The following is a 72,089-nucleotide window of genomic DNA, read 5'->3' as shown; positions in this document are numbered from 1 at the left end:
TAGTGACAGCATAATTAGCATAATTTTCACTGTCTTCTGAAATCCCTTCCTGAACTCCAAGATTACTCAGAAGTCACCCAGTATGTCCCTTAATACTTTTGTCAATATTTGTTGCAACACTAGTTATATACTGGATAGCAATACAGAGCCGTTTTGTTTTGTTTTGTTTTATATAATGCAAGCTTCTTAAAGTAAGGGTTGAGCCCCTCACAATATTGAGAATAAGACAGATACATGATAAATATATCTTTAATTAATAAATTACACATAGCAAGATACACTTAAACAGAAAAAAAATAAAAAGGGTGGGTGGGGGGTTAGTGTTAGTCGCTCAGTCGTGTCTGACTCTTTGTGACCACAAGGACTATAGCCTGCCAGGCTCCTCTGTCCATGGGATTTCCCAGGCAAGAAAGCCTGAATGGGCAGTCTTTCCTTCTCCAGGGGGATCTTACCAACCCAGGGATAGAACCTGCATCTCCTGCATTGCAGGCAGGTTCTTTACCATCTGAGTCACTCTCAGAGCCTCATGCTTACACAAAGCATATTTTATTCAGTCATGATTTTTAGACACTGGAAAGCCATAAGGAGATGATATTTAAAACTTGAAAATTACAGACTTGAGAGAGTAAATAATTATAGCAGGATGGAATATTTTCACTAGAAAGAATAAAGTATAAGGGTGAAGCTGAGCTATAAGATTCTTGAAGAGAATGTCCTCTATGAAATAAGTTTTGAAGTAGGAAAATGTGACCAGAACAAATGCATGAAACATATTTTTGTTGTTGTTGTGATAATATTATGACTTGTGGCCTTTAAATAACTGTTTTGTTGAGAAAGACAGGATCTTTTGTAACCTGTCCCAGAAGAATTCTTTCACATATTGGTTCCTTAGGGTGTAAATGAAGGGATTTAGTAAAGGGGTAACTGAAGTGTACAACAAAGCTACACCTTTGGATATAGTTAGCTGTTCTCTTGTAGATGGTTGAGCATACATAAAGAATCAGCTTCCATATGTTAGGGAGACAACAGTCATGTGGGAAGTACAGGTGGAAAAAGCTTTGGCTCTTGGCTGTGCTGAGGGGAATTTCAGAATGGTCTTAATTATGTAAATATAAGAAACAGTCACTGATACCAATGTGACCCCAAATGTTACTATAGCTAAGATAAAAGACATCAATTCCAGAACACGTGTATCTGTGCAGGATATCTGCAGGATAGGAGAAATTTCACACATAAATTGATCAATTATTTTGGAAGCACAGAAATCCAGCTCTAGTCCCATGATAAATGGAGGAAAGATAATTAGGAATCCAGTTACCCAAGATCTGAGTACAAGCTGATAACAAACTTTGCTGTTCATGATGACTGGGTAATGTAGTGGTTTGCAGATGGCAACACAGCAGTCATAGGACATGGCAGCAAGAAAGTAATTCTCTGTAATTCACAATAAAAAGAAGAACAATTGAACTGCACAATCATTAAATGAAATGGTTTTTTCTTTAGCCACCATGATAACCAGGTATCTGGGAATATATACTGTTGTGAATATGATTTCTAAAAATGAGAAACTACAGAGAAGGAAATCCATTGGAGTTTTGAGGTGAATATCCAGCAAGGTGAGGAGGATAATGATTACATTCCCCATCAGGCTCAATGTGTAACTGAAAAAGAGAAACAGAAAAATCACAATTTGTAATTGTGGGTCAATCCCAAGAGAATGAATTCTATTTCCCTTGACTGGTTCCTCATTACTCTTCTGTGAGAAGTGGGAGTTGCTCAGTCGTGTCTGAGGTCACTCTTTGTGACCCTATGGACTATACAGTCCATGGAATTCTCCAGGCCAGAATGCTGGGGTTGGTAGCCTTTCCTTTCTCCGGGGAATCTTCCCAACCCAGCAATCGAAACCAAGTCTCCCACATTGCTAGCAGATTCTTTACCAGCTGAGCCACGAGGGAAGCCCTTACTCTCTGTGAGCCTTGTCAAATCTACATATGGAAAAAAAATAATAATAATTGATCTTAAAACACATGAATATAGCAATGTAAATTAACTTACAAGTACTAACCATTGTATGTGTAAATATATAACTTCAATATTTATAAATTAACCTAAATTTATATGTATAAAATGAAAATATATTTTAACTAAATATGCATTAGCATATGGTGGTAGTTGTGGTGATTTAGTCTCTAAGTCATGTCCGACTCTTGCGACCTCATGGACTATAGCCCTCCAGGCTCCGTCCATGGGATTCTCCAGGCAAGAATGGGTTGTCATTTCCTTCTCCAGGGGATCTTCCCAACCCAGGAATCGAACGAACCCAGGTCTCCTGCATTGCAGGCAGACTCTTTATTGACTGAGTTACAACGGAAGCATTAGCATATATATGCACATATATATTAACCTTAGGCACAGAAAGGTATATATTCTCTAATCTATTCACAGGTTGTATCTTCAAAAATTGCCAATGACACGTAATTGCATGCTATAGTCAATTCTAAATTCTTTCTCATACATTACTTCTCTTCATTCTAATATTCTCACAATTTCCCCCCTGGAACTTGAATTTTTTGTGTTAATATGCATATATAGTCATCTTTCCCAAGTGGGCACTATTCTGGATGTATAATTTAATTAAAAGAATATCAGTTATTTTAAATGCATTTTACTTTCATATTTATTTAGTCTGTGCAAATGCACTGAGTTGGTTTGTCTTTGTAGTATGAGTATTAGGATGATTTTTCAAAACTGGATTTTAGAGTTACAGTATGATTCCTGTGATGATCAGTGACTATGGCAGGACTGATTTCTAGCACTTGAAGATCCTGCTTACAGTTCTTTTGCATTTCCTTTGCACTGAAAATATACCATTATTGCTATCAGCTTTCTTGACTGGCTTTGCTATACTCAAATGTTGTTATTAGTATATGTGATAAATAAACAAATGAAAACATGACAAAACAAACATCTTAAAGAAAAATATTGTGTCACTTTTGTTCAATTAAACTTTTCTTTTTCTGGTCACAACACAGCCCATGGGATCTCAGTTTCCTGATAAGGAATGGAAAAGGTGCCAACGGAAGTGGAAGCGTGGAGTTCTAACTACTGGACCACCAGGGGATTCCCTCAGTCTTTTAAAATGTATTCTTACATATGTTTGTATAAGTTCAGACATGATGTTTTCTTACATCCTCCAATTTCTTTATAAAACTATTAACTACTCCAGATTATATTTTTCTATCTTTTCTACATGAAATTAAAAGACGCTTACTCATAGGAAGGAAAGTTATGACCAACCTAGATAGCATATTGAAAAGCAGAGACATTACTTTGCCAACAAAGGTCTGTCTAGTCAAGGCTGTAGTTTTTCCAGTGGTCATGTATGGCTGTGAGAGTTGGACTGTGAAGAAGGCTGAGTGCCAAAGAATTGATGCTTTTGAACTGTGGTGTTGGAGAAGACTCTTGAGAATCCCTTGGACTGCAAGGAGATCCAACCAGTCCATTCTGAAGATCAGCCCTGGGATTTCTTTGGAGGGAATGATGCTAAAGCTGAAAATCCAGTACTTGGGCTACCTCACGTGAAGAGGTGACTCATTGGAAAAGATTCTGATGCTGGGAGGGATTGGGGGCAGGAGGAGAAGGGGACGACAGAAGATGAGATGGCTGGATGGCATCACTGACTCAATAGATGTGAGTCTGAGTGAACTCCGGGAGTTGGTGATGGAGAGGGAGGCCTGGCGTGTTGCGATTCATGGCGTCGCAGAGTCGGACACGACTGAGTGACTGAACTGAACTGAACTGAACTATCTATAAGAATTTTACTTACTTCCATGTTGTATTGACCCCTTTATGTTAATCATATGAGTCCTTCAATATATGCATTGCCCATGGACTTGGTTTTCTTTCTTTCTTTTTTTTTTTCCTGAGCATTTAAAAACAAATTTTTTTCCTGGTTGTTATTCTCTCTCTCTCTCTCTCTTTTTTTTTCCTTTTTGTATTGAAGTAGAGCCAATTAACAAACAATGTTGTGATATATTCAGGTGAACAGTGAAGGGACTCAGTCAGACAGATACATGTATCAATTCTCCCCCAAACTCCCATCCATGCTGCCACATAACATTGAATAAAGTTCCATGTAGACTTTTAAGAGAAATGAGTTACTCAAGCATACCTTGCTGACTTTATTCTTTTGCATTTGTCTTGCTAATATTCCTATCTTATCTGTTTATTACTTTTTTCCTATTTCAAAAAATAAAATAAGATTTTAGTGCTTAAGGTGATTTTCCAAAGCAGCTATAGGTAAAGAGCCTTAATGTCTTTAATAGCAATTCAAAACTTGTAGTCTTTGACTACTAGGAGGTTGTAAGCTTTTATTACCAAAATATATAGTTTTGTCCTTACTATGACACCTATAGTTGCTCTACCTCTGATTTGAAAAACTATATTTTAGGATTTAGTCATAGGACTTCTCTTACCATGTGGGTCTAACAGGCTGTTCTAGAATTATACTTTCTCAAGTTTCAGAAAAAAAAAATTGCCATAATTTCTTCATATCTCTTTACATAGTTCAGTTCAGTTCAGTTCAGTTCAGTTTAGTCGCTCAGTCGTGTCCGACTCTTTGTGACCGCATGAATCGCAGTACGTCAGGCCTCCCTGTCCATCACCAACTCCCGGAGTTCACTCAGATTCACATCCATCGACTTACCTTCTTGCATCTCTTGTATCTATTATTCCTTTATGAGTGCATAGAAGAGATTTATGCTAACATAACTAGCAATGATTTTAGGCTCTTACAATAATAGTTTGTTATCTAACGTGGATGTTGATTATCTAGGTGATTTTTGTGTAAAGAAAAAAAATGTACATATTGTGTTTCTGTAAAGATTTGCTACATTCCCTTAAATTCATACCCATTTTGCAATTCAGAACTCAGGTATCAATAACTTTAATAGACTTCCATCATCTAATCCAGATAAGCTGCATTATATGAAAGTTTGTTCTTATATTTGCTGTCATTCACAACCTCAAAATAGTTATTCCTCAAAGCAAATTGAACTAAAATAAAAGAGGACAAGTGACAAAAATCTCAGGGCATCATCTAATCAGAGATAAATAACTGTTCCAAGAAAGAGATTACACATTTCTTTCTGTCCACTTGTAATATTCCGCCATTTTGTCATTTTTTACTTTCAAAGGATCTATTGAAGTAAAACACAGAAAAAAAAATTTCTTCTGTGGGGATCAGAATTCCAAAACAACTAATTACTGACAATGAAAGACAACATTGTAATGTACTTTAAACAAAAATTTAAGTGAAAGTAACCCAAAGGAGTATCCAAGTGATTTAGGGAAATTAATGAAATATCTAACAAGGTCATCGGCAGTTCTCTGTCCTGGCATGACATTCAAAAATCCAAGCTGGCATACACCAACACAAGATGTCATCTTGCTTCCAATTAGCAACAGAAGCAATTTTACACTTAATTGCAAACTATTTTGGACGTGAGTCTGAGTGAACTCTGGGAAATGATAAGGAACAGGGAGGCCTGGCGTGCTGCGATTCATGGGGTCGCAAAGACTCAGACACGACTGAGCGACTGAACTGAACTGAACTGATTTTACAATCTGGCACCTAGTGGTGTATACACGACTTTTTAAAGTAATAATTAAGGAGCATATATTAATAAATTTACAATATGAGGAGCTTGGGGTGGATTTTTATGAAATTATTATTTTTTCTTTCAAATAAACTAGATTAATCTATGAAATGCATTTTGTGTTACTGCCCATTCCTGGAGAAAATTCAGTGTCTGTCAGCTGGTGAAAGTTTCAGAAAATTGTAGTATACACATCAGAGGTATAGACTAATGATATATTAAAAAGCACAACTGAATATTAGAAATATTATGCTAGGTATAAGAAGCCAGATACAATATCTACATATGCTGTGATTCCATTTTTATAATTCTGTATGCATGTGTGTTCAGTCACTTCAATCGTGTCTGACTCTTTGTGACCCTATAGACTGTAGCCCGCTAGGTTCCTCTGTCCATTGGATTCTCCAGGAAAGTATAGTGGAAAGGATTGCCATACCCTTCTTCTGGGGCTCTTCCTAACTGAGGGATGGATCTCTGCACTGCAGGTGTCCCCTGCATTGCAGGTCAATTCTTTATCACTGAGCCACTGGAGAATCTCTTCATAGTTCTAGAAAACACTGAAAATTAGAGACCAAAATCTGATGAATACTGTTATAGGCTGAGGGTGAGAAGTATTGACTACAAAAGTGTTTTAAGGGAACTTTTCATAGAGTGATGTGAACATTTGGTATGTTGTTTGTAGTGGTGGTTGCATGACTATAATTTTTCTTGATATTCACTAACTATATCCCCCCAAAAGTTCAAATTATTTTGAAGTTAAATTATTTCTCAATAATCTGTCTGGAGGTAGCTTTTTTTTTTAGGCTATTGGTAAGATTACATAGATCCACACTATCCAATGATGATAGCCTAAAACAAATCCCTTATGATTATAAAAGTGGAAATGAGAAATCGATTTAAGGGACTAGATCTGAAAACCAGAGTGCTGGTTGAACTATGGGTGAAGGTTCGTGACATTGTACAGGACAGAGATCAAGACCATCCCCATGGAAAAGAAATGCAAAAAAGAAAACTGGCTGTCTGAGGAGGCCTTACAAATAGCTGTGAAAAGAAGAGAAGTGAAAAGCAAAGGAGAAAAGGAAAGATATAAGCATCTGAATGCAGAGTTCCAAAGAATAGCAAGGAGAGATAAGAAAGCCTTCCTCAGCAATCAATGCAAAGAAATAGAGGAAAACAACAGAATGGGAAAGACTAGACATCTCTTCAAGAAAATTAGAGATACCAAGGGAACATTTCATGCAAAGATGGGCTCGATAAAGGACAGAAATAGTATGGACCTAACAGAAGCAGAAGATATTAAGAAGAGGTGGCAAGAATACACAGAAGAACTGTACAAAAAAGATCTTCACGACCCAGATAATTACATTGCTGTGATCACTCACCTAGAGCCAGACATCCTGGAATGTGAAGTCAAGTGGGCCTTAGAAAGCATCACTACGAAAAAAGCTAGTGGAGGTGATGGAATTCCAGTTGAGCTATTTCAAATCCTGAAAGATGATGCTGTGAAAGTGCTGCACTCAATATGCCAGCACATTTGGAAAACTCAGCAGTGGCCACAGGACTGGAAATGTCAGCTTTCATTCCAATCCCAAAGAAAGCCAACGCCAAAGAATGCTGAAACTACTGCACAATTGCATTCATCTCACATTCATCTCAATGCTCAGATCTTCCCAAGCCAGGCATCAGTAATACATAAACCATGGAATTCCAGATGTTCAAGCTGGTTTTAGAAAAGGCAGAGGAACCAGAGATCAAATTGCCAACATCCGCTGGATCATCAAAAAGCAAGAGAGCTCCAGAAAAACATCTATTTCTGCTTTATTTACTATGCCAAAGCCTTTGACTGTGTGGATCACAATAAACTGTGGAAAATTCTGAAAGAGATGGGAATACCAGATTACCTGACCTGCCTCTTGAGAAACTTATATGCAGGTCAGGAAGCAACAGTTAGAACTGGACGTGGAACAACAGACTGGTTCCAAACAGGAAAAGGAGTATGTCAAGGCTGTATATTGTCACCCTGCTTATTTAACTTCTATGCATAGTACATCATGAGAAACGCTGGGCTGGAAGAAGCACAAGCTGGAATCAAGATTGCTGGGAAAGATATCAATAACCTCAGCTATGCAGATGTCACCAGCCTTATGGCTGGTGAGGAAGCCAAAGTGAAGAAGAACTAAAGAGCTTCTTGTTGAAAGTGAAAGAGGAGAGTGAAAAGGTTGGCATAAAGCTCAACATTCAGAAAACGAAGATCATGGCATCTGGTCCCATCACTTCATGGCAAATCGATGGGGAAATAGTGGAAACAGTGTCAGACTTTATTTTGGGGGGCTCCAAAATCACTGCAAATGATGATTGCAGCCATGAATTAAAGGACACTTACTCCTTGGAAGAAAAGTTATGACCAACGAAGATAGCATATTCATAAGCAGAGACATTCCTTTGCCAACAAAGGTCGGTCTAGTCAAGGCTATGGTTTTTCCAGTGGTCATGTATGGATGTGAAAGTTGGACTGTGAAGAAAGCTGAGTGCTGAAGAATTGATGCTTCTGACCTGTTGTGTTGGAGAACACTCTTGAGAGTCCCTTGGACTACAAGGTGATCCAACTAGTCCATTCTAAAGGAGATCAGTCTTGGATGTTCATTGGAGAGACTGATGTAAAGCTGAAACTCCAGTACTTTGGCCACCTCATGTGAAGAATTGACTAACTGGAAAAGACTCTGATGCTGAGAGGGAATGGGGGCAAGAGGAGAAGGGGACGACAGAGGATGAGATGGCTGGATGGCATCACTGACTCGATGGACATGAGTGTCGGGAGCCGCAATAGGCGTTACTGACAAAATGGAGGCATGGCCTCAACCCCCTCTCCTCATCTTGCAGGCAAGGTCCCAGGATGAAGGAGTTAGCCCTTGTGATTCTGACTTGTTCTTTCCTTTCTTCAGTTGAGTTGGCTGAAAAAATGTTAAGGTGCTTGAGAGAAGCATGAGGAAGCACAAAGCCTTCTACAGTTGTGCCCAGAAAATAATCTACAAAATAACCATTGACCTTTGTTCAAGGATTTTTACAACGAATATTCCAGGATGAGCATGTAGCCGCAGCTTGAGGCCATGGGAAGGATTGTTGAGTCCTGTCTGTGAGGGAAATATTTACAGCAAAACAAGTTTGCTAAGTTTAGGATTTAGGAATAATTAAGAATAGCTAAAAGCCTTTTTAGGAGATAGTGATCTTAATATGTTACAGGCAAACAGGATTTAGAAAGATAAGAAATAAACTGAGGAACTTGGCATGAGTTACAATGTAATCACAAGTTAAGTATAGGACACATAAGAGAAAGTAGATAATAGATAGTAAAGTGGATTCTAAGCGCGAGCAGCTGCGACCCAGCATACTAAGCATGCGCAGCTGCAACCCGGCGCTAAGCGCAGGCGGCTGAGACCTGGCACACTAAGTGTGGCAGAGAGGAGTTACCCCACGTCTGAGGTCAGGGGCAGTGTCCCAGAGTGCCAGGCTGTGACAGTGCAGAAACAGCCAAGAGGAGCTGCCAAGTACGAGGTCAGGGGCAGCGGCTGGGAGGAGCTACCCTGCGTCCAAGGTCAGGGGTGGAGGCAGAGAGGAGCTACCCTGAGTACGAGGCCAGAGGTGGCTGGGAAAAGCCACCTCACGCCCGAAGCCAGGGGCAGTGGCCCTGAGGAGCCACCCTGCGCCCGAGGCCAGGGGCGGCTGCCGGGGAGGAGCAACCCAAGGAGCAGCGGCTGCACAAGGGCCTAGGGGAGCTATCCCACGTTGAAGGTCAGGAAGGGCGGCGGTAAGGAGATACCCCTCGTCCAAGGTAAGGAGCAGTGGCTGTGCTTTGCTGGAGCAGCCGTGAAGAGATACCCCACGCCCAAGGTAAGTGAAACCCAAGTAAGATGGTAGGTGTTGCAAGATGGCATCAGAGGGCAGATACACTGAAACCAAACTCACAGAAAACTAGTCAAGCTAATCACACTAGGACCACAGCCTTGTCTAACTCAGTGAAACCAAGCCATGCCTGCGGGGCACCCAAGAGGGGCGGGTCATGGTGGACAGGTCTGACAGAATGTGGTCCACTGGAGAAGGGAATGGCAGACCACTTTAGTATTCTTACCTTGAGAAGCCCATGAACAGTATGAAAAGGCAAAATGATAGGATACTGAAAGAGGAACTCCCCAGGTCAGTAGGTGCCCAATATGCTACTGGAGATCAGTGGAGAAATAACTCCAGAAAGAATGAAGGGATGGAGCCAAAGCAAAAACAATACCCAGCTGTGGATATGACTGGTGATAGAAGCAAGGTCTGATGCTGTAAAGAGCAATATGGCATAGGAACCTGGAATGGCAGGTCCATGAATCAAGGCAAATTGGAAGTGGTCAAACAAGAGATGGCAAGAGTGAATGTCGACATTCTAGGAGTCAGCAAACTAAATGGACTGGAATGGGTGAATTTAACTCAGATGACCATTATATCTACTACTGCAGGCAGGAATCCCTCAGAAGAAATGGAGTAGCCATCATGGTCAACAAGAGTCCAAAATGCAGTACTTGGATGCTATCTCAAAAATGACAGAATGATCTCTGTTTGTTTCCAAGGCAAATCATTCAATATCAGAGTTATCCAAATCTATGCCCCAACCAGTAATGTTGAAGAAGCTGAAGTTGAACGGTTTTATGAAGACCTACAAGACCTTTTAGAAATAACACCCAAAAAAGATGTCCTTTTCATTATAGGGGGCTGGAATGCAAAAGTAGAAAGTCAAGAAACACCTGGAGTAACAGGCAAATTTGGCCTTGGAATGCCGAATGAAGCAGGGCAAAGACTAATAGAGTTTTGCCAAGAAAATGCACTGGTCAAAGCAAATACCCTCTTCTAACAACACAAGAGAAGGCTCTACACATGGACATCACAGGATGGTCAACACCAAAATCAGATTGGTTATATTATTTGCAGTCAAAGATGGAGAAGCTCTATACAGTCAACAAAAACAAGACCAGGAGCTGACTGTGGCTCAGATCATGAACTCCTTATTACCAAATTCAGACACAAATTGAGGAAAGTAGGGAAAACCATGAGACCATTCAGGTACGACCTAAATCAAATCCCTTATGATTATACAGTGGAAGTGACAAATAGATTTAAGGGCCCAGATCTGATAGAGAGAGTGCTTGATGAACTATGGAATGAGGTTCATGACATTGTAGAGGAGACAGGGATCAAGACCATCCCCATGGAAAAGAAATGCAAAAAACCAAAATGGCTGTCTGGGGATGCCTTATAAATAGCTGTGAAAAGAAGAGAAGTGAAAATCAAAGGAGAAAAGGGAAGATATAAGCATCTGAATGCAGAGTTCCAAAGAATAGCAAGGAGAGACAAGAAAGCCTTCTTCAGTGATCAACACAAAGAAATAGAGGAAAACAACAGAATGGGAAAGACTAGAGATCTCTTCAAGAAAATTAGAGATACCAAGGGAACATTTCATGCAAAGATGGGCTCGATAAAGGACAGAAATGGTATGGATCTAACAGAAGCAGAAGATATTAGGAAGAGGTGGCGAGAATACACAGAACTCTACAAAAACGATCTTCACGACCCAGATAATCGTGATGGTGTGATCATTCATCTAGAGCCAGACATCCTGGAATGTGAAGTCAAGAGGGCCTTAGAAGCATCACTACGAACAAAGCTAGTGGAGGTGATGGATTTCCAGTTGAGCTGTTTCAAATCCTGAAAGATGATGCTGTGAAAGTGCTGCACTCAATATGCCAGCACATTTGGAAAACTCAGCAGTGGCCACAGGACTGGAAATGTCCGTTTTCATTCCAATTCCAAAGAAAGGCAATGACAAAGAATGCTGAAACTACCACACAATTGCACTCATCTCACATGCTAGTAAAGTAATGCTCAAAATTCTCCAAGTCAGGCTTCAGCAATATGTGAACCGTGAACTTCCTGATGTTCAAGCTGGTTTTTAAAAAAGGCAGAGGAACCAGAGATCAAATTGCCAACATCTGCTGGATCATGGAAAAAGCAAGAGAGCTCCAGAAAAACATCGATTTCTACTTTATTGACTGTGTCAAAGCCTTTGACTGTGTGGATCACAATAAACTGTGGAAAAATCTGAAAGAGATGGGAATACCAGACCACCTGACCTGCCTCTTGAGAAATCTGTACGCAGGTCAGGAAGAAACAGTTATAACTTGACATGGAACAACAGACTGGTTGCAAATAGGACGAGGAGTACATCAAGGCTGTATATTGTCACCCTGCTTATTTAACTTATATGCAGAGTAGATCATGAGAACCGCTGGACTGGAAGAAACATAAGCTGGATTCAAGATTGCTGGGAGAAATATCTATAACCTCAGATATGCAGATGACACCACCGTTATGGCCGAAAGTGAAGAGGAACAAAAAGCCTCTTGATGAAAGTGAAAGAGGAGAGTGAAAATGTTGGCTTAAAGCTCAACATTCAGAGAACAAAGATCATGGCATCCAGTCCCATCACTTCATGGGAAATAGATGGGGAAACAGTGGAAACTGTGTCAGACTTTATTTTTTTGGGCTCCAAAATCACTGCAGATGGTGATTGCAGCCATGAAATTAAAAGACACCTATTCCTTGGAAGAAAATTTATGACCAACTTAGATAGTATATTCAAAAGCAGAGACATTACTTTGCCGACTAGGTTCTGTCTAGTCAAGGCTATGGTTTTTCCAGTGGTCATGTATGGATGTGAGAGTTGGACTGTGAAGAAGGCTGAGCACCAAAGAATTGATGTTTTTGAAGTGTGGTGTTGGAGAAGACTCTTGAGAGTCCCTTGGACTGCAAGGAGATCCAACCAGGCCATTCTGAAGGAGATCAGCCCTGGGATTTCTTTGGAAGGAATGATGCTGAAGCTGAAACTCCAGTACTTTGGCCACCTCATGCAAAGAGTTGACTCATTGGAAAAGACTCTGATGCTGGGAGGGACTGGGGGCAGGAGGAGAAGGGGACGACAGAGGATGAGATGGCTGGATGGCATCACTGGCTCGATGGACGTGAGTCTGAGTGAACCCCGGGAGTTGGTGATGAACAGGGAGGCCTGGCGTGCTGCGATTCATGGGGTCACAAAGAGTCGGACACGACTGAGCAACTGAACTGTACTGAACTGAAAGCGGATTCTGAGAGAATCACTGAAGCGGGAACTCTGTTTGTAGGACAACAGTGATTTCTGGAGACAGTAAATCTGGGTGGGGGAAACTAAAAATGTCAAACCTCTGAGCTAATGCTTTTGTTAAAGTATAAAAAAACCCTGAAGCTTGAAATAAACATGTAGTTCCCTACTATGAGTCAAAGGCTACATCATCGTCCACCGACACCTCTCTCCCCTTCAGGCTGATTCCCTGTCTGCTGGAGCTGGTCTCCGGCACATGAGTTTAAGTAAACTCTGGGAGTTGGTGATGGACAGGGAGGCCTAGAGTACTGCGATTCATGGGGTCTCAAAGAGTCGGTAATGACTGAGCAACTGAACTGAACTGAACTGAAAGCAGTATATAGGTATATAAATTTAAATTTAAAATAATGAACATTAAATTCGTACTGGTCATCTGCCAAGCACTTAAAACTCTTGGTGGCTAGTGGCTACCATATTGGACAATACTGAAATAAATAAATGATTAATATTTAGTTTTTGTCTCTTCTAAAGCATACATTTCATTATGCCAGTTTTTCATAATGTGTAAACTAAAATTTGTGTATTTAACACAATTTTGATATGGTATATTTCTTTTTCAAATAGTTCTAAATTTTCTCTAAGTCCTTACTGATTCTTCTTGTGAGCAACTAACTATGTAGAAGTATGTTACTTAATTTTCAAACATTTGTTGACTTTCTAGTCTTTTGTCTGTCACTGATTCTTACTTAATTCCATTATAATTAGAAAGCATATTTCCAAGAATTTAATCCTGTGGAAGGTTTTGAAATTTCCTTTAGGCTAAGCTGACATTAAATTTTGTAAATACTTCATGTACTTTTAAGAGAATTATATACTTTTGAACTTGGATGCAGTGCTCCATATTTATCATTTACTTCCCAAGTGGCTCTAGTGGTGACGAACACGCCTGCCAGTGAATGAGACATAAGAGACACGTTCGATACCTATGTTGGAAAGATCCCCTGGAGGAGGGCGTGCCAATACACTCCACTATTCTTGTCTGAAGAATCCCCATGGACAGAGGAGCCTGGCAAGCTACAGTCCATGGGGTTGCAAAGAGTTGGACATGACTGAAGAGACTTAGCACACACAAAAGAATAAAACAAAAAATGGGTCAAAGAACTAAAGAGACATTTCTCCAAAGAAGACATACGGATGGCTAACAAACACATGAAAAAATGCTCAACATAACTCATTATTAGAGAAATGCAAATCTAAACCACAATGAGGTACCACTTCACACCAGTCAGAATGTCTGAGATCCAAAATTCTGCAAGCAATAAATGCTGGAGAGGGTGTGGAGAAAAGGGAACCCTCCTACACTGTTGGTGAGAATGCAAGCTAGTACAGCCACTATGGAGAACAGTGTGGAGATTCCTTAAAAAAATTGCAAATAGAACTGCCTTATGACCCAGCAATCCCACTGCTGGGCATACACACTGAGGAAACCAGAATTGAAAGAGACACATGTACCCCGATGTTCATCGCAGCACTGTTTATAATAGCCAGGACATGGAAACAACCTAGATGTCCATCAGCAAATGAATGGATAAGAAAGCTGTGGTACATATACACAATGGAGTATTACTCAGCCATTAAAAAGAATACATTTGAATCAGTTCTAATGAGATGGATGAAACTGGAGCCGATTATACAGAGTGAAGTAAGCCAGAAAGAAAAACACCAATACAGTATACTAACACATATATATGGAATTTAGAAAGATGGCAATGACGACCCTGTATGCAAGACAGCAAAAGAGACACAGATGTGTAGAGCGGACTTTTGGACTCAGAGGGAGAGGGAGAGGGAGAGGGAGAGGGTGGGATGGTTTGGAAGAATGGCATTGAAACATGTATACCATCATGTAAGAAACAAATCTCCAGTCTATGTCCGATGCAGGATACAGCATGCTTGGGGCTGGTGCATGGGGATGACCCAGAGAGATGTTATGGGGAGGGAGGTGGGAGGGGGGTTCATGTTTGGGAATGCATGTACACCTGTGGTGGATTCATGTCAATGCATGGCAAAACCAATACAGTATTGTAAAGTAAAATAAAGTAAAAATAAAAATTAAAAAAAGAATAAAACAAGTTGTTTTGTATTTCTATAAGAGTAATAGATTTGTTAATAGTTTAGCTATTGCAGTTTTCAATTCTATAATTAGATCTGCCATTAAGCCTTTTTCAGCACAGTTTCTTTTGATTTATTTTGAATGGACCATGTTTCTTCTTTCTCTTTACATTTTTGAGTAACACTGGCCATTTGAATTCAATAATGTGCTAACTCTGGGATTCAGATTCTTCCTCTTGCCAAGGGCTGCCATTTTTTGGTTATTATTTTCTAGTTTACTTTCGTGTTTTGATTATGGTAGGCGTCCTCTGTGCCAATTGTAAGCCTGAGTATAAACTTAAGGTCTCAGTTCTCTTCTGAGACTGTGCCTTTCCCTGACCATGCACACTTTCTATTTTTCACTGTAAATGCATTTACTTCTGAACATCCTAGATATTCAAAGAGAGGGAGAGAGGGAAAAAGAGTCAGCACTTTTGCATCCATTATGAAATAGCATATCTGATAGGACTTGATGAGAAAGTCATCATCACTGCTGTGGCTGTCCAGCCAAAGGTCAATAAATTGAACATAAATACTGAGGAAACCTCAGCCAAAATCAAGGGACATAATATTTAATTACTGGAAAATAATTTCAGTCAACATTCCCCAAAGTGAAGGAAAAATTAGAGAACTATTCCAAATACTAATAAAAGCAAACTAATATACTATGAGAATCAAATGAAGCATGCCATATTAAACTGTAGTCTTTTTTCTTATGGTGAAACTTTTAGACAATTGGTTATGTTTGAATAATATTGGAGAATTTGAAGTTAATAACATATCATTGGTTAATTCTGGTAATAATGGTTTTTATCATGTTTACCCAGTAAAATATTCTTTTTGTTGTTGTTGTAAATCCACATAACCATATTGACTAGCAAGTGGAGCATTAGTGGCTTGGGAATAAAAGATCCTATTGTATATTTGTTGTGTATTTTTATGTTTTATATTAAAAAAATAAAGTAAATAGGAAATCATTTAAGTACTGCCCCCCAATTTAGGGGGATGGGAGTGGGTCACAATCAAGTTAATGAAATTCTAATTTACTGCCTAACAAAAACAGGAGAGAAGTTCATGTTTGGGGTAAACTTTCTCACCAGTAGAACTGGTAATATTGTCGTATGGTAGTTGAGTATCTGAAATTCTTTTTTTTTTTTCTTTTTTTTTAAATTATTTTTTTAATTTTTATTTTTACTTTATTTTACTTTACAATAGTGTATTGGCTTTGCCATACATTGACATGAATCCACCACGGGTGTACATGTGACCCCAAACATGAACCCCATAATTCTCTTATGAGAAATGTCTCCTCAGTTTTGTAGTTAAAGCAGTTCACAGTGCTTTTCTTTCATTCTTCCTTTGTTTTCTGTTTCTTCTCTTTTTCCTTTCCTTTTTCTTTTTTTAAATTTAGTTGGTATGTATAAACTTTCTGGTAGCATTCTCCAGAAGGTGTTTCTTTCTTTCTTTTTTTTTTTTTTAATTTCAGTGAATCCTCTTTGCCTCTTATGAGTGAAATGATATAACTGTGGCTTTTGTTAGTGTACAATTTGAAGCAATAATTCTTTGCTGCAAATTTTAGGCTCCTTTCATTTGAGATATTTTCGAAAGCATCATTTCAGTTAAAGTATAACCCTTTTATTTAGAATTTTTATAGAGTACTTTTTCTATTTAAATATATTTTCTGAACAACAGGAAAATGAATTTTATTTGGCATGAAAGAGGATTCCAATTATCTATAACATCATGTTCTCTGATTTTTATGTGTGTAACTGATAGTGGAAAACATTAGCAGATGCATATAATCCCGATTGTATCCCTTTTTTGAATCCTTCATTAGAGAAAAATTGCAATTAAATTTACACTTGAAATATTAAATATTAAATATTTTATATTATAAGAAGGAGAATATTTATCATTTGTTTTTGACTCATTTCTATCATAGTCCTGTATGCAGAATTACAATAATATAATCTGAATACAGTAAATGATGTATAATTTGGAATATATATCTAAGCTATAAATGAAAGTCATTTTGCAAGTGCAAGTCAGATAATTTTCACTGACTCTTGAACTGTCACATTTTTTTTTTCATTTTTATGTAGATGTAATTTTCCATACTTTCTGATTAAATACAACTGATTATAAGAAGACTGGTACATTTGAAGTCCCTTCCCCCCAAAATTAAATTAAAGAAAAACGTAAGAAATCATATTGGGACAAAATAATTAATGGGATATGTTAGAATATTTCCATGATAGGGAAAATATTTAACTATTATATTTACTATATGTTCCATATCTTTAAAAATTCTTTTGATGAGATAAGAATTTTTAAAAAATAAACATTGCCAATTGAAGCTGGTGTAATTGTCAACATGCTATAAGAAATTTGTTATTAATTTGTGAAACATATATAGAAAATTCATTTCGAGTAATAGTTATATGGGGCTTCCCTGGTGACTCAGAGGGTAAAGCGTCTGCCTGCAATTCAGGATACCTGGGTTTGATCCCTGGGTTGGGAAAATCCCCTGGGAAGGAAAAGGCAACCCATTCCGGTACTCTTGCCTGGAAAACCCTATGGATGGAGAAGCCTGGTAGGCTACACTCCATTGGGTCGCAAAGAGTTGGACACGACTGAGTGACGTCACTTTCACGTCTTGGCACACTGGATCAAACTATTAAACTTCTTTATATTTCTGAATTTTTTCCTATGTTTGCAGCCTTTTATTTATTTATGTTTTAAATTTTACCTAATATCATATTTTTTCTTTCTTTTTTTTTACATATATATACATTGTTTTTCATATTCTTTTTCATTACGGTTTATCACAAGATATTGAATACAATTCCCTGTGCTATACAGTAGGGCTTTGTTTATCCATTATATATATTATATATACATATATATATATATTTTACTTTGCAATATTATATTGGTTTTGCCACATCAAAAAGTACTGTTACATCTGCTTCTTTAAGAATTGTTTTCCTAATTCTTTTTCAGTTCAGTTCAGTTCAATCGCTCAGTCGTGTCTGACTCTTTGTGACCCCATGAATCGCAGCACTCCAGGCCTCCTTGTTCATCACCAACTCCCGGAGTTCACTCAAACTCACGTCCATTGAGTTGGTGATGCCATCCAGCCGTCTCATCCTCTGTTTTCCCCTTCTCCTCCTGCCCCCAAACCCCTCCCAGCATCAGAGTCTTTTCCAATGAGTCAACTCTTCACATGAAGTGGCCAAAGTACTGGAGTTTTAGCTTTTTAGTATCATTCCTTCCAAAGAAATCCCAGGGCTGATCTCTTTTATTTATTTATTGTTTGATTGCAATTTTATTCGTGTTTTGTGTTTTTCTTTTTTTAACTTTACAATATTGTACTGGTTTTGCCATATATCAACATGAATCTGCCACGGGTGTACACGTGTTCCCAATCCTGAACCCCTCTCCCACCTCCCTCCCCATACAGAATGGACTGGTTGGATCTCCTTGTAGTCCAAGGGACTCTCAAGAGTCTTCTCCAACACCACAATTCAAAAGCATCGGTTCTTCAGCTCTCAGCTTTCTTCACAGTCCAACTCTCACATCCATACACGATCACTGGAAAAACCATAACCTTGACTAGATGGACCTTTGTCGGTAAAGTAATGTCTCTGCTTTTGAATATGCTATCTAGGTTGGTCATAACTTTCCTTCCAAGGAGTAAGTGTCTTTTAATTTCATGGCTGCAATCACCATCTGCAGTGATTTTGGAGCCCAAAAAATAAAGTCAACCACTGTTTCCCCATCTATTTGCCGTGAAGTGATGGGACCAGATGCCATGATCTTAAACCTGGAATGAAGAACCAGTCAAGAGAGATAGAATTCATTCTCCTGGGACTGACTGATGAACCAGAATTGCAAATTGTGATTTTTATGTTTCTCTTCCTAAACTGCATGTTGAGTGTGATAGGAAACTTATCCATCATCCTTCTTATCTTGCTGGATCCCGCCTCAAGACTCTCAGGTATTTTTTCCTCCAAAATTTCTCCCTCTTGGAAGTTTCATTAACAACAATCTGTATTCCCAGATTCTTGATAGCCATCGTGACTAAAAACAAAATCATTTCCTACAATGGTTGTGCATCTCAGGTATTCTTTTTTCTCTTATTAGGCAGTACAGAATTTTACTTACTGGTTGCCATGTCTTTTGATCGTTATGTAGCAATCTGCAAACACGTACATTGCCTAATCATTATGAGCAAATAAGTGTGTTACCAACTTGTACTCAGTTCATGGGCAGCGGGCTTTCTGATTATTTTTCCACCAGTGCTCCTGGGATTGAAACTGAAATTCTGTGCTTCCATAATAATTGATTATTTTGTATGTGACACTTCCCTGTGCTGCAGATTTCTTGCACAGACATTCATATCCTAGAATTGATTTCATTTGGCTCAGCTGTTGGAACACTCATGGTCACATTATTGTTTGTGATGCTTTCCTAAACATATATTATCAAGAGCATTATAAACATTCCGTCTGCTCAGAAAAGAACAAAGGCTTTTCCCACATATTCTTCTCATACGATTGTAGTCTCCCTTACTTATGGTAGCTGTATCTTTAGTTACATGCAGCCATCTGCAAAAGAAAGGGTGACTCTGTCCAAAGGTGTAGCTGTTATTTATACCTCAGTTGCCCCTGTATTAAACACTTACATTTACACTCTAGGAACCAGCAAGTGAAAGAAGCCTTCAAAGATATTCTCCAAAATATTTACATGTTTTTCAATAAATGAGGAAAATTTTAATCATGAAATATTGGAGAAAAGCAAAATTTTTAACATTTTACAGTTTAATTAACCTGTCCTTCAATTTTATTTAGACTTCTTAAAACAGTTTAACCAAGACTTTCAGCATAATGCACTTTTCTTTCTTATTACTGTTGATAATTAGCATTTTTCTGTGTTACAGTGAGTCCTTTCTTCACGAGGTCAATACAAATGTTGAATTTCATTTTCTCTACAAGACTTTGCATGGTTCTGACTTTAAAAAACTATTATAATTATATATTAATCATATGAAAATTGTATTGATGGAAATATTATTAATAACATATCCTACCACCAGGGTTCTGGAGTTTCCCAGGTGGTGCTAGTGGTTAAGAATTTGCCTGCCAGTGAAGGAGATGTAGGAGGTGTGGGTTTGATCCCTGGATTGGGAAGATCACTTGGAGAAGGACATGGAAACCCACTCCAATATTCATGCCTGGAGAATCCCATGGACAGAGGAGTCTGATGGGCTACAGTCTATAGTGTTGCAAAGAGTCAGATACGATGGAAGTGACTTAGCACTCATGCACCATTGGGCCTCTAGGAAGTATTGATACTTTAAGTGCAACTTGCTGATATCATAAGTCTGATAACTCAAAGTGTTATTCTTTTGACCAGTCATTGAAGGCTTAAATTTAGACATCTGTATGAGCTTGATCAATGTTCTCAAACTCTATGTTGCTGAGTTTCTCCAGTTATGAAATAGATATAATAACAATAATTTTATTTTAATGTTATTTTGAGGATGAAATGATACATTATATAAACTAATGCACAATCTGCATCCGGCCTACACTGAACTGTCGAGAAATGTTAGTTGCACTTGAGGGAAGATGTTGCCTCTGCTGAGACAATACTTAACAAGTCAAAGGGAAAAAAGACAGACTTCAAATCATAAGAAACTTTTATGTCTAAAAATGTACTTGTTCTTTATGTGGTAGTCTTAAATATTTGGAACAAATAAGAATCACCTACCTCGTTAGTTTATTTAAATTTAAAGTTCGTGTTCTCATCCCTAAATATATATTTTCAGTTTAACTGGAGTATAGAAACATAGACCATAGGTGACTCTGAAGCCAGTGGTTCATATATAACCAGATTTTCATTTTAGAAGGATCACTCTGTTAACTGTATTGAAGACATATGTCCAAATGTTGGAGTCAAGAAGACAAGGTAGAGGGCTAATATTTATACTAATTGAATTATTTGAGGATTAAAATACAATAGTGTCCACGAATTCAAATCTCAGTGAGATATCTCCAGAGATCTTTAGAGAAAACTGAGATGAACTGTTAAGAATTTGAGTATCTGAGAAAAATTAAGGGGTGATTTACAAATGAATTGAATCGTCTTAGAATTTCCTCTCTGCTCACTCCTGTTCCCCCTGTGGCTCAGCGGTAAAGAATCCACCTGCAATGCAGGAGCTGCGGGTTGGATCCCTGGGTCAGGAGGATCCCTTGGAGAAGGAAATGGCAACCCATTCCATATTCTTGCCTGGAGAATCTCATGGACGGAAGAGCCTGGTGGGTTATAGTCCTTAGGGTTGCAAGAGTCAGACACAAATGAAGTGACTTAGCATGTACAGGGTCAAAGTTTATACAAATGCATTTGGGCTTCCCTGTTGGCTCAGGGAGTAAAGAATCTGCGTGCAGTGAAGAAGACACAGATTCAAACCCTGGGTTGGGAAGATCTCCTGGAGAAAAGAAAGGCTACCCACTCAAGTATTCTTGCCTGGAAAATCTCATGAATAGAGGAGCTGGGCAGGCTACAGTCTATGGGGTTGCAAAGAGTTGAACATGACTCAGTGACTAATAGTTTCACTTTCCTGTACATGCTCACTTAAATATATCAATATAATGACTTTTAAGAAAGGATTATGGTTATATATTGTCAGATTCTTAAAAAGAAAAAACTACAAAAGCTCCTTAAAATGTATAGATTTCCATTCTTGATATAATATTCTATCAAAGAAAACCATATGAAAAAAAATCACAAAGGTATTGATTTAATGGTAAGACTATTATCTATGTGTACCTGAAGAAATAATTTTAACTGAGTTATTTTCTGGTTCATTTTACCATTTTTAAGCCAACACTATTATCCATCTGCTCTTCTATGGAAAAATAGGGGACTAAGTACTTATTGTTTTCAAGGCCCTAAAAACCTCCATTGACAGAGAGTTTGCTTTCAATAAGTCTTTAAAAAACAAATAAACAAACAAAAACAGGTTTGAACTCAGGTCTCTTGCATTGCAGGCAGGTTCTTTACCATCTGCGCCACCAAGAAAGACTTTTTTAAAAAGCACCAAAACCTTATTATATACATGATTTGTGAATATTTTTTTTCATTCTTTGGGTTGTATTTTCAGTTTATTTGAGCTTCCCTGGTGGCTCAGGTGGTAAAGTGTCTGCCTGCAATGTGGGAGACCCAGGTTTGATCCCTGGGTTGGGAAGATCTCCCGGAGAAGGAAATGGCAACCCACTCCAGTATTCTTGCCTGGAGAATCCCACGGATGGAGGAGCATGGTGGGCTACAGCCCATGGGGTCACAAAGAGTCAGACACGATGGAGCTTCACTTCACTTCACTTCACTTCAGTTTATTCACAGTGCCCTTTGATCACTACAGTTTTAATTCCGATGAAACTGTTAGGTAGTTAGAATAGGAAAGAGGAGTCCAGAATGGCAGTGGCTAAAAGACAAGGAAGGGGAAAAGCCTGTGAAAATAGAACAAAGGAAGATCTGAGAATCGGAGTGAGGACCTCAGGTAGAACAAACAATACTCCTGGCTGGCCCAATTTATATAGGGCAGGCCTGCTGCTAAGTCACTCAGTCGTGTCCGACTCTGTGTGGCCCCATAGACAGGCCACCAGGCTCCACCATCCCTGGGATTCTGAAGGCAAGAACACAGGAGTGGGTTGCCATTTCCTTCTCCAATGCATGAAAGTGAAAAGTGAAAGTGAAGTTGCTCAGTCGTGTCCAACTCTTAGCAACCCCATGGACTGCAGCCTAGGGGGAGAAAAAACATAAAAAGAGGAGCCAAAGGGCTTGGAGGTCTCTCTCTCTGTCCCACGCACTGGAGCGCTCTTCTCTTCGCATCTTTGGGTCAACATGCTCTCACACCTTGAGGATGGATTTTTCTGGTATTATCTAAATAAAATAGAGCTGTAACCACGGAGCTGTAAAACTGATTTGTCTAAGAGCTATAACACTGTCCGTTGAGACCTGAGAGCTATAACGCGGTCTGTCTAAGACCTGAGAGCTGTGACATGCCGAAGGCTTTAATGTCCGTCACTCCAAATCTTTGTTGTGACAAGACAGAACCAAGGAGAATACACTCTCCTGACAAAGCCATGTTAATTTTTTTTATTTTGCTGTTTGTGCTTTTGGTGTCATATTTAATAAATCATTGCCGAATTCAAAGTTACAAGGAGTTATATGTATGATTTCTTTTAAGAAATGTATAATTTTAGTGCCCATAATAATATATATTTTTAAAATTTTGAGTTGATCTTTATATATGGTATTTTCCAAAAAAAGATTTTTTTAAAGTTATTTATTTATTTTTGTCTGTAGTGCATCTTTGTTGCTGCATAGAGTCTTTTTCTAGTTGCAGTGGGTGGGGGCTACTCTTCATTGGAGTGCTCAGGCTTCTCATTGTGGTGGCTTCTGTTCTTGTGGAGCACAGGCTCTAGATACATGGGCTTCAGTGTTTACAGCTCTTGGGCTCAGTAGGCTCAGTAGTTGTGGTGCATGGGCTCAGTTGCCCCTCAGCACAAGAAATCCTCCTAGACCAGGGATGGAACCTGTGTCCTCTGCATTGTAAGCCAGACTTTTAACCAGTGGACCACCAAGGAAGCCCTATATATAGCCTTTATCTATGGGGTGAGATAGAGATTTCTTTTGCATGTACATATCTAGTTTTCCCAACATGGCTTCTTAAAAAATCTGTTACATCTTTGAATAATCTTGTCACCCTTGTTAAAAATCAACTGACCATAAATGTGTGGTTCTACCTTAGAGTTCTTTGTTCTATTCCTTTGGTCTGTACGTTGACTGTTATGCCAGTATCACACTCTCTTGATGACTTTAGCTTTACAATAAGTTTTCAAATTAGATTTCTTTCTTTTTTTAAAATGTAACTTAGTGAATGGGCTTCCTAGTGGTTCAGTGGTAAAGAATCCACCTGCCAGGCATTATACACAGGTTCAATACCTGGGTCTGGAAGATCCCTAGAGAAGGAATTGGCAACCCACTCTAGTATTCTTGCCTGTGAAATCCCATTGGACAGAGGAGCCTGGAGAGCTATAGTGCATGGGGTTGTAAAAGAGTTGAACACAACTTAGCAACTAAATAACAATAGCAATAGAGAATACTTCAGGGTGCACATAAAATGAAGAAACCATAAAACACAAATGCAGTCCACACACTTCTTGACACATTGTGAGTGGTTACTGTGAAAAAATTTAACAGGAGTTTGAGAATAACTTTTATATGACTGTTCTCAGTTTCTTCTCTGTGATGACATCATTCCTTACAAAATACTGTATATATGAAAACACTAAGTTGTGGGCTTTTTGCTGAAAATAATATTCAAGAGTGATTATTTTACCAGAAATAAAATCTTCTATGTAATCACTCTGGTAATAATGAGCCAAACTACTCTGGTAGTTTTTCCTATTGTCAGCTGGCACAACACCCTCAGGTAGAGGATAAATCCTTCCCCTGGGCCTAAGGAATGTATACATCTATATATAAAACTTAAATTCTAAATATTTATTTATAGTGCTACTATACTAAGTAATCTATAAAATAATTGAAGTTATAGATTATACCTCTTTCTCTCATTTACCCCAGTGTACAGTCTGGCACCATAGGATACAGACAGAAAATCAAGGAAACAGAATGGAGAGCACAGAAATAAACCCACGTTTACATGGTCATTTAATTTACAAAAAAGGCAAGATTACAAAATGGGGAAAAGAGCCTCTGCAATGAATGGGTGTTGGGAAAATTGGATGGCCACATGAAAATCAATCAAACTGGACTACTTTACCACACTTTTTGCAAAAATAAAGTCAAAACGAACTGAGGACTTGAATGTAAGACCCCAAACCCTAAAACTAGTAGAAGAAAACTTAGGCAGTACAGTCTTTGACATAGATCTTAGGAATAACTTTTAGGATATATCTTCTCAGGCAAGGACAACAAAAACAAAAATAAACAAATGGGACCACCTCAAACTAAAACATTTTGAACAGTGAAGGAAACTATCAAAAAAGAAGAAACTGCCTACTGAATGGAAAAAGCTGTTTGCAAACAATAGTCTCATAAAAGATTAGTATTCAAAAGTATACAAGACTCCTACATCTCAACATGAAAAGAAACAAACAATTAATAGTGGACATAGGACCTGAGTAGACATTTTACAAGGAAGAAGGTCAATAGCACGTGAAAATGTGCTCTGTATCACTAATCATGAGGGAAATGCAAATCATAACCACAACTAGATATGATCTACACCTGTCAAGATCGTTAAGAAGATAACAAAAATAAGTGTTGGTGAGGATATGGAGAAAAGGGAATTCTTTGCACTGTTGCTGGGAATGTAAATTGGTGCAGCCACTATGGAAAACATTTTGAAGCTTCTTAAAAAGATTAAAAATAAACCTTGCATAGGATCCAGCAGTTTTACTTCTTATATTTTATCCCAAAGGAAACAAAACACTATTTTGAAAAGATGCATGTACCCCTATTTTCATTGCAACATTACTCACGATAGTCAAAATATGGAAGCAACCCAAATTCCTATCAATAGATGAATAGATTAAAATATAAACATGATATTACTCATCCATAAAAGAGAATGACATCTTGCCATTTGGGATAACGTGAATGGACCCAGAGAGTGTTATATGTGAAATATATGTGACAGAGAAAAATAAGTACCATATGATTTGAATTACATGTGACAAAAAAAAAAAAAAACTACAAATGAACAAATATAACACAACAGAAATAAGTGTCATAGATAAAGAGGAAAAAGATGGAATGGGGTTAAGGGATGGTTGAAACAGGTGAAGAGGTACAACACTCCACTACAGAATAAATGAGTCATAAAGATGAAATGTACATGGTTGGAATATAAGCGGTAATAATGTGTTATCTTTGTATGATGAGCAAGGAGGTCAAAAGTACAAACTTCCAGTTATAAGTCTAAATAATTACTAATGGTGTAATGTATAGCATGATTGCAATATTTAGCACTGCTCTATATTTCATATTAATGTTATTTAGATAGTAAATCCTGAGAATTCTTATCATAAAGAAAAATAATTTTTTCTTCAATCTAGAATTGATATGAAACGATGGATTTTCATTAAACTTATTGTGGTAATCTTTTCATGTATATAAATCAAATTGGACCATAAAGAAGGCTGAACACTGAAGAACTGATGCTTATGAACTGTGGTATTGGAGAAGACTCTTGAGAGTCCCTTAGGCTGCAGGGAGATCAAACCAGTCAATCCTAAAGGAAATCAGTCTTGAATATTCATTGGAAGGACTGATGAGCTGAAATATAAATACTTTGGCCACTTCATGTGGAGAATCAACTCATTAGAAAAGACCCTGATGCTGGGAAAGATTGAAGGTAGGAGGAGAAGGGAACAACAGAGGATGAGATGGTTAGATGGCATCACCAACTCAATGGAAATGAGTTTGAGCAAACTCTGGATGTTGGTGAAGGACAGGGAAGCCTGGCATGCTGCAGTCCATGGGGTTGCAAAAAGTCAGACATGACTGAGTGACTGAACAACAACACCACCACCTTAAATTCAAATAATGTTGTATATGTTAATTACATCTTCATCTAGTAGATGAAGAAAAAACTAAAAACAACAAAATCTCAACAAATTGAATACAGAAAGGACATACCTCGGAAAAAAAAAAAAGAATGTACCTCAACATAAAAAGGCCATTTATGACAATTACATAATATCATACACAGTGAGGAGGTTTGAAAGCTTTTCCTTGAAGATTAGCAACAAGACAATGGTGTTCTTTTTCACCACTCCTATTCACCACAGCACTGGTAGTCCTGGCCAGAACAATCAAGAAAGAAAAAGAAATAAAAGGCATCAAAATCAAAGAAGAATTAAAAATGTTTCTGTTTGCAGATGATATGATATTACATATAGAAAACCCAAGAAAACTGTTGAGTTAATCAACAAATTCAGCAAAATTGCAGGATAAAAAATATACATACAAAAGTCAGTTGTGCTTGTATATGACAACATACTATCTGAAGAAGAGGTAACATTTAAATTCCACTTATCACAACACAGAAACAATAAAATACTTAAGAATAAATTTAACCAAGAAGGTGAAAGATCTATAGACCTAAAATAATATGACATTGTAAAAAAGTTGAAGAAGCCACAAATACATGGAAAAGTATACTGTTCATGGATTATAAGAATTAATATTTAAGTGTCCATACTACCTGAAGCCATGTATAGGTTAAATAAAATCTCTATTAAGATTCTAATGGTATTTTTTTCAGAAATAGAATTCATATTGACATACAAAAGACCCTGAATATCCACAACAATCCTGAGAATAAACAAAGCTGGAGACATTACATTTCTGAATGTCAAACTATTTTACAGAGCTATAGGAATCAAAGCAGTATGCTACAGGTATAAAAACATGCACATAAATTAATGTAATGGAACTGAGTGCTTCAAAATAAACCAGTGCCTCAGTGGTCAAATAATATTTTACAAGGAAGTCACAGATACTTAATGTGTAAAGATGTACCCTCAATAAATATAATTATGAAAACTGAATATTTAAAAGAGTGAAAGTGAACCCATATCTTACAATACTCAACAAAAATTAACTCAAAATTGATTGAAAGCCTAAATGTAAGACCTGGAACTATGAAACCCTGAGACAACATAGGAGAAAGTTCCTTGACATTATTCTTGGCAATATTTTTTTGGATATGACACAAATAGCACAAGCAACAGAAGTTACTTTTTGGAAAATTAATTCAATCAATTAATATCTAACAAGGTTAACCAAACTACTAATATCAATACACAAACTACTAATATCAATAATGAAGTAAAAAGTATATTCATGATCCCATAGACATTAAAAAGAAATAAGGAAAAATTACAAATAATATTATGATCATAAATATGATAAAAGAAATGAACCTATTCTTGAAAGATACAAACTTAAACTCACTGAGGAAGGCATGACTAGCCCAACATCTATTCAAGTGTGTGAAGGTGGTGTTAAAAATTTTCCCCAAATAAAAAAATTTACCACCTTTTTATTAGCATTATCCTAATCTGAAACCAGAAAAATAAATTGTAAGGAGAGGAAACTACAGCTCAATATCTGTCTTAAACATTGATGAAAGATTTCTTAACAAAATTGGATTAGTAGTTAAAATACAGTAATATATAGAATTATATTGTATTATATATAATACAGTAATATTTATCATATATATAATATACAGTAATATATATATATATATTCCTCCCAAATTACAGCTTTGTATCTGTCTTAAACATTTATGAAAGAGTTCTTAACAAAATTTGATTAGTAGTCAAAATACAGTAATATATATAACTACTAATTTGATTAGTAGTTAAAACACAGTAATATATATACTGTAATATATATTACATATACAGTGATATATATTATATATAAATATATATATGGATAATCCAAACTTTTATATATATTAACATTGTATATATATAAAAATCAAGCTTGGTGCATTTCTTTTCTTGGCTTAAGATGAATAAAGATGAATTAAACAAAGGCCATTTTCTCTACATTACATAGCATTAGAATGCAAAAAGATATATGTATGAGTAATTGCAATAGAGTAAGATAAGTGTGCAAAGTTTTAAGAGAGCAAAGAACAGAGGGCACCTAATCCTGGCTTTGCAAACCAGGGAAGATTTCAAGGAATATATGACATTTAGATAAAACCTTAAAGAAAAATATGTGCATGTATGTGTGTATGTCTGTGTGTGTCTGAGAGAGAGAGAGAGAATGCCTAGAAATTGTAAGAAACGATGAGCAATTTGATAAGATCAGAGCAGAGGTCACACAGGCCCTTGGTTCCAGAAAGATACCATGCACTTAAGCAATATTTCAAGAGTAACGGAAAGAGAAATAAGTGTCCAACAAAACTATGCATTAATGGGAATGCTCTGTAATCTGTGCTATTCAATATATTAGCCATTAGCCACATTTGGCTTTGGAGTACTTGAAATGAAGTTAATGAAACTGAGGATTTGAGTTTGTAGTTTTTTAAAAATATAAATTTATTTATTTTAACTGGAGGTTAATTACTTTATAATATTGTATTGGTTTTGCCATACATCAACATGAATCCACCACAGGTATACACGTGTTCCCCATCTTGAACTCCCCTCCCTTCTCCCTCCCGGTACCATCCCTCTGGGTCGTCTCACTGCAACTAATTCGTATTTTTATTTAAATAGCCACACATGTGACTTATCACTTATACCATGAAACTTACAGTCTAGTGAGAATGAGACCATGTTAGCAATGAAAATATAATCACTACTGCAAAGATGAAGTGCAAGGCATAATGGAAACATGTAAGAGTTTGGGAAAATCAAAGATTCAGGGAATACTGCCATAAAGAATAAAGTAGATTTATCGGATGGCTAGAAGACAATTGAAGTTCCAAAGAAACCACTTCCAAGAGGCAGATCATCAGACTGTTGAAACAAATAAACAAAAAACAAGTATGCTCCAATGAAAAAGTGAAGGTGGATATAAGGCAGTAGGTCTGAATGGAAGGAGGGGACCCAATCTTACAGGACTTTGACTCTGTTAAAATTAGACTCTTTATATTGAAGTCAAAGAAACCTCTTCTTTTGGAATATGAGAATTATGAGTTTCTCAAGGCAAGGCAATATTTCAGTTGAGTCAGTTATTTTCTCAGCTGAAAGATGACTTACAAATCTTGTTAATGAGAACAATGAGCTAGACAGAATCTGTTAACGGGATAACAGGACATTGATGCTCTTAGCAACTCACTGTCCAAACTCTCATATTGTCTCTAGCTCATTGATGTCAGGACAATTAGTTATGCATTTAAAAAGCAAAAAAAAAAAATCCATATCTGATATAATAATAAATTCTGGATGTACCAAAGACAAAAATGTAGAAAGCAAAGTCATAGAAGTGTTGAATGTAAGCAGATATTTATAGAATTTTGAAATACATGGAAAGATGTACTGAGAAAATAGGTCACCAAGAATTCATGACAGACTGTACAACTTTCATAGTTGAACCACTCCATTAAAAGTTAAAAAGGAAGGCTTGTCTCTGAAAACATCCTGCCAGAGATATGACTGCGGATTACTATTCATAACAGATATATCCTACTAATAAGTAAAAAGACAACAAAGCCAAGGAAAAGTGAACACAGGTTAAAATAGACCATTAATGGATGGGAAATAGAAATAAAAATGTTTGATCTATTAATTGCAGAATGTGAAATTTAAAGTAAGATTGACGTTTATATACTACTAGAGCTTCCTTGGCAGCTCAGTTGGTAAAGAATCCGCCTGCAATGCAGAAGAACCCGGTTTGATTCTTGGGTCAGAAAGCTCTGCTGGATAATGGATAGGCTACCCTATCTTATCCACTGAATACCACTGGAGGCTACCACTCCAGTATTCTTGGGCTTCCCTGATGGCTCAGCTGGTAAAGAATCTCCCTGCAATGTGGGAGACCTGGGTTCGATCCCTGAGTTGGGACTATTCTGCTAATTTATACATTATCACTTTAATCTTTACAGTATACTATGAATGAGGACTGTTAGGATACTCATTTTATGGGTAGAGCAATCTCAGAAAGGTTAAATCAAGCTGGAAAGTTTACAAAGAACTTGGCTCTCTTTAACCTCAAAACCTAGTCACTGAAGCACCATGATGTGGTCTTTATGATATTTTTATTAAATTAATTGTGGCATCATTTTCATCCTTCTATAAAATTTGTGAATGAATCCAGTACTGATTAGGATGCACTGAAAGAGTTCATTCTGTCTGTAGGAGAGAAATTTTGAAGTATCTATCAAAATTTAGTATACATGTTACATCAATACTTCTATGTATGCAAAAAAAATGCATAAAAACAGACCACATTGTAACCAATTATGTGAAATTGGTAGCAGACTAATTCCTTAAATCTCAATCAACAATGAAATTACCAAATTATATACGTCTTCTCTGATATTCTATGCAATCATTATAATGAGTTCCATCTAGATAATTGATAATGAATAATATCCATTACATATTTTACCTGAAAATAAAGAAAATTGCCAAACATTTTCTGTAATAAAGTTGCATTAATGTAAGAAGAAAAAAATGTATCTCTGAGAGTGTGAATGTGGCTATGTTTAGAGCTGAATATATAGAAAAATATGTAGCAGAACACAGTACAAGCTTTGAGGGCAAACAAAAATTCATTTGGAAACATAAGGGTCATCCCATAAGTCACAATGTGCTGATTTGATAGTGGTTCTCTCATACTTGATTCTCATAACATTAAACATAAGTAACTATTAGAATGAAAAATAGTAAAGTTTCAAGTACTCTTCTTATTTTTAAGGATATTAAAATGCTTTCTTTATTCATTCATTCTACTTTGTGCTGGTGGAGATATGAAAATGAGTGAAACATAGGAACTACCCTTAGTGAAGGGTCCATTGTGGTGTAGCTCAGCCCTGTATTCAATCCACCCCAAAGGGACTGAGGATAAATTACCTCCCAAGTGTGGACTGAGTGCCATGTGCTTATTAGAGAAATTTAAGTTCAACCAAAGGAAAACCAACTGGTTGGCACACTTTTCCTTTTATCCTGCTCTATTCATTAGCTTCTGGAAAACTGTATGTCATGACGTCACTACATCTCTTGAATTATCTCTTCTTACACCCTTTCTATCATCCCTCTGGTTTCAGAGATTTAAGCAGTGACCAAAGAAGGTAAAATCGTTTACTCTTTTGGTAATAGTCAATCTTCATCTTATCCAGGGAGCTTTGAAATGTTTTACCTTCCAGTCATTAAGCAGTGTTTCTTGAACTTTTCCTTCAAGAACTCTCAGGATTACAAGAGTAATTTCTTAGAGTTTCAGTCAGGACAATGTTTATTTACCTTTATATAGCAAGACAAAAGAAATGAAAAACAAATTTTTGTAGCAGAGTTTGTAGAAAATATCCATGAAATCAAGCCTGTGTTTTCTCTATGTGAGATACTTTTATATAATGGAGACAAGGATGAGATAATGACCAAAAAATCTCCTAAAGTATAATACAAATGCATTACATCTCATATTTAAAGTAAATAAAGGAAATCTGGGATTATATTTCTGACTGGAATCATTAGATGTATCAGAAACTATGAATGTGCCCAGTTTTTAAATGTGTATTTCACCTTTTTTCCATCCAAAAGTTTATTTTGTCAGAATAAATTGCTTTAACATATTTACTATTACTTGTTTTGTATTTTAATATTTCAACCATTGTTCAAAACACAGCAATAGTTTCTGCCTTTTGATCTGCCAATTTTGCTAATATGTGTAACAAAATATGTTTATTCTTAAAGGAAGAAAATGCTGATTGTTAGGAAGGACTTAAAGAGCAAATGAAGGCACTATACGAGCTTTGATACTTACCACCTGTTGACTGTTCTAGTTCAAGCTATATAAAGAAAATAAATATTCATAAGAGCTTACACAGAGACACAATTCTGGTTGCTAAGAATGAAGAGCGATCAAGATGAATAAAAATTTTATAGATTACTTTTGAACAATTTTGGTTACTAAACAGTAAATCTTAAACAGAATTTTATTTATTCTAATGACTTAGCCTCCTAGAAAGAAGTTAATGGGATATTTTGGCATCAGAAGTCTCCCTCTTGTGTTCTGTCCTGTCCTCAGACACATAAGGGTAAAAAGAGTAAATACAGCAAAATTTAAAAAATGAGATGACTGTAAATTTATTTTTATTTATTTATTTTTTTAATATAAATTTATTTAATTGGAGGTTAATTACTTTACAATATTGTATTGGTTTTGCCATACAAGGATCAGTATGTCATCGAAATGCAATATTCATATAGCTCTATGTGGTATTAGTCAATATCTCTAATTTCTTATTTCTTTCTTTGCATTTAGAACTTTGTTCTTATTTATAAGCAAGGCAATTCTAGTTCCATGTATATGTGATTGTAAACACATTTACTTATTTTGGGCATATTGAAGAAATATATACTAAGAAAGAAAAAATCGTAGCTATTATTAAGCTCAGGAATTGTCATTGGGTCATCAGTTGCCACTGAAACCTCCTAAGACAATACAGTTTTTATATGGTATCAGAACCATAACTCAAAATTAGATATTTCAGTCCTATAAGCACAGCATCCTGGAAACTAGAAACTAATGTCTTAATATCTAAACTACAGATTTGGCTAGTAAATATGGCTGTAGAAAATGTAATTAAAAGATATTTGCTCACATAGAAAATATAGTCTTATGTAGAGGTTTTATGTCAAATCTCTAATGAGGGGACTTTTAACATAGACCTGTAAATACGTTTTTTTTCTTTAATAGACAATGTGTATTTTGCTTTAGTAGAAGTGAGTGGATATTGCAAAAATTCTTACAGGAAAAAAGGTCCAGTGCTTCCTTTAATGAAAACTAATAATTCCAATATCTAAATCTTCAATTCCTTTACTATTCACTTATTCTTCGTTTTGTTTTATACCAACAGATTTGGCTTAAAGACAATAAAATCAGTATGAGAAACCACACAATGCTCACAGAATTCGTCCTCTTGGGCATATCAGAAAACCCAGAGCTTCAGGTTGTCATTTTTATCTTTTTATTTCTGGCTTATGTATTGAGTGTTGCTGGAAACCTAACCATCATCATCCTCACTTTAACAGACTGTCATCTAAAGACGCCGATGTATTATTTCCTCCGGAATTTCTCCTTCTTAGAGATTACATTCACCAGTGTCTCTATCCCCAGGTTTTTGGGGGCAATCATTACTAAAGTCAAGACTATTTCCTATAACAATTGCTTGGCTCAGTTATTTTTCTTCATCTTCATGGGTGTGTCTGAGTTTTTCCTTCTCACTGCCATGTCTTATGATCGGTATGTTGCCATCTGCAAGCCTCTCCACTACACCACCATCATGAACAAGAAAATCTGCACTTTGCTGGTCTTTAGTTCATGGCTAGGGGCGTTTCTTACCATTTTCCCACCACTCATGCTTATCCTTCAGCTAGATTTCTGTGCTTCCAACATAATTGATCACTTCTCCTGTGATTACTTCCCCATTTTGCAACTCTCATGCTCAGATACGTGGCTTTTAGAGATGATTGGCTTTTACTTTGCTTTTGTGACTCTGCTCTTCACATTGGCATTAGTGATTCTCTCCTATATGTGCATTATTAGCACCATTTTGCGAATACCATCGTCTACTCAGAGGAAAAAGGCTTTCTCCACATGTTCCTCTCACATGATTGTCATTTCCATTTCTTATGGAAGCTGTATATTCATGTATGTCAAGCCTTCAGCAAAAGAAAGAGCTTCATTGACCAAAGGAGTAGCTATTCTCAACACTTCAATTGCCCCCATGTTAAATCCTTTTATTTATACCTTGAGGAACAACCAAGTAAAACAAGCTTTGAAAAACTTGGTTCATAAAGTGATATTTTCTAGAAATGAATGAAAGTGTGTATTAACATGAATGAATGCAATTTAACTTCTACAGTGTCCACCTAGCTCCATCTCACAGGTATCATCTGCACTGCTGAGCTCATTAGCTCAAACTTCCTTTTTAATGAAATTGACTATGCTGTGTCTTCCTTTCAAACTATCTATAGCTTCCGTATAATCACTGACTTACAATTCCAAATAGAAAACCAGTAATTTAGAACATTAATTATTTTATCCATTATTCTGAATAATAATCTCATATTGAATAAAATATTTAATATGGTAATTTCTAAAGGAGTAAACATTTTAATGTTTTAATAACCTTACTCTTAAATATTATCTTTTGGTACTAATATAGCAATTTCTTAAAGTGGTGGAATATGAAATAAATAATCGACAACTATATTTTTTGCACACTATCTGCAGTATCTGTCCAGTTCTTTCCACTCATCTGATGGACTTGGATATTTATTTTTCCTACTTTCAGATAACTAGAAGTTCATAATATCTCATAATTCTTAGTTATGCTGAAGGCATGTGTTATGTTTATTTCATATACTCTCCTTATGTATCTACATTATTTTTATAAATACTTAAAAAGGAAGAGTTAGCTACCATGACTCTAATGCCACCTGAAAATTTAACAGGAATTTCTTGAATAATATTTCTTCTACAGAGAGCATTTATTGGTTTATGTATGCTGAATTAAGTATGTTCTGTTTCATATCTTATGTAATCTTACAGATATATGGCAAATTGCACGTGTTCTCAGTGTCCAACTTTTTTCAACCCATGGGCTGTAGCTCACCAGGCTCCTCTGTCCCTGGGATTTCCCAGGCAAGAATACAGAAGTAGGTTGCCATTTCCTCCTCCAGGGGACCTTCCTGACTCAGGGATCTAACTCGAGTGTCCTGCATCTCCTCACTGGCAGGCAGATTCTTTACCACTGAACCATCTGACAGGCTGTATGACAAATTAGGCATCATTATCTCATATACAAATGTGTAAATAGATGCTCAGAAAATTTGAGGGATTCGTCTGAATAATTTGCCTAATTAGTCATTGCTGCTGCAGCTCTTTAGTCATGTCTGACTCTTTGTGACCCCATAGACTATTAGCCCCCCAGGCTCTTCTATTGATGAAGTTTCCCAGGCAAGAATACTGGAGTAAGTTGCCCTTGCCTTCTCCAATATAACCAATATGAGAGCTCAATTTGAAAAAGCAAACAAAAAGTGTTTATATGTTTGACTGTATGCTTATTTGAAACTCTGTAAGGACCTGCAAATTTCGCACAGTGTTTACTAAAGACCTGAATGATTCTGTTGCCTTTCACCCCCATCATTTCACTTGTGTGTGTTTATATTAATATAATTATATTCTATTTACCAAGGTAGTAACTCCTAAAGTTATGCTTGGAATACAGATTTACGCATTAATCAAAACAAGATACCTCTTCAATTTCTGTTGTGCTGAGCAACAGAAGGAATAGGAAAAAAGTATAAACTATTATACTTTTAATGTATAGCAGTATAATGGTAACAAAATTTTTTACTGGAAGACAGGTTAAAAATAATGGAGTTAATGAATGTAGTTAGTTAAATGTGGTAGATTACCAGTTAAAAAAAAATGACATGGAATATTGGGTAGAAATCTGTACTAGGAATTAAGATAATTGGTTGCTAATATCTGTCTAAAAATGATGTCAAGGGAAAAGGCTTCACACTTAGTGTTGGGTTTTTGTTTGTTTGTTTTGGTCTCATTGGATACTGTTCTCAAGCTTTGTTTTCTAATTCCAATACTAATGTGTTTTATGTCTTATATTCCTTCGTGTTTTGTGTACATTTCTGTTCTGGCAATTTTAATTCGCTGAATTAGTTCCCTTGAGCCTGTATGAGAGAGAATAGATAAAACATTAAGTAGCTTGTGCTACTTAAAATCTATGCAGAAACCATTCCAGAGGGTTTTTAAACACCTGATATTTTTTATCTTGCATATATTTACTTTTTCGCATTCTCTATTGTCAAATAAACATATCCTTCCTGAATAAGAGAGGAATTTAAGACAAAAACATTGACAATAGGAAGCAAATTTGTGCAATGAGAAGAAACGTTTTTTGCAGAAATGGATTACAACCATGGTAGCTGCTAACATGTTTATATTGCAGCCACTCGAATGTTAGCGAACTTGTACAAAAATCAGAGGTAAGTTTGGCAAATAGATAGCAGTGGAAGTCTCTCAAATTTTATCAGTCATTTATTACCTATCAACTCAATAAATTAAATAGGATAAGAGCTTGCTATACAGCGCAGGCAACTGTACTCAATCCTCTGTAATACCTGTATGGAAAAAGAATCTAAAAAAGAGTGGATGTATGCATATGCATAATTGATTCACTGTGCTGTGGAAGTGGTAGTGTTAGTCACTCAGTTATGTCCAAATCTTTGTGACCCTAAGGACTATATAGCCCACTCTGTCCATAGAATTCCCAAGCAAGAATACTGGGGTGGGTTTCCATTTCCTTCTCCAGGGATTCTTCCCAACCCAGGGATCGAACCAGTGTCTCCTGAATTGGCAGGCAGATACTTTACCACTGAGCCACCAGAAAAGCCCTCACTATTAAATAAAGGCAGGTAATTATTATTTCTGTTGTTTGTTTCTAACTGAATATAGGCTTTGCAGTAATTTGTTTAAGAGAATAGACTTTAATTTTTGGTATATTCTTTGCTAGCTATATAAAACATATAAGGTACAGAACCTAACTTAGCTGAGTTATTTATTTGGGAATAAAAATTAAAAGTTCATAGGTATGTTATAAGAGTTAAATGAAATGAAAATACAAAAGTTATTATTTCATTGAAATAAGTAATACCTTTTCTAAAACACAATTGCTATGATTATCCTCCCCAGAGTTGAGAATTAATTACAATCAAAAGAAAATTAAAGTAAGTAAAAATAAAGAAAATTAGTCTTCTTAACATATATTAAGTGCCACATGATTTTCGAATAATTTCCTTTATGTTATTGCAATTATTTCTAAGAAATACTTTTGAAATTTCAACTCCATTTTAAATACAGAAAACTGAAGCTTAAAAAATTAAATAGCTCATCCAGAGTCATACATCCATAAATGGCCCATTTGTATTTTTATTTTTTTAAATATAAATTTATTTATTTTAATTGGAGGTTAATTACTTTGCAATATTTTAAATTCATGTTTTTCTTACCTCAATGCCCATATATTTTGTGTGATAATAATTTACCCTAGAATGCTGTAACAAAGGAATTTATAGCATGTTAACAATTTTAACATACTACTGATAATAATTTTTGTTGATTTACTTTCCCTTCATTGTTTAAATTATAGATCATTAACAAATGAACTGAAAGTGTGAGGTTATGAATTGATATTCACCACAAACCTCCAAAGATATAAATGTTACAATTTCTGGGCTTCTTATTAAATGTGAATTATTATCTCTTTTTCCCCTTGTGTTGTCTCTGTGAACACTGGTATGTATGCTGATAATTGAACCTGCCTATCCCTATTGAAATAAAGAAATATAAATTAATCAGATTTCTTCAAGGAAATAGTCCTCTATAATAATTGTGAAAAAAAAATTTAATGAAACAATCCTTCCAACCACTTGACTGGTTCTCCTGAGGAGTCTGTGCTTCATTCAAGACGAGACAAATTCTTAAAGGATCCAAGTGTCATGGCCCAAAGTCAGAATGATTGAGCAGTGTCCAAGATAATATGAAGCCAAAATAAATGTTACATACAATATGTAATTAAACAACTTCCTTTTTCTTACTGCATTAACCTAAACCCTAAAACACCCTTTAAACCCACAAAGTACAAAGAAATAATGATGCGATGAATGAAGCACATCGCCTTCTGGTATGATTTGTCAAAGTTTTCTAACGACCTGTAATGAAGTTTAACTGAAGAAGAGAGAAGTAGTAGATACAGTAAAAGTTGTACCAACTATACCTTCAAAGTCATTGCATTACTAAGAGATTTTTCCTCCCAGTGTACAAAAACATTTTTAAAAACATCAACAGCAAAACACACCAGAAATAAAATGGAACCAATCAGATGCCTATCTCAGTCTCTCAAAGGAATATATTTTATTCCTTTAAAAAGAATGTATTCATTAATATGAAGTCTCTTTTTCAACTTGGGTATCAAAGAAAGCATAAATTTATCTACAGTTTCATTGTCAATGTTAACATGATAATAGGGGTTTAGGAAGGGCAGGCCGCATGAATATTTTCAGAATGACATATTGAAGATGATTTGCAGTCATCTTATTAACAAATTAGAAATAATATTGCTAATTTTAATTTTGAATAGCTTAAAGAATCTGTCTCAAGGATTTTCAGAAAACAAGTAAGAATTGATTTTTATGAAATGAGTGGAAGGAAATGCAAAGTTTAGCAACCTAAACCACATTCTTCCAGGGGGAAATATGGACTTGCGTTCAGAAATAAAAGTTGAAAACATGAGTTAAATGCTTGGAGATATTCTTCATATTCTGCGAGAATACATCCTTGGGGTGGTTTAAATCTCTTGGAATCTTATATATCCTGTTAAACACTGAAATGTGTTTCTTTCAAAGGGCTGATGAATGAAGGAATGAATGCTGATGATTTTTCATCATGCTTACTAGATGTTAGGTGAATAAAATCCATTGCATTTTCATAATTTTTTTACATACAAAGTCTCATATACCACTCCCAATTTCATGATACTAAATCGTCTCTTGCTGGAGTTTGCTTCAGCCTGTTTTCTCTGGCCCTAGAAGCCTGGCTATGTTAGTGTCCATCACCAGTAATGCTCATATGAATTCTTCTAATGTCTGTTAATATCTTTCTTCACAGCTCTTCATACATTCTGTGACAAGTTTAGTCAGCAGCAAAAAGTGTAAATCCTGATATTATAATTCATCAAATAATTAAAATTATGAGGAAACTGAAGAGGAAATGAATATGTAATGAGGTTGAAATAGGCTTAAAAATACAGTGCAATGACACATAGTTCATCATATAATAATAACATAATTAAAAAGAAACCTAACTCTCCAATGCCTGTAGGTTATTGCAGAAATTTCAATCTTGAGATTAAAACCAAAGTTTGTCAGTTTATGAGAATGTATTTTGTGAGTGCAAAGTGTTATGAAAAACTAGTGCTTTCAATGAAAGGCAAATCCTGATGAAGGAAGAGTGATGTTACTGAGCAGGAGTGGAGTTCATTAAAAGAATGAATTGGCTATTCGTTCGATGCATGATAGTGGATGCTTGGGGCTGGTGCACTGAGATGACCCAGAGGGATGCTATGGGGATGGAGGAGGGAGTGGGGTTCAGGATGGGGAACACATGTATACCTGTGGTGGATTCATGTTGATGTATGGCAAAACCAATACAACATTGTTAAGTAATTAATCTCCAATTAAAATAAATAAATTTATTTTTAAAAAAGAATGAATTGTAAAGAAATTAAGGACATTAATTTTGAAATAATATTTTATAATTTTTTAAATTATATATCAAAAATTTAGCTTTCTTTACATGTTCTTTGTTATAAATATACTCAGTGCAGGGTATTTAACTTAAGCAAATAATGCATCCTGAAAAGTAGGTAAAGTAGGAAAATACATCTTATAAATCAAGATAGAACTGACATGAAATACAGTATAAAATTTGGCTTAAAATGAAGAGTTGCACTTAGGGGCAGTATGAAATTCAACAACAAACTCAGAATTAATTACTTACATGATAAGTGTTTATCTTAAATCTACTCTCACTATACTAGGCACTGGATCATGTTGCCATAGCTTTGAAGGTAAGACTTTGTGCTACATGGACTAGAGAGGAGTTCACAGGAGATTCTGAAGTACGTGAGGTGGGTTTGAAAGGAGGAAAATAAATTCCTACAGAACTTGTACCATGAGTATTACATCTGTTCGGGAATAAGGAAGAAGGTGATTTGAAAATCATTCAAATATTCTACCCCTATGCTAGTTACATACATATATTTTGTTAATACAAGCTTCACAGTCTTTCTCAGAAAGGTTACTAATATTAATGAGGAGCAGAGAAATGAAGCGGCTATTGGTAGCAATGTTGAAGTCCTGGCAAATATCTAACATGCCTCAAATGTGGTGGTCAAATGCTAGCTGAAGATGAGAGAAGTGGATTGTTTGTGGAAAGTAGGGGAGCAATGATGGGTAGACAAGGCAGATACACTGTGTTGGGAGAAGTGATCATGTACCCAAAGTGGAAGAGTGAGGATAAGATTCACTTTCCCAGAATGCCTGTTGGGTACTCTACAGTCACGTGGTTCTACTCTATTTTCATTGCTTGTTGTTATTGTTCTTATGTGACTCTCTTGGTGCTAAATTTATGCACTACCACTTATCTTAGATGTAAGTTTTTACATAGCACAACATCTAAATCCAAAATGTTTTCAGCTCAGTGGTTAGGAAATGTTTTCTCCATTGAACAAAGCCTTTTAGGGGTTTTATTAAATGATAAGCATTTTTCAAAATGCTTCACATGTATTTGCTCATTTAATGGTCAAAATAATTTTATGAGATAGACTTGTGTTAGTGTGTATTTATAGATGGGGCATGAAGGGACTGAGTGACATTCAGACCTAGTAAGTGAATTGAATTAAAACCTACGTATCATCGGTCTTCTGTAATATCATTTAAATTTTACTCCCCAAGAAAGCAAAATTAAAACTCATTATTTCCAAAACATATACACACAAACATATTAACATTTGCTTTCTTGAAGAACAATTATCTTACTTATTAACCATCATCATAATCATAATATGTAAGTAATATTTTAAATATAAAGGGAAATAGGTCGTATGAGAATAAAGTCCATAATGGTAACACATAGTTATGCTGTAATATTATAAATTGTCTTCAGGGATTAAGATGATATTGACCTTAAGCTTACATGATTGTCTACCTCATTTTCCCCTGTGTCTCTTAAAACCTGCTTGTGCCAGTGGCAGTGGCTTTAGCATTTCTGACTTCCAGTGAGGTAGGAAGAGCTGAAAAACCTGAGAGACTTGGTCCAGTGGTTAAGACTTTGCCTTCCAATGAAGGGGGTGCTGGTTGGATTCCTGATGGGGAAATTAGGATCCCACATGCATCATGGCCAAAAAAAGCAACAGGAAAAAAAATATTCTAACAAATTGAGTAAAGGTTTTAAAAATGGTTCACATATAAAAATCTTTAAAAAAGGAAAAAACAGGATGTTAACAAAACTTGATTTGCTGTTTTGTTGTTGTTTAGTCACTAAGTTGTGTTCAACTCTTTTGCAACCCTGTGGACGGAGCATTCCAGGCTCCCCTGTTTGTTCCCAGGCAAGAATCCTGGAGTGGGTTGCCATTTCCTTCTGCAGGGATCGTTCCAACCCAGGGATCAAATCTGCTTCTCCTGCATCGCAGGCAGATACTTTACCTCTGAGTCACCACAGAAGTCAAGGACAAAATAGTCATTTTTTTTTAATTTAAAAATTGCAATATCTTTTCCATTTTAAAGATTCTCAATATAATTAAGCTTTTAAGTTACACAGGAGGAAAACTGTGTAGGTGCTGGAGTATTAGCACAAAGATAATTCTCATGAAACCTGATGGGTATGTTTCTGAAAGGTAGTATTTGCTGTCAGAAAAAGTGTAGGAACATATTCTTGCCCTACAAGATTTGTGATATTTACAGTTTAAACTTCCCTTAATCAAAGAGTGTTGTACTTATTAAACAGAAGAAACTTAAGGATCAATGTCATGATCAATTTGCTTTAAATTTCCCCTGAATGTGAAATGACATACTAATTTCATCAAATTCTAGGTCTACACTAGGATATTTGGTAATCCTCTCTTCTAGTGTATCCCTTGTGCTTTCTGTTGTAGGTCTCCTGGAAGTAGAAAAACAAACAAGCAACTGAAGAATGAGAAACCATACAGAAACAATAGATTTTATCTTCCTGGGACTGTCAGATGACCCACAACTTCAGGTTGTCATCTTTGTCTTTCTGCTCATCACCTACATGCTCAGCATCACTGGGAACCTGACCATTATCACCCTGACCCTGCTGGATCCCCACCTCCAAACCCCCATGTATTTCTTCCTCAGAAATTTCTCCATCTTAGAAGTATCATTCACAACTGTCAGTATACCCAATTTCCTGGCCACCATTATTACAGGAGATAAAATCATTTCTTTTAATGACTGCATTGCTCAGTTATTTATTTATTTATTTTTCATTCTCTTGGGAGTCACGGAGTTTTACCTTCTGGCTGCCATGTCCTATGACCGCTACATTGCCATCTGCAAACCGCTGCATTACATGACCATCATGAATCACAGAGTCTGTACCCTGCTTGTCTTCTCTTCCTGGCTAGTTTCATTCTTAATCATATTCCCTGCATCATGTTGCTCTTAAACCTTGATTACTGTAGGTCTAATATTATTGACCATTTTACCTGTGATTATTTTCCTTTGCTTAAACTGTCTTGTTCAGACACAAACTTTCTCGAAATGATGGGGTTTTCCTGTGCTGTGTTTACTCTAATGTTCACTTTGGCATTAATAATTCTGTCCTATACTTACATCATCAGAACAGTTTTAAGAATTCCTTCTACTAGTCAGAGGACAAAGGCCTTTTCCACATGTTCTTCTCACATGATTGTCCTCTCCATCTCTTATGGCAGCTGCATTTTTATGTACATTAAACCCTCAGCACAGGAGAGGGTGTCTTTGAGCAAGGGGGTGGCTGTGCTAAACACCTCAGTAGCCCCTATGCTGAACCCCTTCATTTACAGCCTATAGAATGAGCAAGTCAAACAAGCCTTCATGGACATGGCAAGAAAGACTATTTTCCAGAAGCAAATGAAATGATATGCTATAATAAACTAGAAACTTTTTGCAGGGCAACTTTAAAAAATACATAATCAAGAATTTTAATAACATTCAAATCACAATGGCTTCCTTGTCAACCTTGTTTATTCTTTTTATTCCTAGGAGTTGAAAATCATATTTGTTTATACATTTCTCATTCAATTTGAACAACTTTTTTTATGTCTTTCTGACTTCCATTCTTCTGAACATTTTGTTAGTTGCAACTTCTTAAATTAAAAATTATTTGATATAAATTCCTGTTTTGAGTTTGGATGTGATATGTAGTTAACTCAGGAAATATAATCTTATGAATTTCATTTATAGTATATTTGACAGAAACTCCTTTTTACCATTTTATAGTTTTTTAAAAATTTATCTGTTATTTATTTTTTTACTGAATCTTCATTGCTTTTCCTGGGCTTGCCTTCTGTTGAGGCAAGATGGAGCTACTCTTTGTCGCAGTGCATGGGTTTCTTATTGCAGTGGCTTCTCTTATTGTGGAGCAAGGGCTCTAGGCATGCAGACTTCCATAATTGTGGTGCATGGCATCAGTAGTTGTAGCTGGTAGGCTCTGGAGTACTGGCTCAGTAGTTGTGGCAGAGGGACCTAGCTGCTCCATGGTATATGGGATCTTCCTGTCCCAGGGATTGTACTTGTGTCTCCTGATTGGCAGATGGATTCTTGGCCACTAGAGCCTCAGGGAAGTCCCTTCACTATTTATCTGGGGAAATGATGTTAAATGAGTATAGTTTATTTTAAAATGTGAATATTTTCATTTAAAAACAGAAAGATTATTTATGGCACACTTTATAAGGTATGTCCTAATAATTTCTTCACCACCCTTATGGCAGAAAGTGAAGAAGAACTAAAGAGCCTCTTGATGAAAGTGAAAGAGGAGAGTGAAAAAGTTGGCTTAAAGCTCAACATTCAGAAAACAAAGATCATGGCATCCAGGCCCATCACTTCATGGGAAATAGATGGAGAAACGGTGGAAACAGCGCCTGACTTTATTTTTGGGGGCTCAAAATCACTGCAGATGTTGACTGCAGCCATGAAATTAAAAAATACTTGCTCCTTGGAAGAAAAGTTATGACCAACCTAGATGGCATATTCAAAAGCAGAGACATTACTTTGCCAACAAAGGTCCATCTAGTCAAGGTTATGGTTTTCCCAGCTGTCATGTATGGATGTGAGTTGAACCAAAAAGAAAGCTAAGCCCGGAAGAACTGATGCTTTTGAACTGTGGTGTTGGAGAAGACTCTTGAGAGTCCCTTGGACTACAAGGAGATCCAGCCAGTCCATCCTAAAGGAAATCAGTCCTGAATGTTCATTGGAAGGAATGATGCTGAAGCTGAAACTCCAATATTTTGGCCACCTGATGCGAGGAGCTGACTCATTTGAAAAGACCCTGATGCTGGGGAAGATTGAAGGAGAGAGGAGAAGGGGATGACAGAGGATGAGATGGTTGGATGGAATCACTGACTCAATGGACATGAGTTTGAGTAATCTCTGTGAGTTGGTGATGGATAGAGAGGCCTGGGGTGCTGTGGTTCATGGGGTCGCAAAGAGTTGGACACAACTGAGCGATTGAACTGAACTGAACTGAATAATCTCTTCATTAATTAAAAACAGAGACTTTTAACAATATGTACTTTTGTAAATATAGTGCTAGATAGATCACTGCTGCTGCTGCTAAGTCACTTCAGTCGTGTCTGACTCTGTACGACCCCATAGATGGCAGCCCACCAGGCTCATCCGTCCCTGGGATTCTCCAGGCAAGAACACTGGAGTGGGTTGCCCTATCCTTCTCCAATGCATGAAAGTGAAAAGTGAAAGTGAAGTTGCTCAGTTATGTCTGACCCTCAGCGACCACATGGACTGCAGCCTTCCAGGCTTCTCCGTCCATGGGATTGTCCAGGCAAGAGTACTGGAGTATTTCCAAATCCCATAGTAACTCGATAGAAGTCTGTACACATACATATGTACTAGAATATGGTGAAGAAATAACCATTTTAGATATGTAGGATTAAGTTCACTTTCTCCAATTCCACAAAAAGTAAGCTCTATTGTCTGATCTAGCTGAAATATATACACAGCTCTTTCCCAAATTCAGGACTAGTTTGAAACAGAGCATATATCTAAATCATTTATTCCCTAAAATATTTATTTGTTTATTTATACCTTAAACTATTTTAAAACAAAATCACTTAAGTTTTGTAGAGGCTAAAATCTTGATAACAAAGCAAAATCTCCCCTTTTTATAGAAAATTAGGATTTCATGTGCTAAATTTCTCTTCCACTTGTTAAGGCCTTAATAGATGCCTAAAGTATTTGGAAAGGTTGGTGTATGTGTGCAGGTGAAGTGATTACAGATACCAATATAATCCTCATTTATGTAAACCACATTTTAGTAATAGAAAATACAAACCTAATTAGTGGTGCAACATTCTGAATAATCATTAAGAGATAAACACACTTGAGAGATATAAGTTTTGTTTTTTAAAAAAAGGGAAGGGTGAGGATGGGAGTGATGGAAAATTGAAGGGGATTCAAATGTTAAAGGGAAGTTAAGTGTGGGTTCTCCATTTCTTTCTATCCTATCTCAAATACAATTTGTATTTTACATAAGGTGAATATCTGACAAACTTAAGGTTTCTATAACCTCTAAGCAAATATTTTCCCATCAGTAAGTCAGGTGTAAGTTCAGGTAAGCAAGGTATATATAACTTGCTATGGAAATGAAAATGAATTTGTAAAGCATATAACGTAGTTCAGTTCAGTTCAGTTGCTCAGTCGTGTCTGACTCTTTGCAATCCCATGAATTGCAGCACGCCAGGCCTCCCTGTCCATCACCAACTCCCAGAGTTCACTCAGACTCACGTCCATTGAATCAGGGATGCCATCCAGCCATCTCATCCTCTGTCATCCCCTTCTCCTACTGCCCCCAATCCCTCCCAGCATCAGAATCTTTTCCAATGAGTCAACTCTTCCATGAGGTGGCCAAAGTACTGGAGTTTCAGCTCCTGCATCATTCCTTCCAAAGAAATCCCAGGGCTGATCTCCTTCAGAATGGACTGGTTGGATGTCCTTGCAGTCCAAGGGACTCTCAAGAGTCTTCTCCAACACCACAGTCAAAAGCATCAATTCTTCGGCACTCAGCCTTCTTCGCAGTCCAACTCTCACATCCATACATGACCACTGGAAAAACCATAGCCTTGACTAGACAGACCTTAGCCGGCAAAGTAATGTCTCTGCTTTTGAATATGCTATCTAGGTTGGTCATAACTTTTTTTCTAAGGAGTAAATGTCTTTTAATTTCATGGCTGCAGTCACCATCTGCAGTGATTTTGGAGCCCCCCAAAATAAAGTCTGACACTGTTTCCACTGTTTCCCCATTGATTTGCCATGAAGTGATGGGACTGGATGCCATGATCTTCGTTTTCTGAATGTTCAGCTTTAAGCCAACTTTTTAAACGCTCCTCTTTCACTTTCGTCAAGAGGCTTTTTAGTTCCTCTTCACCTTCTGCCATAAGGGTGGTGTCATCTGCATATCTGAAGTTATTGATATTTCTCCCAGCAATCTTGATTCCAGCTTGTGTTTCTTCCAGTCCAGCGTTTCTCATGATGTACTCTACATAGACGTTAAATAAGCAGGGTGACAATATACAGCCTTAGCTATCAATAAATTATAATAATGATTATTAACATTATCTTGCATATCTAACCACTAGAGGTATATACACATTATACTTTTGAGGTGATAAGAACTTTTAATGTGAGATTTATCTACTTAAAAATTTAAAGACACACTACAGTGTTGTTGACTGTAACAAACTTTATGTCAATTGATTAGCAATATCCACATTTCCCTCTCCCTCTCCCCCTGGCAACCACCATTCCACTATCTGAATCTAAGAGTTTGAGAATTTTCGATTTATCACCTAGGTGAATTCATGCAGTTTTTAACATTTTATGACTGGCTTATGATACTTAGCATAAGGCCCTCACGTTTCATCCATGCTGTTCTATATATTGAGATATTTTTCCTTTTTTTAAGGCTGAATAATAGTCCAGTATTATCCCATTAAATGTATTTACTCTATTTTCTGTATCCATTCATCCTTCCCTAGACATTTGGGTTCCTTTCCATATCTTAACAATTGTGAATACTGCTGCAGTGAACATGACAATGCTATCACTTAGATACCCTGATTTCAATTATTTTAGATACATATCTGGAAATGGGGTTGCTAGATAACATGGTAGTTCTATTTTTAATTTTTGAAGGAAATCTGCACAGTTTCTCATAGTGGCTGTACAATGTGCATTCCCACCAACAATGTATCAGGATTCTAAATTCTCCACACCGTCATCAACACTTGTCTTTTATCATCTTGATAACAGCCATCCTGACAGGTGTGAGGTAACTTAATATTGTCCTTCTGATCTTCTTTTCTCTGAACATTAGTGGCATTAAGCATCTAGCATATATCTGTTAGCCATTTATCTCCTTTTGTTTGTGTGTCTTCTTTGGGAAAATGTATACATGAGTCTTCAGTCCTTTTATTAATTAAGTTATTAGGTTTGGGGGTTTGTCCCGGTTTTGTTCTATTGAGTTGTAACAGTTTCGTACATATTTTAGACATTAATCCCTTATTGGATACAGTGTTTGTAATCTTTTCTATTCTATAGGTTGTCTCTTCACTCTGCTGTTTGTCGACTCTTTCTTTGGTGGTGAAAGTGCTTTCTATTTTGATGTAATCCCACTGTTCTATCTACTTTTGTTGCCCTTTTGGGGTCCTATCCATTAAATCATTGCCCAGTTCAATATCATGCAGCTTTTCCCCTACGATTTCTTCTGGTGGTTGATTCGCTAAGTCGTGTCGGACTCTTGCAAACCCACAGACTGTAGCCCACCAGGCGCCTCTGTCCGTGGGATTCTCCAGGCAAGAATACTGGAGTGGGTTGCCATGCTCTTCACCAGGGGATATTCCCCACCCAAGAATCGAACCCGGGTCTCCTGCATTGCAGGCAGTTTCTTAACCGACTGAGCTATAAGCTGCTGATGCTCATGATTTCTTCTAAAGAGTTTTAAAACTTTATGGCTTTTGTTTAAGCTTTTATCTGTTTTGAGTTGATTTTGTGTACAGTGAAAAGTAAGGGTAGAATTTCCTTCTTTTACATGCAGTGGCTCAGTTTTCCCATAACCGCTCTTTGTTTTCAATATTCAGCTTAACATTGAGCTCCTTTATGTACATTCACACTTTTATATAAAGCAGTCACATTTTCAATGCTTTTCATATTTGAAAAACTTTTCTCTTTTCTGCAAATACTACTGTGAAATGTTTACTTGTAGTTTCTTTAAAAGTTGCTTTTGTTTGAAACTGTTAGTCTTTGGTTTTCAGTGTCCCTCTTTATTTTTTTTTTATTTTTTTATTTTTTTTAGTTTTTTATTTTTTAAATTTTAAAATCTTTAATTCTTACATGCATTCCCAAACATGAACCCCCCTCCCACCTCCCTCCCCAGAACATCTTTCTGGGTCATCCCCATGCACCAGCCCCAAGCATGCTGCATCCTGTGTCAGACATAGACTGGCGATTCAATTCACATGATAGTATACATGTTAGAATGTCATTCTCCCAAATCATCCCACCCTCTCCCTCTCCCTCTGAGTCCAAAAGTCCGTTATACACATCTGTGTCTCTTTCCCTGTCTTGCATACAGGGTCGTCATTGCCATCTTCCTAAATTCCATATATATGTGTTAGTATACTGTATTGGTGTTTTTCTTTCTGGCTTACTTCACTCTGTATAATCGGCTCCAGTTTCATCCATCTCATCAGAACTGATTCAAATGAATTCTTTTTAACCGCTGAGTAATACTCCATTGTGTATATGTTCCACAGCTTTCTTATCCATTCATCTGCTGATGGACATCTAGGTTGTTTCCGTGTCCTGGCTATTATAAACAGTGCTGCAATGAACATTGGGGTACATGTGTCTCTTTCAATTCTGGTTTCCTCGGTGTGTATGCCCAGCAGTGGGATTGCTGGGTCATAAGGTAGTTCTATTTGCAATTTTTTAAGGAATCTCCCAGTGTCCCTCTTTAAAAAGACTGTTTTTTCCCCACCATGGGTTTTTGGCATCCTTTTCAAAGATCATTTGACTGTACGTACCTGAGTGTTTTCTGGGCTCCTCATGGTGTGTAATTGGTTAAGATGGCTATTGTTATGCTAGTACTCTATCAATTTAATTATCATAGCTTTCAATATATTTTGAAATCTGGAAGCCAGCTTTAGTTTTTATTTTCAAGATTTATTTGGCTAGTCATGGTCTTTTGTGATTCCTTATAAATTTTAGGCTTTTTTTCTGTTTCTGTAAAAAAAATAATGCCACTGGAATTTGACAGGACTGCACTGAATCTGTTGATTTTGTTGGGGAGCAGGACATATACATAAGTTTCCTAATCCATGAGTACTGAATGTTTTCCCATGTGTTTATGTCTTTAGTTTCATCAAAGTTTTGCATTTTTCAGTGTATGTATCTTCTTCCTCTTTAGTTGTTTATTCCAAAGTATCTTATTCCTTTTGGTACAATTGCAACTTTCATTTTTTACTTAATTTCTTTTGTAGAAAGCTTATTAATAGTATAAAAATGCAACTTACATTTATAATGTTGATTTTATGTTCTGCAACTTTAAAACATTTTTACAAAGTGTGTTCAGTTCAGTTCAGTCGCTCAGTAGTGTCAGACTCTGCGACCCCATGAATCGCAGCATGCCAGGCCTCCCTGTCCATCACCAACTCCCAGAGTCCACTCAGACTCACATCCATTGAGTCAGTGATGCCATCCAACCATCTCATCGTCTGTCGTCCCCTTCTCCTCCTGCCCCCAATCCCTCCCAGCATCAGAGTCTTTTCCAGTGAGTCAACTCTTCCATGAGGTGGCCAAAGTACTGGAGTTTCAGCTCCAGCATCATTCCTTCCAAAGAAATCCCAGGGCTGATCTCCTTCAGAATGGACTGATTGGATCTCCTTGCAGTCCAAGGGACTCTCAAGAGTCTTCTCCAACACCACAGTTCAAAAGCATCAATTATTCGGTGCTCAGCCTTCTTCACAGTCCAACTCTCACATCCATACATAACCACTGGGAAAATGCTTTTTCTACATATATTGAGATAATCGTGCGATTTTTATCATTTGTTCTGTCAAAGTAGTGTCTCACATTGATTGATTTTCATATATTGAACAATTCTTCATTCCAGGGATGAATTGACATAGCTAGTTGAGCATATGAACTAAAAGAATAAATGCTGTCTACAAGAAATATATATTATTTATGGTATTCCTATAAAACTCCAGGTAGTATAAGAATAACGGTGATTGTCTAAATATTTGTTTTCACTAATTTAAAAAATAATTATATAAACTTCAAAACTAATTGGCAGATTAGACACTATTTTCTTATTTTTACAAGTACGTAAATTGATGCTCAGAAAAGTTGTGTAACTTGCATGAGGTTGTGAGCTATAATAGCCAATATAAGAGACTGATTTGAAAAAAAAAACACAACAAACAAAATCTATGTTTGCTTAATTTTATAGTGTTAACATTAATCAATAAAAACAGATACCTTCAAACTATCATCCCTGACTGCCGAGGAGCAGGAAAAATGTATAAAGTGTTAGCAATATTGTGGCACAAAAATCTTATTGGAAAGCAGATTAAAAATAATAGAGCCATTTTGTACCACAAAAAATAATGGCTCCAACCATTGATCAACAATGGATACTAAAAATGGAAAAAAAAACAATTCAGCATATTTCTGGAGTATATTGCAAAAAAAAAAAAAATCCCCAAATCTAAACCTGGATTAAGCCTCTTGGAAGGACTGATGCTGAGGCTGAAACTCCAGTACTTTGGCTACCTCATGCAAAGAGTTGACTCATTGGAAAAGACTCTGATACTGGGAGGAATTGGGGGCAGGAGGAGAAGGGGACGACGGAGGATGAGATGGCTGGATGGCATCCCTGACTGGATGGGCGTGAGTCTGAGTGAACTCCTGGAGTTGGTGATGGACAGGGAGGCCTGGCGTGCTGTGGTTCATGGGGTCGCAAAGAGTCGGACACGACTGAGCGACTGAACTGAACTGAACTGATGAGGATGAGGGTTTACTCTAGTGAAGCACTACTGTGCATGTGTCCTTCATGAATAATATAGAGTTCCTTTTTGCTTGTTAATTGGGCTCTTAGGGTAAACGCATTCATCAGATCTCTATCTCCACAAAGCTGATATCAGAATACTGTGTTAAAACTGAAAATTGCCGAGAGTAATCTTAAATGCTCTCGCCACAAAAAAAGTAAATAGAAACTATGTGAGTGATAGATATGTTTACTAACCCACTGTGATAATCATTTCACAATATATATGTATATGAAATCAACATGTACATTTTAAACTTACACAATGTTATATGTCAATTGTGTCTCAATAGACTCGAAAAAAAGATGAAGTGGACACAGTTATCAATCCTTGTGATATAGAGAGACATCTGCCAAAATGCTCCTTTACTGAGTTAAATAAAACAGTACATCTCCTGTTGCAGATATGAGTTATGCTACCATTTTCTTCTATTTTTCTTTGTACTCTTTTTTTTTCTTTTTTTTTTTTTAAATTTTAAAATCTTTAAATTCTTACATGTGTTCCCTAACATGAACCCCCCTCCCACCTCCCTCCCCATAACATCTCTCTGGGTCATCCCCGTGCACCAGCCCCAAGCATGCTGTATCCTGCGTCAGACATAGACTGGCGATTCAATACTTACATGATAGTATATATGTTAGAATGCCATTCTCCTAAATCATCCCACCCTCTCCCTCTCACTCTGAGTCCAAAAGTCCGTAATACACATCTGTGTCTTTCTTCCTGTCTTGCATACAGGGTCGTCATTGCAATCTTCCTAAATTCCATATATATGTGTTAGTTTACTGTATTGGTGTTTTTCTTTCTGGCTTACTTCACTCTGTATAATCAGCTCCAGTTTCATCCATCTCATCAGAACTGATTCAAATGAATTCTTTTTAACGGCTGAGTAATACTCCATTGTGTATATGTACCACAGATTTCTTATCCATTCATCTGCTGATGGACATCTAGGTTGTTTCCGTGTCCTGGCTATTATAAACAGTGCTGCAATGAACATTGGGGTACATGTGTCTCTTTCAATTCTGGTTTCCTCGGTGTGTATGCCCAGAAGTGGGATTGCTGGGTCATAAGGTAGTTCTATTTGCAATTTTTTAAGGAATCTCCACACTGTTCTCCATAGTGGCTGTACTAGTTTGCATTCCCACCAACAGTGTAGGAGGGTTCCCTTTTCTCCACACCCTCTCCAGCATTTATTGCTTGCAGATTTTTGGATCGCAGCCATTCTGACTGGTGTGAAGTGGTACCTCATTGTGGTTTTGATTTGCATTTCTCTAATAATGAGTGATGTTGAGCATCTTTTCATGTGTTTGTTAGCCATCCGTATGTCTTCTTTGGAGAAATGTCTATTTAGTTCTTTGGCCCATTTTTTGCTTGGGTCGTTTATTTTTCTGGAATTGAGCTGCAGAAGTTGCTTGTATATTTTTGAGATTAGTTGTTTGTCAGTTGCTTCATTTGCTATTATTTTCTCCCATTCAGAAGGCTGTCTTTTCACCTTGCTTATATTTTCCTTTGTTGTGCAGAAGCTTTTAATTTTAATTAGATCCCATTTGTTTATTTTTGCTTTTATTTCCAGAATTCTGGGAGGTGGATCATAGAGGATCCTGCTGTGATTTATGTCTGAGAGTGTTTTGCCTATGTTCTCCTCTAGGAGTTTTATAGTTTCTGATCTTACATTTAGATCTTTAATCCATTTTGAGTTTATTTTTGTGTGCGGTGTTAGAAAGTGATCTAGTTTCATTCTTTTACAAGTGGTTGACCAGTTTTCCCAGCACCACTTGTTAAAGAGCTTGTGTTTACTCCACTGTATATTCTTGCCTCCTTTGTCAAAGATAAGGTGTCCATATGTGTGTGGATTTAACTCTGGGCTTTCTATTTTGTTCCATTGATCTATATGTCTGTCTTTGTGCCAGTACCATACTGTCTTGATGACTGTGGCTTTGTAGTAGAGCCTGAAGTCAGGCAAGTTGATTCCTCCAGTTCCATTCTTCTTTCTCAAGATTGCTTTGGCTATTCGAGGTATTTTGTATTTCCATACAAATCTTGAAATTATTTGTTCCAGTTCTGTGAAAAATGTGGCTGGTAGCTTGATAGAGATTGCATTGAATTTGTAAATTGCTTTGGGCAGTATACTCATTTTCACTATATTGATTCTTCCGATCCATGAACATGGTATATTTCTCCATCTATTAGTGTCCTCTTTGATTTCTTTCATCAGTGTTTTATAGTTTTCTATATACAGGTCTTTAGTTTCTTTAGGTAGATATATTCCTAAGTATTTTATTCTTTTCGTTGCTATTGTGAATGGAATTGTTTCCTTAATTTCTTTTTCTACTTTCTCATTATTCGTGTATAGGAATGCAAGGGATTTCTGTGTGTTGATTTTATATCCTGCAACTTTACTATATTCATTGATGAGCTCTAGTAATTTTCTGGTGGAGTCTTTAGGGTTTTCCATGTAGAGGATCATGTCATCTGCAAACAGTGAGAGTTTTACTTCTTCTTTTCCAATTTTGATTCCTTTTATTTCTTTTTCTGCTCTGATTGTTGTGGCCAAAACTTCCAGAACTATGTTGAATAGTAGCGGTGAAAGTGGACACCCTTGTCTTGTTCCTGACTTTAGGGGAAATGCTTTCAATTTTTCACCATTGAAGATAATGTTTGCTGTGGGTTTGTCATAGATAGCTTTTATTATGTTGAGGTATGTTCCTTCTGTTCCTGCTTTCTGGAGAGTTTTTATCATAAATGGATGTTGAATTTTGTCAAAGGCCTTCTCTGCATCTATTGAGATAATCATATGGTTTTTATTTTTCAGTTTGTTAATGTGGTGAATTACATTGATTGATTTGCGGATATTGAAGAATCTTTGCATCCCTGGGATAAAGCCCACTTGGTCATGGTGCCAAGTATTTCTTCCTCCAAAATTTCTCTTTCTCAGAAATCTCCTTTACTGCTGTGTGCATTCCTAGATTTCTGGGGGCAATTATTACCAGGGACAAGACTATTTCTTACAATTGTGCAGCCCAACTATTTCTCTCTATTTTCATGGGGGTGGGGTGGGTGACTGAATTTTACATTCTAACTGCCATTGTCCTATGTTGCCATCTGCAAGCCCCTGCATTATACAACCATCATGAGTAGGAAACTCTGCAGCCTGCTTGTGCTCTGTGCATGGCTGGGCGGGTTTCTGACCATTTTCTCGCCCCTTATGCTTCTCCTCCAGCTGGATTAGTGTGCTTGCAATGTCATTGATCACTTTTTGTGTGACTATTTCCCTCCTTTTACAATTGTCTTGTTCAGATACATGGCTTCTAGAAGTAATGGGTTTTTACTTTGCTTTGGTTAGTTTGCTATTCACCTTGGCGTTAGTGATTTTGTCCTATACAAACATTATCAGGATATTTTGAGAATTCCATCTGCCAGTCAGAGAAAAAAGGCCTTCTCTACTTGTTCTTCTCACATCATTGTCATCTCCATCTCCTATGGAAGCTGCATATTCATGTATGGTAATCCCTCCCCAAAGAAAAGAGATCATTGACAAAAGCTATTCTCAATATCTTTGTGGCCCTCCTTGCTGAACCCCTTCATCTACACTCTGAGAAACCAGCAAGTGAAACAAGCCTTCAAAGACTTGGTCTATAAGGCAGGCTTTTCTGCCAATAATTTTTTTTTTTTTGGTCAAAAATAAACCACACTTTAAAGAACAATCAGGTTATATCCTGAAATTCCTAACCATCTATTCATTAACAACTACCTTTGCTCTTTATAGGTTTTTAACCTGCCACATGACAGTTAATATATTTCCCAATCTGTGACTTTCACTTCCAAGCTAAGTTTTTCCAGTGCATTGCTTATCAACATTTCAAAATATATAAAGTTATTCCTCCTTCAGAATTTTTGTAAATTGAAATGTACTTCTTTAAGACAAAGCACATTGTGAAAAGATCATTTTAATTCTTGTTAATTAGTCCCTGAAAGGATCCTATGAAGTACTAGACTGTACTTTAAACGTAGCGTTTCAAAATGAGTGTGTAATTTCCTATGTATTTTCAAGGTGAACACAGGTGTAAAGAAGCTATATATTCTGTGTAATAGTACACGAAATTCAGTCCAAAGAGATAATATGTACTCGTGCATTGCACTTTTAAAGTAGAGGTTTTTATTTCATGAAATTAAATATATATATAGAAGGTAAACATTGATCATGATATTATGTACTTTTATAGAATTTATATATGAATTCCATAAAAATAAAAAGTAAATTCTATTTATAATCAAGTAATTAAAAATAAATGTAATATAACTAAAACACTGCCACTTTCCAGAATTTAATACTCATGTCTATCACAATTATTTTGAATTCTTTGTCAAGTGTTCATAAATCTATATTTATTTAGGGTCTATTTTTTAAGATTCATTTTATTTGCATAATTTTCTCTTCTTTATGTCCCTTGTAAATTAATGTTCTTATGTACACATTTGATAAAACAGCCACCTCTCCCAGTCTTTTAAAGCTGGATTTGTTCAGGGGAAATGATCAGTACTCAATCCACCTAGAGACTCTGGGGGTCTCTCCAATCTTTTCTGAGGATGGCTATCCTTAGATTTGTGTTTGGAGAGTCCTCAGCAAGCTGAGTAAAGGTGGGTTCATATCTATTTTGATTCTATTCTATCCACAGTGTCCTATAGTATTGAAGACAGCAGGTTCTCAATGTTTGTTGAATGAATAACAATGATTGAGTCAACAGATGCAGAGATTTTTTTGGTCATTTCTAAAATTAGGTTAAAGGATCTGAATTGTAAATTTTTGCAGATTCCCTAGGTTTTATGCTACAGTCCATAGGGTCCCAAAGAGTAGGACACGACTGAGCGACTACACTTCACTTAACTCCACTCCATGCTTTCATTAATTACCAGAACCCAGCCCACCAATCAAATGAAAAGAGGCCTCTGGATAGTAGATACTTCTCAACAATTAGCACCATTATTAAGGGAAAATGACCTGTGAAAATTCTTGGAACATATTGAAGACTTTAAAATTTATTTAATCTAACTTCTCTCATGTCTTCTATGGGAATTCATTGAGCATGATATTGTATCTCATTCTTCTTTTCATTGTTCTCTATTTAATCTTTTGAATAATTTATTTTATACTTAATAGCTTAGTGAGCCACTTAATGGGGACATTTTATGACATAAGAAAGGAAATATAGTGTTTGCACATAAGATTCATTCATCCCGATATTTCAGTCAGCAAGGTCAAGAAATGTCTATACTTTAGAGAAATCCTGATGTACCAAATTCAGAAAACCTCTTCCAAAAATTTTGCAAATATTCCATATGTTTCTTCCCTAATTCTCATGCTTTTCCATCTCTTTGGACATAGTCCACCAAGTTTTCTAATTCAATATTGGTACAACCCCATGAACTGCAGCCCACCAGGCTCCTCTATCCATGGGATTCACCAGGCAAGAATACTGGAGTGCATTCCCATTTCCTTCTCCAGGGGATCTTCCCGACCAAGGGATCTAACCCGGGTCTCCCACATTGTAGGTAGACGCTTTACTGTCTGAGCCACCAGGGAAGTCCACTACAAATATTAATAACGTATGTATAATCCTTAGAGTATTTTCCTCTTGGCTCTGTTGGCACATTTGATTCACTGGAGTACTTCCTATGAGCCATGGGCATATGTTGTGATAAAACTGCTTGTGGCTTATGCAGGTTAAAAATCCATATAAAAATCATGTCCATAAAGAACCACAGTAATGATGTCTTTCTACCCTTCACCATTTTTGCTCCCATGACTACAAAGCAAAATGGATCAAAGAAAAATAGCTATAGAAAGAAGATAATTGCAAGTGTATTGAGAAAGAATATTTTTACAAATGCTAAATATCTTAACCTAAACTTGAAATAGTTACCAATTTTTTAATAGTTTCTGCCACTTAATGTGATGCATTTGTAGAAATAGAGGTAAGATTTTAAAGTAAAAGCCAGTGCAAACTTTCCTTTCCTTAGCACTGATTTATTCTTAGCTTAGCATTTCATCAGGTGAAATAAATAATGAATAATTTGGTGTTGCCATTCCTTCCTGTATATATCAAGGATTCTGAAGAATGAGTCTGTTTATGTTTCCTGTTTGTTAACTCATTGAATATATGTCTGAGAAGTATCATATGCTTCAGTTTCAGGAGGAAATAGTATAGAATTCCAATTTGACCTTTAACTAGCTCTATGCCTTTGTTTATAATAATTAATCTCTCATTGTCAGTTTCTTCAAAGGTAACATAGGTTACTGCAATGAATCAATGAGATCAATGAGATAAGAATATAAACAGCACTGTCTCTCAAATAAGTTTCCTCCTAAATGGTTGCAATTGTTTTATAGTGGGACCAGACCACCTGACCTGCCTCTTGAGAAATCTATATGCAGGTCAGGAAGAAACAGTCAGAACTAGACATGAAACAACATACTGGTTCCAAATAGGAAAAGGAGTATGTCAAGGCTGTATAATCATCTTCCTCAAATGTAATAATTGATTTTATTTGTATGAATAATAAAGAGAACAGTATTTACTGTGTAGGGATACATGCTTTAAAATTTTATATAATTTAATTTTACTTCTAATCAAGTTCAGTTCAGTTCAGTCGCTCAGTCATATCTGCCTCTTTGAGACTCCATGAATCTCAGCACGCCAGGCCTCCCTGTCCATCACCAACTCCTAGAGTTCACTCAAACTCACGTCCATCAAGTCAGTGATGCCATCCAGCCATCTCATCCTCTGTCGACCCCTTCTCCTCCTGTCCCCAATCCCTCCCAGCATCAGAGTCTTTTCCAATGAATCAACTCTTCGCATGAGGTGTCCAAAGTACTGGAGTTTCAGCTTTAGCATCATTCCTTCCAAAGAAATCCCAGGGCTGATCTCCTTCAGAATGGACTGGTTCCATGTCCTTGCAGTCCAAGGGACTCTCAAGAGTCTTCTCCAACACTACAGTACAAAAGCATCAATTCTTTGGTGCTCAGCTTTCTTCACAGTTCAACTCTCACATCCATACATGACCATTGGAAAAACCATAGCCTTGACTAGACAGACCCTTGTCGGCAAAGTAATGTCTCTGCTCTTCAATATGCTATCTAGGTTGGTAGCCATCACAATAATTCTATGAAATATTATCCTCATTTTCACAGCGGGGAAGAAAAAAATATATAACTCAGAGGGAGTTGTATTTTTAATCCAGATTTCTTGGAATGCAAATCCTGAATAATCCCACACAAAATAATTAAAATTAAGACCTGATGCTATATTTTTATAAGAATTTATTTTCCTTTTTAGGTTAAAAATTATCTTCAAATATAGATACTAGTTGACAAACAGACATTTAGGGAGAAATAGAATATCTCTTCGGAGAAGGCAATGACACCCCACTCCAGTACTCTTGCCTGGATTATCCCATGGATGGAGGAGCCTGGTAGGCTGCCATCTATGGGACTGCACAGAGTCAGACACGATTGAAGTGACTTAATAGCAGCACCAGCAGCAGAATATATCTATGGAAACCCACAAATCCTAAGAGTGATTTAGGTGATTACATTTTTTTCCTTCTTTATTCTTAATCATACGGGTTTGTGTGTTGATCTGACTGATTTGATTGGACTCCCCTTTTCAATTATTCGAAAGGGCTTCCTTGATGGTGCAGAGGTTAAAGCGTCTGTCTGCAATGTGGGAGACCTGGGTTCGATCCCTGGATGGGGAAGGTCTCCTGGAGAAGGAAATGGCGGCAACCCACTCCATTATTCACGCCTGGAGAATCTCATGGATGGAGGAGGTTGCTGGGCTACAGTCCATGGACACGAATGAGCGACTTCACTTTCGCTTTCTTTTTGCTTTCGCTTTTCCATTAATAAAAAGTAAGTTGCCTTTTTTCGGAGGAATCAGAGAAACAGAATTCTGAGCTAACTGTAGGACTATTCAAAAACAGTCTTTTGCTGTCTCGCATACAAGGTTATCATTACCATTTTTCTAAATTCCATATGTATGCATTTGTATATTGTATTGGTGTTTTTCTTGTATGCGAGACAGCAAAAGAGACACAGATGTATAGAACAGTCTTTTGGACTCTGTGGGAGAGGCCGAGGGTGGGATGATTTGGGAGAATGGCACTGAAACATGTAAAATATCATATATGAAACGAATAGCCAGTTCAGGTTCGATGCATGAGACAGGATGCTTGGGGCTGGTGCACTGAGACGACCCAGATGGATGGTACAGGGAGGGAAGTGGGAGGGGGGTTCAGGATGGGGAACACGTGTATACCTGTGGCACATACATCTTGATGTATGGCAAAACAAATACAATATTGTAATTAACCTCCAATTAGAATAAATAATTTTATATTAAAAAAGAAAAATGTAATTACATTTTCTTGAGATATCAAAAATCTTTTCCCGTTATCGAGTTTGACATTTTCTGTGCTGTTGTTCAGTCACTCAGTCATGTCCAACTCTTTGCGACCCCATGAACTTGAGACTCCCTGGCTGTAGAAGACTGCAGCCAGGCTTCACTGTTCCTTACTATCTTCTGGAATTTGTTCAAACTCATGTCCACTGAGTCTATGATGCCATTCAAACATCACTATATTATTCTTCAATTCAAAAAATTATTATAATGAATAGTTGCTTAGCAAAAATTATGATACAGACCCTGCTTTGGGAGAATGCCAATATTAACATATATACGATAACAATTCTTTTAAAAAGCCTGAAGAAACTGACATCTTAAAAAATTTGAGAGCTGTGTGTTAAGAAGTTTTTAGGTGGGCAATATGAGCAACCCAGGAGACAGTGCCTCAAATAACTCTGAGAAACTTGGGAAACTGTTCCAAAGAGGTACAGGGGAAGGATAGTATATACGTGATTTTGATATGCAATTAAGCACATATTTATTTTAGAATTTCTGCTGGTCTTATGAAGCTTCTGCCAGTCATGAGAAACAATTTGCACCATGAAGAATTTTAGTACTTTTCTAGATATGAGGAGATATAAGAATTGGGCTCATAAAATCAGCTCCTGAGTGTATCTAACTATCTGAAGACCTGTCCTGGCAGTTTTCCTGGAGCAGAGAGTGCCTCATTTCTTCTGTCTACCCTCACTCCTTCAGGGAGGGTTGAGGGTCAGCAGTTGTGGCAGCACATGATTTAATCCTTGTAGAGGTTATATGGCAAGTACCCATGCCCATTGCCAATTTGTAGTTGCTGGATACCAACTATGACTACATTTGCTATTGTCAGTTGTATATTTAAATAAATGCTTGATGTTAAACTGGTCTTTTGATAATAACTAAGTTTTTTAAAATAACTTTCTCATATCTGTGGCTATTTTGAGATAATAGCTTATACATACAATTCTTTTAATTGCCTCTTTAAGTGATATGCGTAATCAGTAGTAGAGAAACTAACAGTAGCAAAGTTTTATTATATACAAAACTGAGATTTTCTTGTTAAAAATGCTTATTTTAAGCATTAGAGTATGACATCATATGGAAAATGTACTGATTAGAATTTATATGAACAATTGTACAAGATCATACAGTTCTGGCTCTGAACAATTTTTTTTTCTTCTGTTTTCCCTGAAGTCAAAAACTGAAATGATAATGGAGAGTGCTCACTCTCATCCTACACTTTTAAACTATTATTATAGAAAGACTGTAATCATAATTCATTGAACTAAGTTCTGATTTTCATGTACTATACTCAGTTGAGAGTCTTAGATACATCATTTGCTGAACCACAAAGAAAATAACTTATAAACCATACTGAGGAGATTTCCACACTGTAGGGAAGTCATGCAATTACCTTTTCTTCCCCTCATGCTGGACATTTATAATTTATAAGCTTAATTGGAAACATATGAAAATGCTGAAGTTAGACTTAATTGATAACTATGACTTCTAAATGACTCAAAAAAAATACCATAGACTGTAGATAGGTATAAAAAGAACTGGTAATTAAAAGAACTGTAAAATTATTGCAAAAGATATGAGAGAGTTTATGTTGATATTATCAGATAATACAGCCCTCTACACAACACTATGCAAATTCCTTAGTGGTTATTACAAATGTTTGCAATCTGTGTGAGCATTTTGATTATTAATATCACCAGTCAAGACATACTTTTTCTATAAAAGGTTCATACATTAATAATGTAGAATTTGTAGACCATAAGTCCTTGAAGTAACTAACTCTTCCCCTCTGTAGTGTGGATGTAGCTATGAACAACATGTAAATGAAAGGGCTAAGGCATGTCGAATACAGCTTTTAATAAAAATAGTTCATAAGCCAAATTTGCCCAATAGGCTGTAGATAGTCTATCCACTTGCTGTCTTAAAATTCCCCATAAAATTTGACCAATTGGGCAACAATCTTATAAAATATTTCCAGAGAAAAAGATAAGATAAATATTTCTGCAAGAGAATAACAATTACAAATACCTCAAAATTGTTGGCAGGATTCAAAGAGGCAATATGTTGAAAACAATTAGACTAGGTCTGCTAATGCTGATGCTGTTGCTAATTCGCTTCAGTCATGTCTAACTCTGTGCGACCCCATAGACAGCAGCCCACCAGGCTCCCCCGTCCCTGGGATTTAGGTCTGGACTATAGTAATTGATGAAAAAATTTATCTCTACCGTCCTTTTTCTTTTCCTTCTCATTATTATCAGAAGTACTATTAATAATGTAAAGAATTTATATATATATATGTTTCTAATTTTTTATTTTAAGCTCAGTAAACATTGTAATGGTCTGTGACATTTTATTGATTATTTACATAATTTTCTACATGCTTAAAAGACTTTATAGTGTAGAATAATTTTCTATAGTGATCTTAAAATACTTTGCAGAATCTCATTCTTGAGTACCATAAAGCTACATTTCTTTTTAAAAATTTCATAGCATATATACTTTATTGAAGTATAGTTGACTTAAAGTGTTTCAGGTACAGTTCAGTTCAGTACAGTTCAGTCGCTTAGTCGTGTCCAACTCTTTGCGACCCCATGAATCGCAGCACACCAGGCCTCCCTGTCTATCACCAACTCCCGGAGTTCACTCAGACTCGCTTCCATCGAGTCAGTGATGCCATCCAGCCATCTCATCCTCTGTCGTCTCTTTCTTCTCCTGCCCCCAATCCCTCCCAGCACCAAAATCTTTTCCAATGAGTCAGCTCTTCGCATGAGGTGGCCAAAGTACTGGAGTTTCAGCTTTAGCATCATTCCTTCCAAAGAAATCCCAGGGTTGATCTCATTCAGAATGGACTGGTTGTAGCTCCTTGCAGTTTCAGGTACATAGCCAGGTAATTCAGTTACACATATACACATATTTTTCAAATTGTTTTCCATTATAGGTATCATACCATTATAGGTATAAACATGATTTTGTTTATAGTTCCCTTTGTGATACAATAAAACATTGTTGCTTGTTGTATATCTATTTTTATAATTAGAAATATAGCATTTTATTAATACTAAGTCAAACAAGTTGAGTCAAAATGTCAAATTTTTTATTTAGGAAAAAATTGATAAACTTTCTAAGATATATGTATATATATATACACACTCTACAAATACTATTTATATGTATGTATATGAAAACTGTTTTACTATGCTATAAATGGAGAAAGCAATGGCACCCCACTCCAGTACTCCTGCCTGGAAAATCCTATAGACGGAGGATTCTGGAAGGCTGCAGTCCATGGGGTCGCTAGAAGTCAGACAGGACTGAGCGACTTCATTTTCACTTTTCACTTTCATGCACTGGAGAAGGAAATGGCAACCCACTCCGGTGTTCTTGTCTGGAGAATCCCAGGGATGGCAGAGCCTAGTGGGCTGCCATCTATGGGGTCGCACAGAGTCGGACACGACTATAGTAACTTAGCAGCAGTAGCATGCTTGATAAAGACTTGATAAAGGACATCCAAAAAAAAAAAAGGAAGAGATGAAGAAATCTGAAAACAAAAGCTAAATGAGATGGGCGTACTGAATATGAAATAGAAAATTGAAACCAACTAGATAAAAGTAAAAGATCATCCTATGGTCCAGTTCTTCTTAAACATGGCTGCACCTTAGAAACATATCTGGAACTTTGGAGGAAAAGCAATACCTGGGCACTTGTATTTTTCAAAAAATTCCAAGATATTTCAGATATGCATCTTTATTTTAAAATGTGATTATAGGTTTTCCTATTAAATGTTAGTGTTGATGATATAGAATTCTATTGTTGACCAATCATGATACAATGATATTAAGGAGTAATAGTTACATAATCACAATACTAAATGATGTTTATCAGTTTTTGCAATCATTAGCCAGAGAACATTTAAAGGTCCCTGCAATTGCAAGCTATAATGGGAACATGATTAATATAATAATATAAAATAATTCCATACACTTTGGGAGGTTAAGCAGAGTGATATAGTAATTGGAAGTACATACATGCACATGTTTTCATCCACCCAGTCAGTCTATGTCTTTTGGTTGGTGCATTTTACTCATTTACATTTAAGGTAATTATCAATATGTATCATCCTATTATCATTTTCTTAATTGTTTTGGGTTTATTTTTTGTAAGTCTTTTCCTTGTCTTATTTCCTGCTTAGAGAAGTTCCTTTAGCATTTGTTGTGAAACTAGTTTGGTGGTGCTGAATTCTCTCAGTTTTTGCTTATCTGGAAAGCTTTTGATTTCTCCATCAAATCTGAATGAGAGGCTTGCTGGGTAGAGTATTCTTCATTGTAGTTTCTTCTGTTTTCATCAGTTTAAATATATATTGCCATTCCTTTATGGCTTGTAGAGTTTCTGTTAAAAAGTCAGCAGATAACCTGATGGAAGTTCCCTTGTATGTTATTTTTCCCTTGTTACTTTTAATATTTAATAACGTTCTTATATAACTTAGAATTATGAAAGAACCTTGAAGCTGCAACAATAATGAAGTCTAAGGATAAGTGATGAAGTGTATATGTAGAAAACTTTTATATGTCAAGAATATGACTAAAACTAAAGTAGATTGAGTGCTATTTTTGTAAGATTTCACATCTATTATATTACTGAAAAATATTAAATAAATGTGATTAATGAAAAGGATTATTTTGTGAGAGTCCTCATTGAACTCTTCTGTGGGATGAACATAAACATTCCCAAGAGAGATTCACTATAGAAGAGAGTCAGGAGGCTCTGAGAACACCAGTGGTAGCTTCCAGAAATCCCCGATGTTCCACGTCATGGCAGAGCTCTCACCTAGACTTTGTTCCTAGGAGATCAACACATGGCTCTCTTCATAGGTCACAACAACTAAACGAGTATTTGAGCATTTAGTGCAACTAAATGCCAGATCCTAGTTTAAGAATTGACACTTGTAATACCCCATGTTGCCATGTCACTTGCAGTTCTCACTTTAAATTGGGTCTAGAGGAGCTATCCCACGTTGAAGGTCAGGAAGAGTGGAGGTGAGGAGATACCCTTCGTCCAGGGTAAGGAGCTGTGGCTGTGCTTTGCTGGAGCAGCCTTGAAGAGATACCCCACACCCAAGGTAAGAGAAACCCAAGTAAGATGGTAGGTGTTGCAAGACGGCATCAGAGGACAGACACACTGAAACCATACTCAAAGAAAACTAGTCAATCTAATCACACTAGGACCACAGCCTTGTCTAACTCAATGAAACTAAGCCATGCCTGTGGGGCAACCCAAGACGGGTGGGTCATGGTGGAGAGGCCTGACAGAATGTGGTCCACTGGAGAAGGGGATGGCAAACCACTTCAGTATTCTTGCCTTGAGATCCCCATGAACAGTATGAAAAGGCAAAATGATAGGATACTGAAAGAGCAACTCCCCAGGTCAGTAGGTGGCCAATATGCTACTGGAGATCAGTGGAGAAATAACTCCAGAAAGAATGAAGGGATGGAGCCAAAGCAAAAACAATACCCAGCTGTGGATGTGACTGGTGATAGAAGCAAGGTCTGATGCTGTAAAGAGCAATATGGCATAGGAACCTGGAATGGCAGGTCCATGAATCAAGGCAAATTGGAAGTGGTCAAACAAGAGATGGCAAGAGTGAATGTCGACCTTCTAGGAATCAGAGAACTGAAATGGACTGGAATGGATGAATTTAACTCAGATGACCATTATATCTACTACTGCAGGCAGGAATCCCTCAGAAGAAATGTAGTAGCCATAATGGTTAACAAAAGAGTCTGAAATGCAGTACTTGGATGCAATCTCAAAAACGACAGAATGATCTCTGTTCGTCTCCAAGGCAAACCATTCAATATCATGGTAATCTAAGTCTATGCCCCAACCAGTAACGCTGAAGAAGCTGAAGATGAACAGTTCTATGAAGACCTACAAGACCTTTTAGAACTAACAACCCAAAAAGATGTCCTTTTCTTTATAGGGGACTGGAATGCAAAAGTACAAAGTCAAGAAACACCTGGAGTAACGGGCAAATTTGGCCTTGGAATGTGGAATGAAGCAGGGCAAAGACTAATAGAGTTTTGCCAAGAAAATGCACTGGTGATGGCAAACACCCTCTCCCAACGACACAAGAGAAGACTCTACACATGGACATCACAGGATGGTCAACACCAAAATCAGATTGATTATATTTTTGCAGCCAAAGATGGAGAAGCTCTATACAGTCAACAAAAACAAGACCAGGAGCTGACTGTGGCTCAGATCATGAACTCTTTATTACAAAATTCAGACTTAAATTGAAAAAATTAGGGAAAACTGCTAGACGATTCAGTTCAGTCGCTCAGTTGTGTCTGACTCTTTGGGACCCCATGAACCTCAGCACGCCAGGCCTCCCTGTCCATCCCCAACTCCTGGAGTTCATTCAGACTCACGTCCATCAAGTAAGTCATGCCATTCTGACATCTCATCCTCTGTCGTCGCCTTCTCCTCCTGCCCCAAATCCCTCCCAGCATCAGAGTCTTTTCCAGTCAGGCAACCCTTTGCATGAGGTGGCCAAAGTACTGGAGTTTAGCTTTAGCAGCATTCTCTCCAAAGAAGTCTGAGGGCTGATCCCCTTCAGAATGGACAGGTTGGATCTCCTTGCAGTCCAAGGGTCTCTCAAGAGTCTTCTCCAACACCACAGTTCAAAGCATCAATTCTTCGGCGCTCAGCCTTCTTCACGTTCCAACTCTCACATCCATACATGACTACTGGAAAAACCATAGCCTTGGCTAGACGGACCTTAGTTTGCAAAGTAATGTCTCTGCTTTTGAATATGCTATCTAGGTAGGTGATAACTTTTCTTTCAAAGAGTAAGTGTCTTTTAATTTCATGGCTGCAATCACCATCTGCAGTGATTTTGGAGTTCCAAAAAATAAAGTCTGACAGTGTTTCCACTGTTTCCTCAACTATTTGCCATGAAGTGATGGGACCAGATGCCATGATCTTTGTTTTCTGAATGTTGAGCTTTAAGCCAACTTTTTCACTTTCCTCTTTCACTTTCATCAAGAGGCTTTTTAGTTCCTCTTCACTTTCTGCCATAAGGGTGGTGTCATCTGCATATCTGAAGTTTTTGATATTTCTCCAGGCAATCTTTATTCCAGCTTGTGCTTCTTCCAGTCCAGCGTTTCTCATGATGTACTATGCATAGAAGTTAAATAAGCAGGGTGACAATATACAGCCTTGACATACTCCTTTGCCTATTTGGAACCAGTCTGTTCCATGTCTACTTCTAACTGTTGCTTCCTGACCTGCATACAGATTTCTTAAGAGGCAGGTCAGGTGGTCTGGTATTCCCATCTCTCGCAGAATTTTCCACAGTTTACCATGCTCCACACAGTCAAAGGCTTTGGCATAGTCAATAAAGCAGAAATAGATGTTTTTCTGGAACTCTCTTGCTTTTTCCATGATCCAGCGGATGTTGGCAATTTGATCTCTGGTTCCTCTGCCTTTTCAAAAACCAGCTTGAACATCAGGAAGTTCACGGTTCACGTATTGCTGAAGCCTGGCTTGGAGAATTCTGAGCATTACTTTACTAGCATGTGAGATGAGTGCAATTGTGTGGTAGTTTGAGCATTCTTTGGCATTGTGTTTTTTTGAGATTGGAATGAAAACTGACCTTTTCCAGTGCTGTGGCCACTGCTGAGTTTTCCAAATGTGCTGGCATATTGAGTGCAGCACTTTCACAGCATCATCTTTAGGTATGACCTAAATCAAATCCCTTATGATTATACAGTGAAAGTAAGAAATAGACTTAAAGGCCTATATCTGATAGATATAGCACCTAATGAACTATGGAATGAAGTTCATGACGTTGTACAGGAGACAGGGATCAAGACCATCCCCATGGAAAAGAAATGCAAAAAAGCAAAATGGCTGTCTGTGGAGGCCTTACAAATAGCTATGAAAAAAGAGAGGCAAAAAACAAAGGATAAAAGGAAAGATATAAGCATCTGAATGCAGAGTTCCAAAGTATAGCAAGAAGAGATAGAAAGCCTTCTTCAGTGATCAGTGCAAAGAAATAGAGGAAAAGAACAGAATGGGAAAGACTAGAGATCTCTTCAAGAAAATTAGAGATACCAAGGGAACATTTCATGCAAAGATGGGCTCGATAAAGGACAGAAATTGTATGGACCTAACAGAAGCAGAAGATATTAAGAGGTGGCAAGAATACATATAAGAACTGTACAAAAGCATCTTCATTACCCAGATAATCACGATGGTGTGATCACTAGAGCCAGACATCCTGGAACTGAACTCAAGTGGACTTTAGAAAGCATCACTACGAGCAAAGCTAGTGGAGGTGATGGAATTCCAGTTGAGCTATTTTAAATCTTGAAAGATGATGCTGTGAAAGTGCTACACTCAATATGCCAGCACATTTGGAAAACTCAGCAGTGGCCACAGCACTGGAAAAGGTCAGTTTTCATTCCAATCTCAAGAAAACGCAATGCCAAAGAAGGCTCAAACTACCGCACAATTGCACTCATTTCACATGCTAGTCAAGTAATGCTCAAACTTCTCCAAGCCAGGCTTCAGCAATACGTGAACCATGAACTTCCTGATGTTCAAACTGGTTTTAGAAAAGGCAGAGGAACCAGAGATCAAATTGCCAACATCCGCTGGATCATGGAAAAAGCAAGAGAGTTCCAGAAAAACATCTATTTCTGCTTTATTGACTATGCCAAAGCATAGTGGATCACAATAAACTGTGGAAAATTCTGAAAGAGATGGGAATACCAGATCACCTGACCTGCCTCTTGAGAAACCTATATGCAGGTCAGGAAGCAACAGTTAGAACTGGACAAGGAACAACAGACTTGTTCCAAACAGGAAAAGGAGTACATCAAGGCTGTATATTGTCACCCTGCTTATTTAACTTCTATGCATAGTACATCATGAGAAATGCTGGACTGGAAGAAACACAAGCTAGAATCAAGATTGCCTGGAGAAATGTCAATAACCTCAGATATGAAGATGACACCACCCTTATGGCAGAAAGTGAAGAAGAGCAAAAAAGCCTCTTGATGAAACTGAAAGTGGAGAGTGAAAAAGTTGGCTTAAGGCTCAACATTCAGAAAATGAAGATCATGGCATCCAGTCCCATCACTTCATGGGAAATAGATGGGGAAACAGTGGAAACACTGTCAGACTTTACTTTTTTGGGGCTCCAAAATCACTGAAGATGGTGACTGCAGCCATGATATTAAAAGACGCTTACTTCTTGGAAGAAAAGTTATGAACAACCTAGATAGCATATTCAAAAGCAGAGACATTACTTTGCAAACTAAGGTCTGTCTAGCCAAGGCTATGGTTTTTCCAGTAGTCATGTATGGATGTGAGAGTTGGAATGTGAAGAAGACTGAGCACTGATGAATTGATGCTTTTGAACTGTGGTGTTGGAGAAGACCCTTGAGAGACCCTTGGACTGCAAGGAGATCCAACCAGCCCATTCTGAAGGAGATCAGCCTTGGGATTTCTTTGGAGGGAATGATGCTAAAGCTGAAACTCCAGTACTCTGGCCACCTCATGAGAAGAGTTGACTCATTGGAAAAGACTGATGCTGGGAGGGATTTGGGGCAGGAGGAGAAGGGGATGACAGAGGATGAGATGGCTGGCTGGCATCAATGACTCGATGGACGTAAGTCTGAGTGAACTCCGGAAGTGGTGATGGACAGGGAGGCCTGGTGTGCTGCCATTCACAGTTCGCAAAGAGTCAGACACGACTGAGCGACTGAACTGAACTGAACTGAACTGAAAGTTCTAGACCAACATTATTGAAGAGGATGATAAAAGTTCGACACCTTCTTAAGGTTTCTGATTTTGTTATTATTTTTCATGAATCATCATAAAATAGAGAAATAATAATCAAATTTGATTCATGTGATGTTTACTAGTGTCTGGCAGAGTAGCAATGACTCATCTTCTATTATTCACAGCAGAAATGTGAATATCTAAAATAAGATAAGGGAACTATCATGATTTTAGCAAACCAGATACACAGAATGATAGATGCTTACAGTGGAGCTGGAATCAGCTGAATGGCTTGGGATTAATAGGAGAAGCTTTCCTCTACATTTATGGAATAACCTTTTGGATTAATCACGTCATGCAAAAGGTAAATGTGGGGTAGAACTCCAATGGAATAAAGCAGTTTTTCATAAAGTTCAATAGCTGAGAAGCAAGGATGTTCAAATGGAAAGTATACTGGGCTAAAGTCTGGGTAACATAGCTGCTACTATCTGAGGCTAGTAGTTACTTTTCAGTTTGTGCTGAATTATGCAAAATTATGCAAAATTAAAAATTGATAAATACTGCATATCCTTTTAAGCTAAAAAATATACAGTTTTCTATACATATAAAGTTTCTATACCTATATTCATAGAAAATCTTAGAGAATGTCACACATTAATGATTTCAAAGGAATTATCAGACAAGCCATTAAGTGAATGTAATTTAATATATAAAATAATTAGGCTATTTATTCTATTTTCTTGTAAATAATATCTAATACCTATAGTATATTTTCATTTTGATAATTACTAATATAAAAACAAAGCTGGTAATTAAATTATCTAACCATTAAACATTTTAAAGTTTATATTTTTTTGCTAAGAAAATAATGAATTGATTTCTTGTTTCATAAAAGGTGTTGTTACTTTATTCTTCTGTTTCATTTATATCTTATGATGGAAGTAAGATCATCCACTTCTCTTTTACATGGCAGTGTCTTCTGATACCTACATGACAAAAAATGATGTATGTTTTATAGGATTATCCCAACAAAACTGAAATGACTTGCATAATTTAGACAAATAAGAAAGTATCAAATTCATTTATCAATTCTGAATAATAAACTTATATAAAGATTTCCTGACTTCTCCTGTTAGATTTAGAATAAGAGAACTATTATATAAAAAATGACCCACAAATACATTTTAAGAAAAATTGTAAATAAAGTATTAAAAGAAAACAATATGGGCATGAATTAGAGAGAATGATTTAGAGTTGATGATTATATTGATCATAATGAATTATATTTTCATCTCTTCCTTTTAATACACTTTCTATCTAAATATATTTAAAAGAAGAAAAAAAGGAGGAAAAAAGATAAAGAAATGAACCACACAGTGATCATAGACTTTGTCCTTCTAGGCCTTTCTGATGATCCTGAGCTTCAGATTGTGATTCTCCTCTTCTTATTTATCACATATGTATTAAGTGTCACTGGAAACCTGACTATCATCACCCTAACCTGGGTGGACTCCCATCTCCAGACACCAATGTATTTCTTCCTCCAAAACTTCTCTTTCTAAGAAATCTCCTTTTCTGGGGGCAATTATTACCAAAGACCAGATTATTTCTTACAACAATTGTGCAGCCCAACTATTTTTCTTTATTTTCATGGGGGTGACTGAATTTTACATTCTAACCGCCATGTCCTATGACCGCTATGTTGCCATCTGCAAGCCCCTGCATTACACAACTATCATGAGCAGGAAACTCTGCAGCCTGCTTGTGCTCTGTGCTTGGCTGGGTGGGTTTCTAACCATTTTCCTGCCCCTTATGCTTCTCCTCCAGCTGGATTACTGTGCTTCCAATGTCATTGATTATTTTGCATGTGACTATTTCCCCCTTTTACAATTGTCTTGTTCAGATACATGGTTCCTAGAAGTAATGTGTTTTTACTTTGCTTTGGTTAGTTCGCTGTTCACTTTGGCCTTAGCGATTTTGTCATATATGTACATTGTCAGGACTATTCTGAGAATCCCATCTGCCAGTCAGAGAAAAAGGCCTTCTCCATTTGTTCCTCTCACATGATTGTCATCTCCATCTCCTATGGAAGCTGTATATTCATGTATGCTAATCCCTCAGCCAAAGAAAAGGCATCATTGACAAAAGGAGTG

General features: G+C 36.8%; 1 protein-coding gene and 5 pseudogenes across 1 annotated transcript; 5 read left to right on the top strand and 1 right to left on the bottom strand.

The window, feature by feature from the left end:
* Positions 1-796: 796 nt before the first annotated feature.
* Positions 797-1,749, bottom strand: LOC138435214 (olfactory receptor 6C6-like; annotated as a pseudogene).
* A 17,058-nt stretch (positions 1,750-18,807) lies between these two features.
* LOC138435213 (olfactory receptor 6C6-like) lies at positions 18,808-19,743 on the top strand (annotated as a pseudogene).
* Positions 19,744-33,643: 13,900 nt separating this feature from the next.
* On the top strand, positions 33,644-34,582 carry LOC138435882 (olfactory receptor 6C3-like). Its single transcript, XM_069581034.1, has one exon. It carries the CDS (start codon positions 33,644-33,646, stop codon positions 34,580-34,582), a length of 939 nt encoding a protein of 312 aa, XP_069437135.1.
* Positions 34,583-42,460: 7,878 nt separating this feature from the next.
* Positions 42,461-43,484, top strand: LOC138435881 (olfactory receptor 6C1-like; annotated as a pseudogene).
* Positions 43,485-47,823: 4,339 nt separating this feature from the next.
* LOC138435212 (olfactory receptor 6C3-like) lies at positions 47,824-55,373 on the top strand (annotated as a pseudogene).
* A 15,927-nt stretch (positions 55,374-71,300) lies between these two features.
* The window catches only part of LOC138438284 (olfactory receptor 6C3-like), a 912-nt pseudogene continuing 123 nt past the window's right edge, over positions 71,301-72,089 (top strand).

Source organism: Ovis canadensis, chromosome 3, assembly GCF_042477335.2.
Source record: "Ovis canadensis isolate MfBH-ARS-UI-01 breed Bighorn chromosome 3, ARS-UI_OviCan_v2, whole genome shotgun sequence".
Lineage (NCBI taxonomy): Eukaryota > Metazoa > Chordata > Mammalia > Artiodactyla > Bovidae > Ovis > Ovis canadensis.
The sequence above is the reverse complement of the archived record's forward strand: the minus strand, read 5'-3'. Positions and strand labels throughout refer to the sequence as shown.

Coding starts and splice junctions, on each gene's coding strand:
- LOC138435882 (XM_069581034.1), top strand. CDS start 33,644: ATGAGAAACCACACAATGCTCACAGAATTCGTCCTCTTGGGCATATCA.